Raw genomic sequence first — 53,729 nt, 5'->3', positions numbered from 1 at the left:
ATGCAGCCATCTTTGGGAGAGGGGTGATTGGGGTATGGAGGAAAACTTCATATATAAGGCCTAAATCCTAATATTTCGACTACATATAGGGATTTGATATACAGTATATATATATATATATATATATATATATATATATATATATATATATATATATATATTAGGAGTAAGTCTCCATTGACTTACTCCGCTTAATAACTCGATATCGCCATTATATTTCTTCAATCCAACCGTTGAATTCAAAGATCTCACTGAGTAGATCAACTCCACAAATTTTTATAAAAATTAAAAACCGTTTGATACATTTTCTAATAACTTTAATTGCAACGTTCCCAAAATCAAAATAAAACCTGATTTATAGCATACATCATCGGCCAGAGTTTCAAGAAATACATGTTTTTAAATTCATACATCCCAAAATAAATATATTCCTAGACTCAAATAGCTGCAGATACTCGATCGACTCAAAATATACATATACAAAATAACTTTTCATCAAAGAGACCTACCAAAAGAGTGACATTGACGGATCTTTAACTCTGCTAGAAGCTTTCTATTTAGTTGACTTTGAATTTGAAAAAAATAGAAGATGAAGGAGTAAGTCACAAGGACTTAGTGAGGGATAACAATCATTATCAACTAGATGGGAAACACACAAAGGCACGAACATTTGATTTTTAGAAAGCTTGTAACAACTATTGTAAAGTAGTAACTACGTAATATAAATAACGCTCGATCCAAATCATTATAGAGTTTGAAATTTGGAATAATAAAAGTATAGAAATCAAATCAAATAAAAAGGAATCATTAAAAAGAAAGAATTCGTTACGAGAGAATCGAGAGACGGAGCCATCTCTCGATTCTCTCGTAACGATATCAACGAGTTGTAGACTCCCTAATTAGAGATGAGGATGTATTTTCATATTCGAGTAGAAAAGGACTATCCGTTAGATGGAGCCGCCCCTAAGTGAAAGGCCAACTTTGACATGACCCAAACTCACATCGTGACTGGCGCACGAACTAACGCTAGTCCGACAAGCCTAATGATCAACTTAACAAATATACTTAGGCTCTGTTTGGTAAAAATAAACTATAAGCTAGCTGATAGATGAAAAGCTAGCTTATAGCTTATAGCTGATGACTAATAGCTTATAATTGAAAATCTAGTAGAATAAAATTAAAGTGTTTGACAAATTTAGCTGTTATAAATACAAAATGACATAAAAGTACATGGTTAGTGGGTATGGTGAGTAGGTAGTTATTATATTTTTTAAAAAATAAAGAAATAATAAATAAAAATAATAAGGGTAAAAATGAGAAAAATGTAAAAAGCTATAAGCTATATGCTCATACGCTACTTGAAATAGCATCTCAAAAAACGCTATAAGCTAGTTAGAGAAGCTCGTTACCAAACACTTCACATTTTTATCAAACAAGCTTATATGCTAGTCCAATATAGCTTATTGGACTTACCAAACAGTGCCTTAAAATAGAGTTACTAAAATTATAGTTCGATAGGGAGGATCTCTGGTTCTACGTATCCCTAAACGATTAGGGAATCAGAGTCACGTAGTTCTCTCTAACTGTTGGGTAAAAACATAGTATATATAAAAACTATCAACAAAGTGTATAAAAACTATCTCGTTTCATTATGTGCACCTAAACCACATTATCTCAAGTTAGGGGAACTAATGCTGAATATGACTAATCTGAGCAATACTACTATCTACTTGATTAATTTCATTACTCACTATGAGAAATATTCATCTTCAATTACAATCACTTAATCTTTCATTCCTATTAAGGATTCTAATTAAGGAAAGAAGTTAATTTCTCTTAGCCATTTTAATTATCTCCTCGAAGTGTCTCAAATTTCAATACCAAGGGACTAATAACACAACCTCCATCTGCATAATTGCACAAAATCTATACAGCCACTTCATGCCTAAACATCCAAAATCCTACACATAATTAACAACGTTTGATTCATGTATTCTAGCATTATCATGTTAAGACATAGTAGCACCATTTTTAAACATATAAAAAGATTCTATTTGGCTCATGAACTGCAATAGCATAGTTCAAGTTCTAATTCATTTAAATTTATAGCAGCAACTTCTCAATTGACTTTCAGAGAATGTATCCATTCTAACATATTAATTGTATAACTAGCAACCTCATATCAGCCCCAAATATTCATTCTAATTCTAATCTTTTCTAACTCAATAATTTAAAATTTCGAGTTCTAGAGTTCTAATCCTTAAATAGAGATGAATAAAATTATAGACTTTAAAATCTTATGATTAGAGTATTTATATTACTATGGTTCTAACAGAAAATGAGTATTCAAATCCCTAAATCCTTTACATGAATTTCAACAATCCCATTATTCAACATAAAGTTATTCTAGGGTTCTAACTCTACCAAAACCAAACCTGGTAAGAACTCACCTTTTATATTTAATCCAACAAAAACATCACTTCAAGCTATGAGGAACGAAAACGAGATGAAATGGCCGTAGTATTTCAGTGCAGCAGAGACAATTTCCGGCGCGGTGGTCGCCAGATGAAGATACTCAAATGATTAAATAAATTTAGGGGTTTTGTTAAGGAGGAAGAGAAGAATTTAATGGTGCTAATTTTATTGCTAAGGGATGCCAAAACTTTGCTTAGAGCTGGCCTGAAGTTGGTTTGGCGGCGATGTGCATTTCCGAAGGTAAAAGAGGTTAAAAGCTATCCCTTTTTTTAGTTTCTCGAAAGTAGTCATAACTCATAAGGTGAAAGTGGTGCGTGTTCAGGATAGACGATAGAGAAGAAGAGATAGAGATTGAATGTATATTTTTTATTTCTTTAGGGAGAATGTTAACATGTGCACCAAAAGCACATGTTAAGGAAGCAAAAATAGAAAGTCTTAAATGTTGAAACATTAAATTTTAACTTTTCAAGCATTAAATTTTTGTATCATTAAAGTTAAATTTCTATATTAAGATACCTTAACATGTGCCCTATATGCACATGTTAACAACACCCTTTCTTTAAAAATGGATCAATGTACTTTCTTTAATGTCTATTACAAAAAAAAATTCCAACACAATTACTATTTGTTCACTAGCTTAATCTATTTCTTAATAAAACAAATTAACATAACTTATTAATTAATTATTCAGGATATTACATTTTACCCCCTTATGAAAATTTCGTCCTCGAAATTTCGCACTACTCAACAAACCTTAACTGCCGCTGCATACTCTGATAAACTAATAGTCCTACTTGTTATTTTAAGTGTTAACAACTTCCTCCTAGTCTCTATATGCACCTTCACATCTTGAATAACTAATTTCAACTTTAAAAAAAAATTATAACTCAATTCACAACTTTACTTAGATATCACTCAGCCGAATAATTAAAAAAAACATCATATTGTCAATCAATTCCTCTACTCTCACACATCCTTTCTACTATGATTGCATTCTATGTTTGTCATCAACCAATGCATTAAGTACTCCTAATCAATTTGTTTTTTCTGTGTCATAAAAACTAACATTGCAACACTATTATGAAAAGCTAAAATGTCATAAAGAGGTGAAACCTGAATTTCTTCTAGCCATTCTAATTACCCCCAAAGTGTCTCTGATTACAAGACTATGGGACTAAACCTCCAAAATCCTTCACACAACTAACAACATCAGGTTCATGTGTTCTAGTATTTTCAAACTAATACATAGCTGCTTCATTTTTTAAACATATATAAGGTTCTATTTGGCACATGAATTGCAATGGTAGAGGTCAAATTCTAATTTATAGCAGCAACTTCTCAACTAGCATAATCACAGAAATTGAGAAGACTAGACTCAATTTTCTGGGAAATCAGATCATGATCCAACCTTCACTTACCTACGCTGAATAAAACAGATAAATGCATTGTTCAGATTTCAGAATGGCTGACCAAAGTTGAGGTATTCATAATAGTAGAGATCTCCAAATCAAGCCCAAAAGTAGTGGAAATATATGACACAACCTAAATAACATTTAGGTTTAGGACAAATTACCATTAAATTGCACCTCAATGAGACAAAATTTAACTGTCCTCCTAATGCCATATCGAGTTTCTTGTGCCAACTGTGAGATAGAGGATACTTATTTACACAGAATATTCATTGAAACAAAATCCTTCAACCAAGCTGCCCCCAAAACTCATCCTACAATAAGAGATTTCCACAGAATTTTGTTTAACACTAGTTATCACTGGAACGACCAATCAAAAGATAACTGAAAAAAGTACATATAAATTGAAAAATGATCAGTACGTTTGTAGTAACCTCGGCCACCACTTCACAACCCAATATAGATTCACAAGCTAGGAGTCCACCACTCTATTGTTAAATAGTGAAGTATAATCAATCTGATAAGACTCTCAACCACACCCAATACTGTGCACAAAGGGAAAAATATAGGAGTCCCCATACATGCTAGAATCTTGGTGGTTCTTGATAGAGAGAATTACAGCACAGTGTTAGATTCAGGTAAAGAAAATGACTAGTTTTGTCCAAAAGCTGAATTGACAATCCACCTACATTAGCAATAACTAAGAAAGCACAAAGGATATATAACTGAGTAGAAATCACCTTGAAGTCAGGCAGGTTCTTAAAAGAAGTATAATTATGATGGGTTCTTGTGCTGCAATAACAAAGAAATATCCACTTAGGAGAAGAGATTCACTCTTACCAAATAAAAGAAGAGTATAGAAAATCCCCCTTAACACAGATTACAACAGATACAGGAAGGTCAAACCACCAGATAATAACTACTCGAAAACAAGGCTCACGGTGCTCTAGGTCCAGACTAACAAGCAGAACTCAACAATAAAGAAACAAAGGCAAACAACATCAAACCTTCAAAAGTCATGCTCCTCACTGATTCGAGGAATTTATTGATGTGCGATTTATTCTTGAAGTACTCTAGAATCATATTCAACTCCTCTTCTTGAAAAAGACATAATAATCATAAATTATGAAGCTCTCCAAATACTTAGATTACTGATAAACAACACACAAAAATCAACATTACCACATCACACACGAGGACAACATTTTATCCCAAGGCTCAAAGCATGTCCTTGATAATATGCATCCCACATTTCATTGGCTATCTCTGCTTTAATAACCGAGCAGAACTTGATAATCTCGCAACAACAAATCACAGTCCCAATTTACCTGTGAAACCCACATGGAGCTTAAGGAATGAAGAAAACTAGATCCCCAAGAAGACAGAATCTTGAAGAATTCATATTTAGAGTAGTGGTTACCAAATGAAAGCATAACAACAATGAGAATATTCGTATGCTCCTCATACAGAAACACATAAACTCCACTAGCAGGACAACAATCAAAGGAATATCACTTATCCCAAGGCTGAATGGAAAGTATGGTACCTCTGGCTATCCACAGGCCACATATTCTATCTCGCCTGTAACACCCACACAAAATTCAAAAAGAACTGAGAAAAGTTGCCAAGTGTCAAACAACGACTAAATGTAAAGTCATTCTTAGCAGAGATACCAAATTAAAGCATACAACACAGACTGCAGAAACATCCAACTTGCAAGATCCATTACTCAATATGAATCGACAATTTAAGCTTCCACCTAATACCAGAGGACTCCTTGGGCCATTACTCAATATGGATGCTGAAACGACTATACTGAAAATGTAAAGAATTCATAATCTGAGTAGAGACCACCAAATTAAAGCCTAGAAAATATATGACACAGACAGCAAACATTATGGTCCATGTGTTCTCATTCACAAAAGATTAGTGCAAAGCAGCAAATACACTCATCTTCAATTTCTCCCCTTTAGACGGAAAATTGAAAAGGAGCACTCTGATTGAGACAGAAGGAAACAATTGTGGTACACCAAACCATGTAACACTTACCCTGCAAACACCAGATGAAAATGTACAGAAAATTACGCTGTGACATATGGGTTGTAGGAAAAAGAACTGAAAAGAAAGAAAGAATAATAGCTTAATTCTTCAAACCAAGTCGCATAACAGAGGATAAAAATTGGAAGAAAAGAAATGAAACAAACATAATCATCCACAATCCAATTAAAAAGTACCAAAATAAACTCGAGCCTTGTTACTAAACAGAATGTTATTTGTTTGAAAAACACTACACTGCAAGAAAACAGCATCATAATAAATATTTTTGTGAATGCCAATAAAAGCCATAACCAAATAAATCAGAATACTAAACATGAAGATCAAACAAGAGAAAGATAAAACCAGGAGAAATCACGTGTTTCCAACCTACAACACCTGAGGAAAATAAAAATGTTCACAATTCAATCCTTATGTCTTGCAATGAAATCCCAAAAATAAAATTAATAACAACTCATTGAAGAAATTTGAATTATCTATCTATAGCCATTATCTGTATTATATGGAATTGCAAATTGCTGCGGATATCCAGAAATAAACTTTCTGCAAAATGGATAAATACATAACTCAATATTCCTTTATTTTTACCAGCATAACTCTACCAAAACTACGCAAATAACCAAATGAGATTAACAATTAACTAAAACCCAAATAATTCATTAATAGCAGTAGGTCATTAAAATAAGAACAGCAACCTCCAAGATCAAACCAGCAAGAACCAAATCAAACCTCAACAACAAGATACAAAAGTGAGAATACAAAACTTTAAGACCAAACAAGAGGAAGACAGAACCATAAGGGATTGCATGTTAGATTACCTCTCCTGCAACACCAAAGAGGAAAATAACTACTCAAAAAAAATATGTGAACTTAGAATCAATATACTGAAAAGAAAAAGATTCGCAATTCAATTTGTATATGTTTTAATCACAAAGCCCAAAACTGAAAAGAACATCTTGTTGAAATAATTGGATTTATCTTGACCCTCCAACTGAAAAGAACAACATGTTGAAGTAATTGGATTTAACTTGACCCTCCTTTCTTATCCATTCTATAAAGCATCCCAACGTTCTAGATGTCTAAACTTCAGCTCACTGCAAAACAGACGTGTATATCTTGATTATCCAAGAAAGAGATGGACATCTACATTCAAGGAAGAAACAATACCCGTTAAATTCAAAAGGCTCAGAATCTCGTATGCTTCATACTCACATTCCTGATGCGAAAATTGCTAAACTAGCAGGGGACACTTTCATAGGACTACTATGCCAAATCCCAACGTAAAACACATGTAAGTATAAAATGACCAGTTTTATTTATTCAAGGCTGAACGGGAACGTTAAGAGGCATGACCAGTTTTATCCCAGGGATGAACGGAAAGTAAGAGGGATGACCAATTTTATTCCAATGCTGAACAAAAAGTAAGTGAACCTCTATACCTGCCACACATTTATAGGCCATCTCCCCTGTAACAGGCACACAAAAAACTTAAAAGAGCTGACAAAAGTAGATTCTGATTATTATTATTCAACAAAGACTGAATGTAACAGATTCTCAATAGAAATGACCAAATTATAGCCTTGCGATGCTAGGGAGTATAAGACAGCCTGTAGAAGATGATCATTCATCGAAACAAATTTCATCAAATTTGCAAGATCGTTGTGTACCCATATGAAGAGACAATTTCAGTTTCCTCCTAATACAGAGAAGTCCCTGGGCCACTGTAACGAAGAGTATATCTTTTAAGAAGTATCATCGTGAATGAAAAATAATCAAGAGTCAAGACAACAATACAGTAAAAGATAATTATAGTGTAAACCTCCCCGAACAAAGTAATGTCGCCCCCAACAGAAACAAATCACCAGAACAAACAGCACGTAAAACGTAATCAAATTGATCATAATCACTCATCTTGGGAAGGGCGAAGAGATAAGCGAGAGTAGTACTCAAGTTCCGCAAGGATGAATGAGAAAGTGTGCACTAAACCAAGCCCAAGCCTGTAGGAAGGACCGAGAAGCATTTAAATTGCTTGACAGAAGAGGGAAAATAAGAGGCACTCATCTCCTACTTCTCCACTTCAGACGGAAAAATCAACAAGGTGCAGTGTGATTGAGAAAGGAGACCTCTGTTGCACACCAAACCCTTGTATACCACAGACCCTGCGAATACCACAGATGATACATGTGCAGAAAAATTACGCCGCAACAAATAGTTGTACGAAAAAAAAACAAAAAACAACAAAAAGATTTCCTCAAACCAAGCTGGTTAACTCTGAAATCATAGTTACAAAGCGAACCCCACAAAGTTGTCCCAATTTTTCACACTGCAGAAAAACATGTACACAATTCAATTTATGACTTGCAATCGAATCCCAGAAATTAAAATAAATAAGAACGATTCATTGAAGGAATTTTATTTATCTATCTGGAACCGTTCTCCATTCTTGTCCGTTGTATCAAGCAAACCCCACAAAGCTGTTGCAGTTTCTCCAGAATTGAGCAAACTTCCACTGTTAGATTATATGTCAGAAACCTAAATATCACAAAACAGTAGAATGATAGGGTAGTGTTGTGCAAATAGTTGTAGAAAAAACGAAGAAAAAAGAGAAAAGATTAGCATAATTCTCCAAACCAAGCCTCTGATCAGCAGATCAGAGAGAGCCTCACAAAGTTGTCCCAACTTTTCCAGAATCGTGTAAAACCTCACTGTCAGATTACATGTCATACATAAACCTTAATGTAAGAAAACAGTAGTGGGCTGAACTATTCAGATAAAACCAGCAACCCTCGTCGCACATCAATATCTCTCACATGTAACAACCATGGAACGGAAACAAAAAAGATTGGACATTAAAACACAGAGAATAACTGAAATGAAAATGAAGTTTGCCAAAATAAACCTGTATTCAATTTATGACTTGCAATCGAATCCCAGAAATTAAAATAAATAAGAACGATTCATTGAAGGAATTTTATTTATCTATCTGGAACCGTTCTCCATTCTTGTCCGTTGTATCAAGCAAACCCCACAAAGCTGTTGCAGTTTCTCCAGAATTGAGCAAACTTCCACTGTTAGATTATATGTCAGAAACCTAAATATCACAAAACAGTAGAATGATAGGGTAGTGTTGTGCAAATAGTTGTAGAAAAAACGAAGAAAAAAGAGAAAAGATTAGCATAATTCTCCAAACCAAGCCTCTGATCAGCAGATCAGAGAGAGCCTCACAAAGTTGTCCCAACTTTTCCAGAATCGTGTAAAACCTCACTGTCAGATTACATGTCATACATAAACCTTAATGTAAGAAAACAGTAGTGGGCTGAACTATTCAGATAAAACCAGCAACCCTCGTCGCACATCAATATCTCTCACATGTAACAACCATGGAACGGAAACAAAAAAGATTGGACATTAAAACACAGAGAATAACTGAAATGAAAATGAAGTTTGCCAAAATAAACCTGTATGCTTGGATACAAAAACCCTAAGAAACTCAATAATCAGATCATTAAAATAAAAACAACTTTAAGAACAAACCCAACAATAAACAAATCAAACATTAGAATCAAGAGACTGAAGTAATAAAAAGAGGAAGATAGATATAACCAGAAAAAATCAAGAAATTGTAAGTTCACAAACAACTTGAAAGTTTGAAAATGAAAATAATTTAATAGATATCACCGAATCAAAATGCTAGGTTCCATGCTATAAAGAAGGTTATTAGTTTGAAAAACCACAATGCATGAGTCATTCGAAGTGTGACAACAGATCTGAGAAAATCATGTTACTATGTAAATCCCTTGCAATCTAGATTATAGAAGCAGCACCAAAGAGTAAATCACAAATCAAGAAATATATGCTATCAAAATCAATTAAGACTGAAACAAAAAGAATTTACTAGACAACAGCAAATCAAAACTGGAGGCTCCATGCGTTGACAGAAGTTATTATTTTGACAAACCAAGCTGCAGAAAAAGCATATTCATTGGTAAAAAAAAGCAAGCTCAAGTTCAATTTATATGTCATGTACTCAAAGGACAAAATTAAAAATAAAGAATGACTCATTGAAAAAATGTGGATTATCTGAATTCATTCTTAAATGATAACCAATCTTCTCATTCTCCTATAATAACCAATCTTCATCTCTCTGATAATAACCATACTTAAGCTCCCTGCCTGCCACAAATATCCCATGTCAAACCCACACAGCAGACTAAAAAAAATTCACAAAAGTAGATACCGATTATCAAACAACTCCTGAAATGTAAAGAGCCTCAGTAGAGATGACCAAATCATAGCCTAGCAACAGTAGAGAGTATACGACACAGACTATAGAGATGATGATTCATGAAAACAAATTTGCATCCAATTTCAAGATCGTTGTGTTTCCATATGAACAGACAATTTCAGATTCCTCCTAATAAAGAGAAGTCCTCAGGCCACTGTTATGAAGAGGATATCCTTTAAGCCTAGAAACATAACTGGTTGATACATGTAAATTGGTCGACAAAAGATTAGTAGTTCAAAGGGAGGAGGCACTTATCTCCTATTTCTCCACTTCATAGGCCAAAATTAACTAGGTGCAGTGTTGTTATTGAGAAAGGAGATTTCTTTTGCACACCAATCTCATGTAACACATACCCTGTGAACACCAGATGATACATGTGTAGAAAAATTACGTCGCGACAAATAATTGTAGAAATATCAAGAAAAACAATAAATATTTCTCCAAACCAAGCCACTGATAAAACGATCATAGTTACAAAGAGAACCCCATAATTCTGTCCCAACTTTACCAGAATTGTGTAAACTTCCACTGTCAGATTACATGTCATCAACCAAAATGAAAGAAACCAGTAGTATGATGGGGTAGTGTGACACAGTTGTAGAAAAAACCAAGAAAATGATTAGCATAATTCTCCAAACCAAGCCACTGATCAGCCGATCACAGTTACAAAGAGAGAGCCCCACAAAGATGTTCCAATTTTTCCAGAATTATTAAAAAATTTGCACTGTCAGATTACATGTCAAAAACTTCAATGTAAGAAAACAGTTGTGTGATGGGGGTAACAAAACCTAAGGATGAACTTATCAAATATAACCACCAACCCTCCACGCATATAAAAAAAACTAATCGTAATTAAATATCATAAAAAGAGTGGATTAAGAAGACTGGACAATAAAATATAGAATAAATGAGATGAAAATGATTCAGAGTCTATATGCTTTGATCAGTTCACCATGAAATGAATTGTGCCAAAATGAACCTGATTGCTTGATACTACATAGCAAGGTATAGCTTCGAACCAAACTACACGGCAGAAAACAGACAGTTTCAATTCACAATTCAACCTGGGGTGATAATCATAATTTCGCAAAACATTACCATTATCTGATACTCAATTGGAAACACATTAAAACAGAAAATTCACATGAGAACTCCAGTATTTTGCCAACAAATTAAATGCTTGGAACCAACAATAAACAAATCAAACTTTAGATTAAGAGAACAAAATAATCAACAAAAAAAAGAATAAGAACGCAACACATGAAAATCACAGAAGAGGAAGATATAGAACCTGAAGAAATCATATGTTCACTGACTACTCCTGAAACACTAAAGAGTAAATAACAAATCAACATATATATACTCTCAGAGTAGATGAAGAAATTTTAAAACAGAAAAGAATTTAATAGATATCACCAATTCAAAAATGATAGGCTCCATGCTATGTACAATTTTATTAATTTGACAAATCACACTGCATAGAAAACTTGTTCAAACTTCAATTCATATATGTCGGGCCAAGAAATAAAAATGACGAACAACTCAATGGAAAAAATGAATAAACGGAAAGAACAACACATACGAATACAAGAGTTCTCAACTCACTGCAAAATGGATAAAAAGTGCATCTCAATTATCCAATTATGAAGAATTATATACAAAATTTAGACAAATCATTCTTGATAACCGATTTAAAAGAGTCAAGAGAAGTGTGATTGGGTGAATTTCTCGATATCTACAATATGAGAAAAACATATCACTAACAATCTCCTATTCTCGATTACAGGAACCCTGAAAATAAGCAATCATGGAAAAAAACAACTGGCAAACAGATCAAGAAATCAAGAAACAAAAGAAAATTGAACACAAGAACAAGCAAATTTTAGAATCGAAAAATTAAAATCACATCTTCTCGTGCAGAACCCAAGAGTAAGTACCAAATCAAGAAATATATATGATATAAGAATTAATAATGAAAGATTGAAACAAATGTTTTTACTAAAGATCGCCAAACCAAATCTCGAGGCTCCATACTATGAAGAAAGTTATTATTTTGACAAACCAAGCTGCAGAAAACACGTTCAAAGTTCAGTTCACTTATAATGCATCAAAGCGAAGACATAAAAATTAAAAAAGAATGTTGTAGAAAAAAATCTCGAGACCTCTGTTGCACACCAAACCCATGCATTCTACAGACCCTGCGAATACCACAGATGATACATGTGCAGAAATATTACGCCGCAACAAATAGTTGTAGAAAAAGAATAAAAAACAACAAAAATATTTCTTCAAACCGTGCCGCTCATCTCTGAAATCACAGTTACAAAGTTGTCCCAAATTTTTCACACTGCAGAAAAACATTTACACAATTCAATTTATGACTTGCAATCGAATCCCAGAAATTAAAATAAATAAGAACGATTCATTGAAGGAATTTTATTTATCTATCTAGAACCGTTCTCCATTTTTGTCCATTGTATCAAGTCGTTTAGATGATGGCTACAAGAAAACCCCACAAAAGTGTTGCACTTTTCCAGAATCGAGCAAACTTTCAATGTCAGATTATATGTCAAAAACCTAAATATCAGAAAACAGTAGAATGATGGGGTAGTGTGGCAAATAGTTGTTGAAAAAACGAAGAAAAAAGAGGAAAGATTAGCATAATTCTCCAAACCTAGCCCTCTGATCAGCAGATCACAAAGAGAGCCTGACAAAGTTGTCCCAACTTTTCCAGAATCGTGTAAAACCTCACTGTCAGATTACATGTCATACATAAACATTAATGTAAGAAAACAGTAGTGAAACGAAGAAGTTAATCGCAAAAGACTAGGAATGTACACAATGAAACGAAGAATAAAATTTGTCGCAAAAGAGGAATTAGAAGAAAATCAATTTAAACCCTAACAAAATAATCAGATCATTAAAATATAAAAAGAGGAAGATAAATATAACAGGAAGAAATCAAGAATTTATATGTTCACAAACTACTTGAAATTTTGAAAATGAAAAGAATTTAATAGATATCACCAAATCACAATGCTATGCTCCATGCTATGAAGAAGGTTATTAGTTTGACAAACCACACTGCAGAAAAACAATATGTTTAAAAGTCAATTTGTATGTGTTGCAACCAAATCCCAAAAATTAAAATAAATAATACGACTCATTTAAAAAATTTGATATATCTATGTGGAGCCATTCTCCATTCTTGTTCATTGTATCAAGATCTCTCAGCTAGCTGGAAAGAGGAAAGTATATCTTGCTGCAAAAAGGATAAAGGATCTCTCTATTATCAAATGAAGAAATCAAGAAATTATATGTTCACAAACTACTTGAAATTTTGAAAATGAAAAGAATTTAATAGATATCACCAAATCACAATGCTATGCACCATGCTATGAAGAAGGTTATTAGTTTGACAAACCACACTGCAGAAAAACAATATGTTTAAAAGTCAATTTGTATGTGTTGCAACCAAATCCAAAAAATTAAAATAAATAATACGACTCATTTAAAAAATTTGATATATCTGTGGAGCCATTCTCCATTCTTGTTCATTGTATCAGGATCTCTTAGCTAGCTGGAAAGAGGAAAGTATATCTCGCTGCAAAAAGGATAAATGATCTCTCTATTATCAAATGATGAATTATAAAAATCATACAAATAATTCTTGATAACCTATTCATAAAGTAAGAGTCATTTGAAGTGTGATAACAGATCTGAGAAACTCATGTTACTATGTAAATCCCTAGCAATCTAGATTATAGAAGCAGATCAAAGAAAAGTAGAACCAAAAGAAGTTAATCCATCAAGGAGCAAACCAAAAGAAACCTTTAGGAGGATAAAATTCCAGCAGCACCAAAGAGTAAATCATAAGTCAAGAAATATATGCTCTCAAAATCAATAAGTAAAAAAAAAAATCAATAAAGATTGAAACAAAAAGAACTTACTAGGCAACAACAAATCACAAGTTGAGACTTCATGCATTGACAGAAGTTATTATTTTGACAAACCAAGCTGCAGAAAAAGCATATTCATTGGTCAAAAAAATGCAAGCTCAAGTTCAATTTATATGTCATGTACTCATAGCACAAAATTTAAAACAAAGAATGACTCATTGAAAAAATGTGGATCATCTGAACGCTTTCTCCAATAATAACCAATCTTCATTTCTCTGATAATAACCATAGTTCAGCTCTCTGCCTGCCACAAATATTCCATGTCAAACCCACACAACAAACTCAAAGAAATTGACAAAAGTAGATACTGATTATCAAACAAAGACTGAAATGTAAAGAGCCTCAGTAGAGATGACCAAAAAAGGATAAAGGATGTAAGGATAATCAAATGAAGAATTCTTGGAAACCTATCCGTAAATTAAGCGTCAATAGAAATGTGATAACAGATCTGAGAAAAGAATGTCAACATAGATCCTGAACAATATAGTCTATAGAAGCAGATCAATGAAAAAAGAAACAGCAAACCCTTAAATTAAGTCATCACGGAGGAAACCATAACAAACAAAACCTTTAGAATCATAAAATTCATACAACACCAACTAGTAAATCAAAAATAAATATTTGCTCTCAGAACAACAAAGAAAGACTAAACAGAAAAGAACAAGTCCAGAAGGGGCAAAGGCACTTATATCCAATTTCCCCACTATAGACAAAAATTAACAAGGTGCAATGTGATTGAGAAACGAGGCTTCTATTGCACACCTAACTCATTACCTGTGAACATCATATGTCCAGAATCGTGGATAATTTCTGTCCGATTTCAGTGTCAAAAACCTATATGTAAGAAAACCTAAGGTGTAAAGGAGTAAAATGATTCCCAATCAAGAAGATTATGCCAAAATGAACCTGATTTCTAGATACTACATAAGCAAGTTATAGCTTCAAAACAAACTACACGGCAGAAAACAGACAGTTTCAATTCACAATTCAACCTGGGGTGATAATCATGTAAATAACAAATCAACATATATTATACTCTCAGAGTGGATGAAGAAATTTTAAAACAGAAAAGAATTTAATAGATATCACCAAATCAAAAATAATAGGCTCCATGGTATGTAGAATTTTATTAATTTGACAAATCATGCTGCAGAGAAAACAAGTTCATACTTCAATTCATATATCTCGAGCTAAGAAATAAAAATGAAGAACCCAATGAAAAAACTGATTTATCTATCGGTGTCATCCTCCGTTCTTATGTTGCTAGAATAGAAGACTTCTCAGCTCACTGCAAAATGGATAAAAAAGTGTATCTCGATTAAACAATTATGAAGAATTATATACAAAATTTGAACAAATAATTCTTGATAACCGATTTAAAAGAAGAGTCGAGAAGTGTAATTGCGTCAAAGCCAACAAAAAATAAAAACAACTCATTGAAGAAAATTGATTCGTTAATAGCAGTAGGTCATTAAAATAAGAACAACAACCTCCAAGATCAAACCAGCAAGAATCAAATCAAACCTCAACAAAAAGATACATAACTGAGAATACAAAACTTGAAGATCAAACAAGAGGAAGACAGAACCATAAGGGATTACGTGTTCGTAGATAACCTCTCCTGCAACACCAAAGAGGAAAATAACTACTCAAAAATATATATGAACTCAGAATCGATATACTGAAGGAAAAAAGATTCGCAATTCAATTTGTATATGTCTTAATCACAAAGCCCAAAACTGAAAAGAACACCATGTTGAAGTAATTGGATTTATCTTGACCCTCCAACTGAAAAGAACATGTAGCAGTAATTTGAAAACAGCAATTCATAAGGGATTGCGTGTTCGTAGATAACCTCTCCTGCAACACCAAAGAGGAAAATAACTACTCCAAAATATATATGAACTCAGAATCGATATACTGAAGGAAAAAAGATTTGCAAATCAATTTGTATATGTTTTAATCACAAAGCCCAAAACTGAAAAGAACACCATGTTGAAGTAATTGGATTTATCTTGACCCTCCAACTGAAAAGAACATGTAGAAGTAATTAGATTATCTATTCGTAAAGTAAGAGTCATTCGAAGTGTGACAACAGATCTGGAAAAACTCATGTTACTATGTCAATCCCTAGCAATCTAGATTATTGAAGCAGATCAAAGAAAGTAGAACCGCAAACACTGACATCACGGAGCAAACCAAAAGAAACCTTTAGGAGGATAAAATTCCAACAGCACCGAAGAGTAAATCATAAATCAAGAAATATATGCTTTCAAAATCAATAAAGATTGCTTGTAAAAAAAAATCAATAAAGATTGAAACAAAACGAATTTACTGGGCAACAGCAAATCAAAACTTGAGGCTCCATGTGTTGACAGATGATATTATTTTCACAAACCAAGCTGCAGAAAAAGCACAAAATTTAAAATAAAGAATGACTCATTGAAAAAATGTGGATTATCTGAACGCATTCTCCAATAACAACCAATCTTCATCTCTCTGATAATAACCATAGTTCAGCTCTTTGCCTGCCACAAATATCCCATATCAAACCCACACAGAAAACTCAAAGAAATTGATGAAAGTAGATACTGATTATTATCAAACAAAGACTGAATTGTAAAGAGCCTCAGTAGAGATGACCAAATTATAGCCTAGCACCAGTAGATAGTATACAACACAGCCAGCAGAGGAGTCCTTGGGCCACTGTTATGAAGAGGATATCCTTTAAGCTTCGCAACATAACTGGTTGATACATGTAAATTGGTTGAGAGTAGATTAGTAGTACAAAGGGAAGAGGCACTTATCTCCTATTTCTCCACTTCATAGACCAAAATTAACCAGGTGCAGTGTTATTGAGATAGGAGATTAGTTGCACAACAAGCCCTAGTAACACATACCCTGTGAACACCAGATGATACATGTGTAGAAAAATCACGTAGCGACAAATAATTGTAGAAATATCAAGAAAAAAAAGAAATATTTCTCCAAACCAAGCCACTGATAAAAAGATCATAGTTACAGAAAAGAACCCCACAATGCTGTCCCAATTGTGTTAACTTTGGCTGTCAGATTACATGTCATAAACCAAAATGTAAGAAAACAATAGTATGATGGGGTAGTGACACATTGTAGAAAATATAACGAAAAAGATTAGCATAATTCTCCAAACCAAACCATTAATCTGCAGATCGCAGTTACAGAGAGAGAGCCCCACAAAGCTGTTCCAATTTTTTAAAAATTGTGAAAAAATTTACACTGTCAAATTTCATGTCAAAATCTTCAATGTAAGAAAACAGTCATGTGATAGGGCAATAAAACCTAAGGATAAACCTTTCAGATATAACCACCAACCCTCCTCGCATATCAAATAAACTAATCTCAATTAAAGATCATAAAAGAGTAGATCAAGAAGACTGGACACTAAAATATAGAATGAATGAAAATGATTCAGAGTCTATATGATTTGATCAGTTCACCATGAAATGAAGAGTGTGCCAAAATAAACCTGTATACTTGATACCACACAACATTACTGTTCCAAGACACACTGCAGAAAACAGATACCTGTTTGAATTCAAATTCAACCCGGGATGATAATATGTACCAATCCACAAATTATTATCATTTTATGAGAAAACATTGGAAACTTAAAAACTCACATGAGAACTCCAGTATGCTCAATATTCAGACAATTAAAATATGAACAACAACTTTATCATTGAAAACAACCATAAACATATCAAACATTAGAATCAAAAGACGAAATAAGAAACAAAAGAATAAAAAAAACTCACGAAGATCAAACAAGAGAAGATAAATAGAACCAGAAGAAACCAAGAAATCTATGTACACAAAATATATGCTCTCTGAATTGAAAGTTTGAAATCGAAATTTAATCAACATCACCAAAATAAAAAGCTGGCTCCATGCTACGAAGAATTTTATTAGTTTGACAAATCACTCTGCAGAAAAAGAAAAAAAAAGAAAGAAAAAAGGTTCAAAATTCAATTTATATTTGAAATCAAATCCCAGATATTAAAATCAATAAGAACAACGCATTGGAAGAAATTTGATTTATCTATCTGGAGCCATTCTCAGTTTTTGTCCATTGTATTAAGAAGTTCAAATATAAAGACTTTCAGCTCGCTGCAAAAAAGGATAAAGGATATCTGGATTACCAAATGAAGAATTAATGGAAAGATATCCGTAAAATAAGAGTCAAGAGAAATGTGATAACAGATCTGAGAGAAGGATGTCAACATAGATCCCGAGCAACAAACCATTAAATTATGTCATCACAGAGGAAACCAGAACAAACAAAACCTTTAGAATCATAAAATTTCTACAGCACTGAATAGCAAATAAAAAAAAAAATTTGCTCTCAGAATAAACAAAGAAAGACTGAAACGAAAAGAACAAGTCCAGAAGGAGCAAAGGCACTTTATCTCCAATTTCCCCACTTTAGACAAAATTAACAAGGTGTGATGTGATTGAGAAACGAGGCTTCTATTGCACACCAAACCCATGTAACACTTACCTGTGAACATCATATGTCCAGAATCGTGGATAATTTTTGTCAATTACATTGTCAATTAAAATCACATCTTCTCATGCAGAACCAAAGAGTAAATGCCAGATCAAGAAATATATATGATATAAGAATTAATAAAGAATTATTAAAACAAATGTTTCACTAAAGATCTCCAAACCAAATCTCGAAGCTCCATGCTATGAAGAAAGTCAAGCTGCAGAAAACACATTCAAAGTTCAATTCACTTATTATGCATCAAAGCCAAGAAATAAAAATTTAAAAAGAATGTTCATTCAAGAAATTCTGAAAAAAGTGAGAATACAAAAGTGAGAATACACAACTTTTATTTTTTTGAAAAAAGTGACAATACAAAAGTGAGAATACAAAACTTGAAGATCAAAAAGAGGAAGACAGAACCATAAGGGATTGCGTGTTTGTAGATTACCTCTCCTGCAACACCAAAGAGGAAAATAACTACTTAAATATATATGAACTCATAATTGATATACTGAAAAGAAAAATATTCGCAATTCAATTTGTGAATGTCTTGATCACAAAGCCCAAAACTGAAAAACACCATGTTGAAGTAATTGGATTTAACTTGACCCTCCTTTCTTATCCATTCTATGAAGCATCCCAACATTCTAGATGTCTAAGCCTCAGCTTACTGCAAAAGAAACGTGTATATCTTGATTATCTAAGAAAGAGATGGACATCTACATTCAAGGAAGAAACAATACCCGTTAAATTCAAAAGGCTCAGAATCTTGTATCATACCGGATACTTGCATAGTATGGGTACTCCTAAAATGGTAAAATACCGAATCTTCATAGTATGGGTACTCCTAAAATGGTGAAGTACCCGTACCGGGTACGCACCAGTACCGGATACTTGCATGGTACTCGCTGGGTACTTACAAACCAAAATCCATTGTTATTTGATTGATTCGGGGTGGTGGATACGGCAAAAATGTGCAGGTGGTTTAAAAATAGCATAAAATGTTTTAATTTTTTATTACATATTAATTATTTATCTTGCTTTTGATGAAAATAGTTGAGGTGGTGGACAAATTCACTCAAAATATAATTATTTTGATATTTTGTATTAACGTACCCGTATCTTAAATCTTTTCAAAATGCTGTATCCCGTACCAGTACCCGCACCTGTATCGGGTACCGTACCCGTACCTTGGCAACATAGCTTCATACTCACATTCCTGATGCAAAACTAGCAGGGAACACCTTTATAGGACCATTATCCCAAATCCCAACACAAAACACATGTAAGTATAAAATGACCAGTTTTATTTATTCAAGGCTGAACGGAAAAGTTAAGAGGCATGACCAGTTTTATCCCAGGGATGAACAGAAAGTAAGAGGGATGACCAGTTTTATTTCATTGCTGAACGAAAAGTGAACCTCTCTACCTGCCACACATTTATAGGCCATCTCCCCTGTAACAACCACACAAAAAACTTAAAGGAGCCGACAAAAGTAGATGTTGATTATTAATTTATTATTCTCCAACAAAGACTGAATGTAACAGATTCTCAAATAGAAATGACCAAATTATAGCCTTGGAATGCCAGTGAGTATACGACAGCTGGCAGAATATGATGATTCATTGAAACAAATTTCATCAAATTTGCAAGATCGTTGTGTACCCATATGAAGAGACAATTTCAGCTTCCTCCTAATACAGAGAAGTCCCTGGGCCACTGTAACGAAGAGTATATCTTTTGAGAAGTATCATCGGGAATGAAAAATAATCAAGAGTCAAGACAACAATACAGTGAACACAATTATAGTGTAAACCTCCCCGAACAAAGTAATGTCGCCCCCAACACAAACAAATAACCAGAACAAACAACACGTAAAACGTAATCAAATTGATCATAATCACTCATCTTGGGAAGGGCGAATAGATAAGCGAGAGTAGTACTCAAGTTCCGGATATGGAAACAAAAACACTGAAAGAAACACAAAAACATGAACAACTTGTACACAATTCAAGGACAACTATTCAGGGAATAGAAACAGATATATGTAAAAAGAACCAAATTATATCGCAAGGATGAATGAGAAAGTGTGCACTAACCAAGCCCAAGCCTGTAGGAATGGACCGAGAAGCATGTAAATTGCTTGACAGAAGATACGTAGTTACAAAGGGAACAGAAGAGGCACTCATCTCCTACTTCTCCACTTTAGACAGAAAAATTAACAAGGTGTAGTGTGATTGAGAAAGGAGGCCTCTGTTGCACACCAAACCCATGTATACCACAGACCCTGCGAACACCACAGAAGATACATGTGCAGAAATAATACGCCGCAGCAAATAGTTGTAGGAAAAAAAAAAAAAAAAAAAAAGATTTCTTCAAACCAAGCCGCTGATCTCTGAAATCATAGTTACAAAGAGAACCCCACAAAGTTGTCTCAATTTTTCACACTGCAGATAAACATGTACAAAATTCAATTTATGTCTTGCAATCGAATCCCAGAAATTAAAAGAAATAAGAACGATTCATTGAAGGAACTTTATTAATCTATCTGGAACCATTCTCTACTCTTGTCCAGTTTATCAAGACGTTTAGATCATGGCTACAAGAAAACCCCACAAAGCTGTCGCACTTTCTTCAGAATTGAGTAAACTTGTCAAATTAAATGTCAAAAACATAAATATTAGAAAACAGTAGAATGATGGGGTAGTGTGGCAAATAGTTGTAGAAAAAACGAAGAAAAATGAGAAAAGATTAGCATAATTCTCCAAACCAAGCCTCTGATCAGCATCGTGTAAATTCAGAAAGAGTACATGTCATACAGAAATAATTAATGTAAGAAAACAATATTGAGCTGAACTATTCAGCTAAAACCAGCAACCCTACTCTGACATCAATATCTATCACATGTAACAACCATGGAACGAAAAAAAAAACTGGACACTAAAACACAGAATAACTGAAATAAAAATGAAGTTCTACAAAATAAACCTGTATGCTTGATACTAACAGAACTTTGTTGTTCCAAGACACACACTGCAGAAAACGGGTACATGTTTCAATTCAGCATTAGTAAGAGGGAGATAAATATAACCATAAGAAATCAAGAAATTGTGTGTTCACAAATTACTTGAAAGTTTGAAAATGAAAAAAATTTAATAGATATCACACCAAATCAAAATGCTATGCTCCATGCTATGAAGAGAGTTATTAGTTTGACAAACCTCACTGCAGAAAAACAATATGTTCAAAATTCAATATGTATGTCTTGCAATGAAATCCGAAAAATTCAAATAAATAAAACAACTGATTTAAGAAATTTGATATATCTATGTGGAGCCATTCTCCATTTTGTCCATTGTATCAGGATCTCTCAGCTAGCTGGAAAGAGGAAAGGATCCCTCAATGCAAAAAGGATAAAGGATCTCTCGACTATCAAATGATGAATTATATTAATTATACAAATAATTCTTGATAAGCTATTCGTAAAGTAAGAGTCATTCGAAGTGTGACAACAGATCTGAGAAACTCGTGTTACTATATAAATCCCTAGCTATCTAGATTATTGAAGCAGATCAAGGAAAGTAGAACCGCAAACACTGACAGCACCGAAGAGTAGATCATAAATCAAGAAATATACGCTCTCAAAATTAATAAAGATTGCTTGTCAAAAAAAAATTAATAAACAAAAAGAATTTACTAGGCAACAACAAATCAAAACTTGAGTCTCCATGTGTTGACAGAAGATATTATTTTGACAAACCAAGCTGCAGAAAAAGCATATTCATTGGTCAAAAAAAAGCAAGCTCAAGTTCAATTTATATGTCATGTACTCGAAGCACAAAATTTAAAATAAAGAATGACTCATTGTAATAGGTCATGTAATCGAAGCACAAAATTTAAAATGAAGAATGACTCGTTGAAAAAATGTGGATAATCTGAATGCATTCTCCAATAATAACCATAGTTCAGCTCTCTGCCTGCCACAAATATCCCGTGTCAAACACTCAAACCCACACAGAAAACTCAAAGAAATTGACAAAAGTAGATACTGATTATTATCAAACAAAGACTGAAATGTAAAGAGCCTTAGTAGAGATGACCAAATTATAGCCTAGCACCAGTAGATAATATACAACACAGAATGTAGAGATGATGATTCATGAAAACAAATTTGCCGTAAAATAAGAGTCAACAGAAATGTGATAACAGTGTGAACATCATATGTCCAGAATCGTGGATAATTATTTTCAATTACATTATCAAAAAACTAAATGTAAGAAAACCGAAGGTGTAAAGGAGTAAAATGATTCACAATCAAGAAGATTGTGCCAAAATGAACCTGATTGCTTGATACTACATAGCAAGTTATAGCTTCAAAACAAACTCCACGAGAGAAAACAGTCATGTATCAAGTTTCGCAAAACATTACCATTTTCTTATACTCAATTGGAAACGCCTTATAACAGAAAATTCACATGAGAACTCCAGAATTAAGAGAACGAAATAATCAACAAGAAAAGAATATGAACGCAACACATGAAAATCACAGAAGAGAAAGATATAGAACCTGAAGAAATCATATGTTCACTGACTACTTCTCCTGAAACACCAAAGAGTAAATAACAAATCAACATATATATACTCTCAGAGTGGATGAAGAAATTTTAAAACAAAAAAAAAATTTAATAGATATCACCAAACCAAAAATGATAGGCTCCATGCTATGTAGAATTTTATTAATTTGACAAATCATGCTGCAGAGAAAACATCAAACTTCAATTCGTATATGTCGAGCCAAGAAATAAAAATGAAGAACAACTCAATGAAAAAATGGAATGAACAACTCGATAAAAATGAAGAACTCAATGAAAAAAGTTCAATTCGTATATGTCATTCTCCGTTCTTATCTGTTGCTAGAATAGAGGACTTCTCAGCTCTCTGCAAAATGGATAAAAAGAGTATTTCAATTAAAAGACAAGTCAAGAGAAGTGTAATTGGGTGAATTTCTTGATATCTACAATATGAAAAAAGCATATCACTAACAATCTCCTATTCTCGTTTATAGGAACCCTGAAATTAAGCAATCATGGAAAAAACAACCTGGCCAACAGATCAAGAAATCAAGAAACAAAAGAAATTGAACACATGAACAAGCAAACATTAGAATCGAAAAATTAAAATGACATCTTCTCATGCAGAACCAAAGACTAAATACCAAATCAAGAAATATATATGATATAAGAATTAATAAAGAAAGATTAAAACAAATGTTTTACTAAAGATCGCCAAACCAAATCTCGAGGCTCCATGCTATGAAGAAAGACAAGCTGCGAAAAACACATTCAAAGTTCAATTCACTTATTATGCATCAAAGCCAAGAAATAAAAATTATAAAAGATTGTTCATTGAAGAAATTCAATTTATCTATCTGATTGTTCTCTGTTCTTATCCATTCAATCAAGAATTGCCATTTGGACTTCAGCTCGCTGCAAAACCGTCAAGGCACGTCTGAATTATCTATTATCTAACAGAAGAATTATAACAATAAATTTATACAAATAATTCTTGATTACTGATAAGTAAAAGAAGATTGATGAGAAGTTTTATCGTGTAAAATTTTGATTCTTGATTGGCTACAATATGAGATTAAGCAACACGATTCAAGGAACAGAAACAGATATATGTAAAAAGGACCAATTATATCACAAGGATGAATGAGAAAGGAGCAAGTAGCATTTAAATTTCTTGATAGAAGACACATAATACAAGAAGAGGCACTCATCTCCTACTTCTCCACTCCAAACAGAAAAATTAACAAGGTGCGGTGTGATTCAGAAAGGAGCCCTCTGTTGCAGATCAAACCCATGTATACCACAGACCCTGCGAATACCACAGATGATACATGTGCAGAAATATTACGCCGCAACAAATAGTTGTAGAAAATAAACAAAAAACAACAAAAAGATTTCTTCAAACCAAGCCACTGATCCCTGGAATCATAGTTACGAAGTGAACCCCACAAAGTTGTTGCAATTTTTCACACTGCAGAAAAACATGTACACAATTCAATTTATGTCTAGTAATTGAATCCCAGAAATTAAAATAAATAAGAACGATTCATTGAAGGAATTTTATTTATCTATCTGGAACCATTCTCTGGAATTTTATCTATCTCTGGAATCATAGTTACAAAGTGAACCCCACAAATTTGTGGCAATTTTAATAGATAATCACCAAATCAAAATGCTATGCTCCATGCTATGAAGAAAGTTATTAGTTTGAGAAATCAAACCACACTTCAGAAAAACAATATATATTCAAAATTCAATTTCTCCATTCTTGTCCACTGTATCAGGATCTCACAGCTGGCTGGAAAGAGGAAAGGATATCTCGCTACAAAAAGGATAAAGGATCTCTCGATTATCAAATGATGAATTATAAAAATTATACAAATAATTCTTGATAACCTTTCGTAAAGTAAGAGTCATTCTAAGTGTGATAACAGATCTGAGAAACTCACGTTACTATGTAAATCGCTAGATATCTAGATTATAGAAGCAAGTCAAAGAATATAGAACTGCAAACACTAAAGTTCATCCATCAAGGAGCAAATCAAAAGAAACCTTTAGGAGGATAAAAATCAAGAAATATATGCTCTCAAAATCAATAAAGATTGAAACAAAAAGAATTTACTAGGCAACAGCAAATCAAAGTTATTATTTTGACAAACCAAACGGCAGAAAAAGCAAATTCATTGGTCAAAAAAAAGCAAGCTCAAGTTCAATTTATATGTCATGTACTCAAAGCACAAAATTTTATATGTCATGTACTCAAAAGCACAAAATTTAAAATAAAGAATGACTCATGGAAAAAATGTGGATTATCTAAACCCATTCTCCAATAATAACCAATCTTCATCTCTCTGATAATAACCATACTTCAGCTCTCTGCCTGCCACAAATATCCCGTGTCAAACCCACATAGAAAACTCAAAGAAATAGCCAAAAGTAGATACTGATTATTATCAAACAAAGCCTGAAATGTAAAGAGCCTCAGTAGAGATGACCAAACTATACCCTAGTGACAGTAGAGAGTATACGACACAGCCTGTAGAGATGATGATTCATGAAAACAAATTTGCATCAAATTTCAAGGTCGTTGTGTTTCCATATCAACAGACAATTTCAGATTCCTCCTAATAAAGAGAAGTGCTTGGGCCACTGTTATTAACAGGATATCCTTTAAGCCTAGCAACATAACTGGTTGATACATGTAAATTGGTTGACAGAAGATTAGTAGTACAAAGGGAAAAGGCACTTATCTCCTATTTCTCCCCTTCGCAGACCAAAATTAACTAGGTGCAGTGTTATTGAGAAAGGAGATGTCTTTTGCACACTAATCTCTTGTAAGACATACCCTGTGAACACCAGGAGATGTGTAGAAAAATTATGCCACGACAAATCATCGTAGAAATATCAAGAAAAACAATAAATATTTCTCCAAACCTAAGGTGTAAAGGAGTAAAATGATTCACAATTAAGAAGATTGTGCCAAAAGGAACCTGATTGCTTGATACTACATAGCATGATATAGCTTTGAAACAAACTACACAGCAGAAAACAAACAGTTTCAATTCACAATTCAACCTGGGTGATAATCATGTATCAAGTTTCACAAAACATTACCATTATCTGGTACTCAATTGGAAACACCTTAAAACAGAAAATTCACATGAGAATTCCAGCACTCTGCCAACTAATTAAACGCAGAACAACAAACTTTAAAATTGTAACCAACAATAAACAAATCAAACTTCAGAATTACGAGAACGAAATAATCACCAAGAAAAAGAATGAGAATGCAACACATGATCACAGAAGAGGAAGATATAAAACCCGAAGAAATCATATGTTCACTGACTACTTCTCCTGAAACACCAAAGAGTAAATAACTAATCAACATATATATACTCTCAAAGTGGATGAAGAAATTTTAAAAACAAAGAAGAATTTTAAAAACTTCAATTTGTATATCAGCCAAGAAATAAAAATGAAGAACAACTAATGAAAAACTGAAAAAACTAATTTATCTATTGGTGTCATTCTCTGTTCTTATCTGTTGCTAGAATAGAAGACTTCTCAGCAAAATGTATAAAAAGTGTATAAAATGTATAAAGAATTATATACAAAAATTAGACAAATAATTCTTGATAATCGAGTTAAAAGAAGAGTTGAGAAGTGTAATTGCGTGAATTTCTTGATATAGAAAGGCATATCACTAACAATCTCCTATTCTCGTATATAGCAAACCTGAAATTAAGCAATCATGGAAAAAACAACCTGGCCAACAGATCAAGAAACAAAAGAAAATTGAACACAACAGGCAAACTTCAGAATTGAAAAATTAAAATCACATCTTCTCCTGCAGAACCAAAGAGTAAACACCAAATCAAGAAATCAAGAAATATATGATATACGAATCGATAAAGAAAGATTGAAACAAATGTTTTTACTATGACCGCCAAACCAAATATCGAGGCACCATGCTATGAAGAAAGTTATTATTTTGACAAACCAAGCTGCAGAAAACGCGTTCAAACTTCAATTAATTTATTTTGCATCATCAAAGCCAAGAAATAAAAATATAAAAAGGAACGATTCATTGAAGAAATTCGAATTATCTATCTCATTGTTCTCTGTTCTTATCCATTCAATCAAGAATTGCTATTTGGACTTCAGCTCACTGCAAAACCGACAACGCACGTCTCAATTATCTATTATCTAATGAAGAATTATATCAATAAATGCAAATAATTCTTGATGACTGATAAGTAAAAAAAGATTCATGAGAAGTGTGATCGTGTAAAATTCTGATTCTTGATGGCTGCAATATGAGATTAAGCAATCACGGAGCACACAATCTGGCCAACATATCAAGAAATCAAGAAATATAAGTATACTATACGAATAAGAAAAAATAATAAGAATTAATCAAAAAAGATTGGAACGGATATTTTTTACTAGAGACACAAAACCAGAGGCTCCATAAGGAAGTTATGGAAGAACCATGCTGCAGAAAAACACGTTCACAGTCCAATTCGTTTATCTTGCATCAAAGCCAAGAAAAAATAAAAACCATAAAGAAGGACACTCATTGAAGGAAATTGATTTATCTATCTGATAAGTAAACGGAGATTTATGAGAAGCAATCATCAGATGGCTACAATATCAGATTTAAGCAATCACGGAGCACAACATATCAAAAAATATATACTATAAGAATAAGTTCAATTTTTTGAACAGGAAAAATAGTTTAATTAATGCAAAAGATTGAAAGGATATAATTTACTAGAGATCACCAAATCACAAAACCAGAGGCTCCCCAAGAAAGTTATTGAAGAATCATGCTGCAGAAAACCACATTCACGGTTCAATTCGATTATCTTGCATCAAGGGCAAAGAAAAAATAAAAACCATAAAAGAAGGACACTCATTGAAGAAAATTTGTTTTATCTATCTGATTGTTCTCCGTTCTTATGCGTCGAATCAAGTATCGCGAAACGTTTTAGATCCAATCTCGATTATCTCCGGCAGCTCGCTGCAAAATCTTGGAAACCTATCCGTAAAATAAGGGTCAACAGAAATGTGATAACAGATCTGAGAAAAGGATGTTACAACGTAGATCCCGAATAATTTTTGTCTATAAAACCAGATCCATGAAAAAAAGGAACAACAAACCCTTAAATTAAGTCATCACAGAGGAAACCAGAACAAACAAAACCTTTAGAATCATAAAATTCCTACAGCACCAAATAGTAAATCAAAAATAAATATTTGCTCTCAGAATCAACAAAGAAAGACTGAAACGAAAAGAACAAGTCCAGAAGGGGCAAAGGCACTTATCTCTACTTTCCCCACTTCAGACAAAAATTAACAAGGTGCGATGTGATTGATAAAAGAGGCTTCTATTGCACACCAAACCCATGTAACACTTACCTGTGAAGAACATCATAGGTCCAGAATCATGGATAATTTTTGTCAGATTACATTGTCAAAAAACTAAATGTAAGAAAACCTAAGGTGTAAAAAAAGCTAAATGTAAGGAAAACCTAAGGGGTAAAGGAGTAAAATGATAAACAATCAAGAAGATTTTGCCAAAATGAACCTGATTGCTTGATACTACATAGCAAGTTTCGCAATCAAGAAGAATGTAAAAAAACTACATGGTAGAAAACAGACAGTTTCAATTCACAATTCAACCTGGCGTGGTAATCATGTGTCAAGTTTCGCAAAACATTATTACCATTATCTGATGTTCAATTGGAAACACCTTAAAACAGAAAATTCACATGAGAACTCCAGCATTCTGCCAACAAATTAAACAAAACAACAAACTCCAAAATTGAAACCAACAATAAACAAATCAAACTTCAGAATTAAGAGAACCAAATAATCAACAAAAAAAGAATACGAACGCAACACATGAAAATCACAGAAGAGGAAGATACAGAACCCGACGAAATCATATGTTCATTGACTACTTCTCCTGAAACACCAAAGAGTAAATAACAAATCAACATATATATACTCTCAGAGTGGATGAAGAAATTTTAAAACAAAAAAATATTGAACAGATATCACCAAATCAAAAATGATAGGCTCCATGCTATGTACAATTTTATTAACTTGACAAATCACGGACATAGCAAACATGTTCAAATTTCAATTCATATATGTGAATCCAAGAAATAAAAATGAAGAACAACTAATGGGAAAAAAAAAAACTGATTTATCTATTGGTGTCATTCTCCATTCTTATCTGTGCTAGAATAGAAGACTTCTCAGCTCACTGCAAAATGGATAAGAAGTGTATCTCGATTATCCAATTATGAAGAATTATATACAATATTTAGACAAATAATTCTTGATAACCGATTTAAAAGAAGAGTCGAGAGAAGTGTGATTGCTGAATTTGTTGATAACGACGGTGATAAAAGCATATCACTAACAATCTCCTATTCTCGTTTATAGCAACCCCGAAATTAAGCAATCATGGAAAGAACAACCTGGCCAACAGATCAAGAAATCAAGAAACAAAAGAGAATTGAACACAACAGGCAAACTTTAGAATTGAAAAATTAAGATCACATCTTCTCCTGCAGAACCAAAGAGTTAATAGCAAATCATATGATATAAGAATCAATAAAGAAAATTGCAACAAATGTTTTTACTAAATACCGCCAAACCAAATCTCGAGGCTCCATGCGATAAAGAAAGTTATTATTTTGACAAACCAAGCTGCAGAAAACACGTTCAAAGTTCAATTAATTTATTTTGCATGAAAGCCAAGAAATAAAAATTAAAACAGAACGATTCATTGAAGAAATTCGATTTATCTATCTGATTATTCTCTGTTCTTATCCGTTCAATCAAGAATGGCTATTTGGACTTCAGCTCGCTGCAAAATCGACAACAAGCGTCTCAATTATCTATTATCTAACCAAATCTCGAGGCGCCATGCTATGAAGAAAGTTATTATTTTGACAAACCAAGCTGCAGAAAACATGTTCAAAGTTCAATTCATTTATTTTGCATCAAAGCCAAGAAATAAAAATTAAAAAAGAATGATTCATTGAAGAAATTTGATTTATCTATCTGGTTGTTCTCTGTTCTTATCTACTCAATCAAGATTTATATATCTGATTGTTCTCTCTCTGTTCTTTATCTACTCAATCAAGAATCGCTATTTGGACTTTAGCTCGCTGCAAAACCGACAACACACGTCTCAATTATCTATTATCTAATGAGGAATTATATCAATAAATTTATAGAAATAATTCTTGATGGCTACAATATGAGAATAAGCATAAATAATAAGAATTAATGAAAAAAGATTGAAATGAATATTTTTTACTAGAAATCACCATTTCACAAAAGCAGAGGATCCATAAGAAAGTTATTGAAGAACCATGCTGCAGAAAAACACGTTCACAATTCAATTCATTTATCTTGCATCAAACCCAAGAAAAAATAAAAACAACAAAGAAGGACACTCATTGAAGAAAATTGATACGTTAATAGCAGTAGGTCATTAAAATAAGAACAGCAACCTCCAAGGTCATCAGCTTACTGCAAAACAGACGTGTATATCTTGATTATCCAAGAAAGAGATGGGCATCTACATTCAAGGAAGAAACAAAACTCATTAAATTCAAAAGGCTTAGAATCTTGTATGTTACACACTCACACTCCTGATGCAAAAACTGCTAAACTAGCAGGGGACACCTTCATATCAAGACGTTTAGATCACGGCTAGAAAAAAACCCCACAAAGCTGTCCACTTTCTTCAGAATTGAGTAAACTTTCGCACTGTCAATTATATGTCAAAAACCTAAATATAAGAAAACAGTACAATGATGGGGTAGTGTGGCAAATAGTTGTAGAAAAAAAAGAAGAAAAAAGACAAAAGATTAGCATAATTCTCTAAACCAAGCCTCTGATCAGCATATCACAAATACAATATCACAAAGTTGTCCCAACTTTTCCAGAATCGTGTAATACAGAAAGATGTCATACAGAAACATTAATGTAAGGAAACAGTAGTGAGCTGAACTATTCAGATAAAACCAGCAACCCTACTCGCACATCAATATCTCTCGCACGTAACCATGGAACGAAAACAAAAAAGACTGGACACTAAAACACAGAGAATAACTGAAATGAAAATGAAGTTTGCCAACAGAGAATAACTGATACACAATTGGAAACACCTTAAAACAGAAAATTCAAATGAGAACTCCAGCATTCTGCCAACAAATTAAATGCAGAACACCAGTTTACATAGTATAATATTTGTTACTAATGAGGAGTTAGAAGAACCGTAAATGAAACTCTAACAAACACAACAACCAGATCATTAAAATTAAAATAAGAACAACAAACTCCAAAATTGAAACCAACAATAAACCAATCAAACTTCAGAATTAAGAGAACAAAATAATCAACAAGAATAAGAACGCAACACATGAAAATCACAGAAGAGGGAGATATAGAAACCGAAGAAATCCTATGTTCACTGATTACTTCTCCTGAAACACCAAAATGTAAATAAAAAATCAACATATATATATACTCTCAGATTGGATGAAGAAATTTTAAAACAGAAAATAATTTTATAGATATTACCAAATCAAAAATGATAGATTCCATGCTTTGTAGAATTTTATTAATTTGACAAATCACGCTAGAGAGAAAACAATTTCAAACTTCAATTCATATATTTTGAGCCAAAAAAAAAAATGAAGAACAACTCAATGAAAAAACTGATTTATCTATTGGTGTCATTCTCCGTTCTTATGTTGCTAGAATATAACTGCAAAATGGATAAAGTGTATCTTGATTATCCAATTATGAAGAATTATATACAAAATTTAGACAAATAATCTTGATAACCGATTTAAAAGAAGAGTCAAGAGAAGTGTTGATTGTGTCAATTTCTTGTTATCTACAATAGGGAAAAAGCATATATCACTAGCAATCTCTTGTTCTAGTTTATAGCAACCATGGAAAACACAACCTGGCCAACAAATCAACATATCAAGGAATCAAGAAACAAAAGAAAATTGAACACAAGAACAAGCAAACTTTAGAATAAAATATTTTAAATCATATCTTCTACCAAAGAACCAAATAGTAAATACCAAATCAAGAAATATGATATAAGAATCAATAAAGAAAGGTTGAAACAAATTTTTTATTAAAGATAGCCAAACCAAATCTCGAGGCACCATGCTATGAAGCAAGTTAGTATTTTGACTTCAGTTCACTGCAAAACCAACAATGCACGTCTCAATTATCTATTATCTAACAGAAGAATTATAACAATAAATTTATACAAATAATAATTCCTAATGACTGATAAGTAAAAGATTCATGAAAATGTGATCGTGTAAAATTCTGATTCTTGATGCCTACAATATGGTATTAAGCAATCACGGAGCAGAGAATCTGGCCAACATATCAAGAAATCAAGAAATATAAAGTGTGAGAATAAGAATAAGTTTAATTGATGAAAAAAGATTGAAAGAATATTTTTTTATTAGAGATCACCAAATCACAACAAACTAGAGGCTCCATAAGAAAGTTATTGAAGAATCATGCTGCAGAAAAACACATTCAAGGTTCAATTCGATTATCTTGCATCAAGGCCAAAGAAAAAATAAAAACCATAAAGAAGGACACTCATCGAAGAAAATTGATTTACCTATCTGATTGTTCTCCGTTCTCATGCATCGAATCAAGAACCCTAAAACGTTTCAGCTTGCTGCAAAATCGATAAACGCAAATCTCGATTAACCATTGAAGAATTGTGAAATTCTTGATATCTATAATCCGAAAATAGCATATGAAAACGCAATTCAACAACGATATCCATGAAATCGAAGAAATCAAGAACTGCAAACCCTAAAATCGAGTCATTTAATCGAGTTTGAGAAGCCGATCTGAAGAAGAAGAAGAAGAACAATCAAAACTGTGCAATGAAAAAATTCAAGATTATCAACAAAGTAGTAATTAAGAATTTAGGATGAAGAACAAACGAGAGAGATATAGAGCGTGCTCCTTTGACGAGGATGAGGAAGACTTGATTGATAGCAGAGGCGGTTTATATAGAAGGCGGGGTCAGCATAGATGGCTAAGATAACGCGGATGGTGAAATATTCAACGGTAATGATGCAATTTAAAAATACAAACGTTGGATAAGATATTGTTGGACTTATTTTTTTTTTTTTTTTACGAATCGTTGGACCTTACTGTCAGTTAGCTTACCAATTTTTTTTTTAATTTTTATTTTAATGAAGTTAGCTTACCAAATTTGAGTGAACGCATATCATATCGTTCTCTAAAACAATACAGTAGTATTAATTTGAGTGAACACATATCGTATCGTTCTCTAAAACAATACAGTAGTACTACTATCTTTCAACAAAAAAAAAACAATACAGTACTTTTTTCTTTTTCTAAAACAATACTTGTAAATATATATTATTATCTTTTTTAAAACAATACAGTAATTTTTTAAAATTTTATTATCTTTTTTTTTTATATAAGATTTTAAAATTTTATTATAAAAAAATTAAAATTTTAATATATGTTTCTCTTTTTTATAATAAATTTAGTTTAAAGAGAATAAATGAGTTTCGGTGTGAACTTTTCATAATACCAACAATATCCTTGATTCTTTTAGTAGCAACAAAAATATTTTATTAACAAACTCACCATAACATAAGACACATCTTTTTTTTTTAGCATAAATTTTTTTATTAACAAACTTACCATAACATAAGACATTTTTTTTGGACATAAGTTAGACACATGCAAACACGGAACACGCTTGTCTGGCCCGCTAGTAAATATATAAATTTGATTATAATTATCAATGATAAATTATTCAATTTTTTATGTATTCGTCACAAATAATGGTTCAGTGTATATCTATCTATACTTCTATACTATATATAAAGAAAATACATGAATTTTGGTGTGGACTTTTCATAATACCAACAATACCGTTGATTTTTTTTAGTAGTAACAAAAATCTTTTATTAACAAACTCATCATATTATAAGACACATCTTGTTTTTTTAGCAGCAAAAATCTCTTATTAACAAACTGACCATAGCATAAGACATATTTTTTTTGAGCATAAGTTAGACACGCTTCTACCTGACCCGCTAGTTTTTTAATAAGAAAAATTAGAAATTTGATTGGGAATATTTTTGATAATTTAGTAAATTTGATAGTAATTAACTTTTATATTGTATTATTATTATTATATTATTATTTTTAATAGTTAATAGTATATTGTTTATGTTTTTTTTATATGAAAAATATTGTTTATGTTTCAATTTTTATATTCTTATAATCTATTTTATTTTTATTTTTAAGTATATAATCTGTTTATTGTATTCATCTTTTATTTTATGTTTTTTTTTTTCAAATTTTTTTAGTGAAATTGTTGAGTTCATCGTATTCGTCTATTTTGTTGTTATTTTTATGAATATAGATTATTTTGTTTTGATCCAATCTATAATCAGTTTTGTTTCTATTTTTAAGCATATCATTTTTTTATTTATCTTATATTCTTTATATATATAAGGGGTCGGCCCGGTCCGGCCCGTTAACTTCATGGCCCGGCTCGCTTAGCCCGGCCCGATAAGTAAAAGCCTACAAGGCCCGATGGGCGGCCCACTAATTTTCATAGAATTTTTTTTTTGAAAAAAAAAAAACATATTCTACTAAATTTATGTTATATTTCTCAACTAAATCTTCAAGAAAGTAATTCGTATCCCTATATTTTCTCAAATAATCTCTCAAACAACAATATCTTTCTCTTTATCCTCATCAAACAAACAAACAAATCTCTAACAAATAATCTCATTCTAATCCAATAAGTTTTTTGTCATATTATTATTATTATTACTATTATTATTACTACAAAAAAAAAATCCAAGTTTTATATCTTACATTCATCCATTGTAATATAAGTAAAAAAAAACAAAAATATAGAAAGAATATAAAATAAATACAATAAAAAGATGATAGGCATAAAATAACCATATTCCAAGTTTTATATCATTCGTTGTAATTGCACAAAAAAAATTAAAAAAAAATATAAAAAGATGATATGCTTAAAAATAGGAATAAAACAGATTATAGATAGGAACAAAACACAAATAATAACAATAAAACAACAAAAAAAATAAAAAAAATTATATATGAATTTATGCATAAAAATAGGACCAAAATATAACAATAAAAAGATTATAAAAATTTTTAAAATAATTTTTTTAATTCTTTAAGAGGCCGGCCCAGAAGTCTATGGGCCGGCCCATGACAAAGCCTGATCCGATAAGGTCTGGCCCGATAAGGCCCGACCCTCTTTTTATGAAGCCCGACTCGTATAAAAGGATAGGGCTAATGGGTCGGCCCGATAGCCCGACTCTTTTTATCTTATATTTTTTCTTTCTATTTTTTTAAATTTTTTTGTGAGATTACAATAAAGATATAAAACTTGCAACGTGGTTAAAAGCAATAAGGATAAATAAGTAATTTTGGTGGTAATTGATTTTAATATATTAGTAAAATAGATATATGTTTCTCTTTACCCGTCTACCTACACGACAACATTTCATAAAGGTCTATGTAGGGTGGCGGCAAAGCTGGGAACCCGTCTACCTGTTCCGTTTAAGACAGTGTCAAAACTGAGGCGCGGTAGAATGGGTCAACTTAGGTGTGCGGGTTCAAAACTCCACCCTGCTTCAGTTTATTGACAGGTTGACAAGTTGACGGGTCACACCGTCAAAAATTTATTTATTTATTTTTACAATTTGATTTACTACATAATTTATAAAAAAAAAATTAATCATTACCAAAGAGACCGACAAAAGATATTTTTTAACTTCGCATAATAGAATTACAAAAGTCTTAATGTTAATGTCATATTCTTCAACATAAACAAAACCCATCCCTCGATCTGGGTTCACACATCTGATTTCTGGTTTTAATGGTGTTATTCGTTGTGTTGGATTCATTTTCTCTTTGTTTCTCTGATGCTCTAGATTTGTTGAGATCTGCAGATCTCGAGGCGTAAGTTTTCCTCCACTCCAATACCAGGTGCTTATCCGTTTCAGTCCTTGTGACTGTTCTCGGACTGTTTGGCGACTCGAAAGAGCTTTGATGCTTGCTGATTCGTTCAGGGAGTTGTTGACTTGTTTGTACGTGGTTCTAGATTCCGTGTTGGCGGTCGTTTCATTCGCCTGTTTAATCATGGATGCTCGCTGCAGATTTCCACACTTTTCTCCTTTTTTTGTAACTTGGTTTTGTGCCCGTACACGGGTTCGCTGTGTTACGCTAGAGAAGAGTGTTTATCAGTTACGTTTGATTTAGGATTGTTTTTGATTTATCATGATGTGTTTTTATACCTGGGTTAGGTCTAATGTCCCCTAATATCTCTTTGTTTTATTTAACATATTTTTCTTTTTGGCTAAAAAAAAAAACAACTTAACTAAAAATAGTAACACCAAAAGGAAGAAAACCTAGTTTTTTTGGAAGAGTATATGAAACAATACTTCCAAAAACCGAAGTGAGAAATAAAATAAATAAATAAAAAGCTCGCAGGCAAAACCTGCCCCGACATTGCCTCTTTTTTAAGCGGGTTAGGTGGGACGGGTCAACTTAAGGTATTGAGCCAAAAAACTCAGTCGGGCCAACTAAAAATGGTGGGTCAAACGGGTCGCTCCAATGGGTTTAAATCAAGTCGAGTCGAATTGTCCATAACTCAAGTTCGAATAATTTATTTAACGAGTTTAATTTTCAACTCAAGTTTGACTCATTTGGTTCATGAGCCAAGTTCAACGAATTAATTACCGAATCGAATCTCAAACTATTATTGAGTTGGTTCGATTGATTGCAAAGTAAACAAGAAGGTAAAGAGGAATAAAATAAAACATGGTTTTTCTATGGGAGCTTCTATGGTGCATTCCAGTTTTGGACTGTTTTGGTGCAGTCCATATTGACCAATAGAATACCAACTTATGCCACATCAGCGCAAGTCCATGGTGAACCCTGTGAAACTTTTATTTATTGCACATCAGTCCCTTATTAAGTTAATATTAAGTATATATTATATTGCAATTTTTTTTCTTTTAGAAGCATCATATTTTATTAGAAATCACCTTGGTACAAGATATACACAGGAAAAAACAAGCAGGTAACAAAAAATCTGCGACAATTACAAAAACTAGCACCTCAACACCAAGCCAAATCTTAAATAAATCAAACCTCAACACCCAACTTTGTTGTATACCATTCATTTCTATTCAACTTTGCTGTATAATACCAGAAAATCTTAAATTCCATAAGATTTCAAACTCAAAATTCCAATCTCAGGATTCATTGTTTCCAGAAAATTTTATCAAACTCATAAGATTTTGAAACAGAGTAATAAAATCGAGTATTATTAATGGATTTGATTCATCTAAATCGAATAGTATTAGTGGTGGAATATGCGGCGGTGGCAAGATCTCGTTTTGAAGTTTCTAAAAATTTTAAGTATAGGTATTTTGTTTTAGATCATTTAAATGAAAATTAAAATCATAAATATATTTCAAATCGTTTTTGTGATGTTTCTGGGTGATTAATCGTTATTCTCGACGTTTAAATGACCATAAATCGTCGGGTTTTACACTATGCACTACATAATTATATATTTCGGTTTATCCGGCTGTAATATTATTTTTTTGGTTGATGTAATAATTTTTATTATATGAATTAAAATTATTTGCTTACAGTATATGAATTTTATAATTTTTAAGTCATTAACTTCAACTAGAGTATAACTCATTAGGGTTAATAGTACTTCATTTGAACTTGAGTATAATCTTTTAGATAAATATTAGGGTTAACGGTGCTTCATTTGAATTGGAGTATAATCTTAAGCCTAACTACACTTTATTTTAAAATTTTCAGTTATTTTTATAATTTTTAAGTCATTAACTTCTACCGGAGTAAAACACTCAATTAAAGACTGAGTTAGTAGTGCTTTAGTTGAACCAGATTACAATCTTAAGTCAAATAATAAGGTTAATAGTGTTTCAGTTGAAACAAAGTATAATCTTGAGTCAAATTATGCTTTATTTTTAAATTTTAATTTGTTTTTATAATTTGTTTTAATTATCACAAATCACAATTAAAATTAATATCAATTTAAACATTGGGGTAATTTTAAAACTTTTAATATGTTAGGGACTTAGTTGAAATATTAATAGATGTAAGGATACATGATAAGTACCATATATATTGTTGTACCATATAATTCAAAGTTAGTCAACACTGTATCCTCATTGGTCAGATTAGGAATGTATCAAAACATTCCAACTAAGGAATGTAACGTAGAATTTTCCTTTTTCTATACTGGATTACTACATACCCAACTAGTACGCTAGTTTAGTCCACCCATGCAGAGTGATTTTGTCTCCTATACCCGAGAAGGACTTCATCAATTATAATCACCCCATTACAATCACTAGAATATAGATAGATTTCCGATTTTGTTTTCCAAAAGTCGCTATTTTTTTTTTACAACAATATCCTAGTTTGTCAAACAATTGCTTTAATGTCCTATTTTTTGGACAGAATCTGTTACGTCAGTACTACCGTAGGTGACGCCACTGCCGCTTCCACCATCCATGTGCAGATGGTGACACCGGCAGTGTCGCCATGGACACACCTGCTTTTTTCTTTTCTTTTCCCGTTTCTCTTTCTTCTTCATTCTTCTTCTCCACCCACAATCTGTTTGGTTCTCTATCTTTTTCACCTTAAAAATCTGATATTCGAGTGTTCGATTGGAGTTATTACTCTTTTGTTCTTCTTGGTTTCTCCTGGAATCCATGGAGAAGAAGAATGAAGAAGAAAGAGAAAACGAAAAAAGAAAAGAAAAAAAAAGCAGGTGTGTTGGCAATGTCGCCATCTGCACATGAATGGTGGAAGAGAATGTGTCGCCACCTGATGTAGTACTGACGTACAGATTCTGTCCAAAAAGTAGGACATTACATTACATCAATTGTTTGGCAAAATAGGACATTGTTGTAAAAAAAATATTTTTAAGGACTTTTGGCAAAAAAAAAATCTAGATTTCCTATCTCAGACTACTAGAGGATTTCCTGCCTCACACGATAAGTTGTTGCCACTAATGAATGACTTGCACAAAGTTTGAATTTGTATTACGGTGATACAAAGCATGTTATAGGATACAAACGTTTGTATCAATGATTTTATTAAAAAAAAAAAATGATTTTATTAAAAGAACATTGATATATAAAAAGGAAGGAAAACAATCGAAGCATTCACAAAACAAGGTTTGCACTTTGCATTACCTAAACAAGCAACAAACTATGAAATGTAGTACCTGTTTCGTTTCAAGTTAACATGCCTTAAACGCACGTCCAACCCTCCAAACGTGATTCCAATAAAACATAGAGATGTTTGGATCTCATTTTATAAAGTGATTCAATTAATTGGAAGTGCTTCTACTTGAAGCTCCATTTCATAGCTTCTACGTTTAGTGAATCGATTCTATATAAAATAAATTTGATTTACCAATTTGCCCCTTTCACAAGTGTTGCAGTTCCACTATTTTTGTTTTACCCTTTCTCTTGCTGTTGGTAAAAAATGTTTAGCAATTCTTTTTACTAACCACCATTTGTTATGTTCATTTAGATCCATAATAATTTATTATTATGCTAATCTAATATTTTTTTAAGGGTATGATTTTATTTAAATATTATACTCTCCGATCATTTTTATAAGGAACACTTTGATTTTTTTCTTTTTATAAAAAATACTCTTTAAATTTATTTTTTATTAAATAGAGAATTTCATTTGTATCTTTATTAAATAAAAACAAATAATTTATTTCAATTTTAATGCATTAATTAAATAGACATATTTCTCATGCTACTCCAAGGTTAGTTTTGGAATAAAACATAAAACTTTAGAATTATTAACGAGAAAAATTAGTTTCCTTAGTCTATGTGATTTTTTCAAAATGTTTCTTATAAAAATGATCGGAGAGAGTATTTACTAAGTAATTTTGTTTTATGTTTCTATAAAAAAACACATATTAAAACTCAATTTGGTAATTGTGTTTCCAAAAGCAATTTTGATTCAAATTATCCAAACAACTTAAAATGTTGAGAATCACTTTTCATGAATGCATCCAAACATAAATCAATTCTGTTAAACTCACTTTTAACCAAACTCAATTCTGTCAAACTCAATTCTGTCAAACTCAATTATTTCCGCCGCTTAACCAAACACACACGTAATATATCTACAAGTCTTGCTCTCAAAACTCATCTTGGTTCCATGAGTGACTCTGTCATAACATTCAAAGAAAAGGTTTCATCTATGACCCTAGAGAGTCTTGAATTATCAATACCTCTCACATTTTGAAATGCTGGTGACTTAGGATAAGGAAGGGATACAGTGTCGTTGCCGATCATTGATACTACATCAGACATGGTAGGCCTATCTGCTGGATTTTGTTGTACACACAGAAGTCCTATGTTTACGTATCTTGGCACTAAATGCTTGCTGTAAGTATCAGTTAAAGCTGAATCCATCAGGTTCATTCCCGAATTGCTTATCCATAGATCCCAAGCCTTCGATATTCGGTAAAACAAAAATTATTATTAAATTTACAATTTATAAGATTGTTTTCAATTTTGCAAATGAAGAGCAGTTATGTGGAAAATAGAAACATACATAACCAAGGAGATTCAAGGAGTTTGTTTGAAAGAATCTGGTATTCTTCTTGCCACTTACAATCTCCAACAAAAGGACCCCAAAGCTAAACACGTCGGATTTAATTGAGAAAAGGCCTTCCATTGCATATTCAGGGGACATGTAACCACTGAAATCCAATAACAGAAATATTATTTATTGATTGATCATACTTCATACATCCGAAAATTTGAATTTACAGGCAGAAAATACGATTTATTTGTGGGACTTACTAAGTTCCAACTATTCGATTTGTATTTGCTTGAACTTCATTTGCACTAAATATTCTCGCCATCCCAAAATCTGATATTTTAGGATTCATGTTGATGTCTAACAATATGTTGCTAGCTTTTAAATCTCGGTGAATGATGCGAAATCGAGAATATTGATGAAGGTAAAGGAGTCCTTGAGCAATTCCTTCAATTATCCGAACTCGTGTTCTCCAATCTAGGATGCTTCTTTTTGTGGCATCTGTTTGCATCAAAATGATTTCCAAATCAAATAGAAGAATGCAGCATATTTAGGAGAAAAATTAGACTAAAAATTAAAGTACATACCAAATAGAAAACAATCCAAGCTTTTATTAGGCATAAATTCATAAATAAGCATCTTTTCATCTCGCTCGATGCAGCAGCCCAAAAGTCTAACAAGATTATTGTGTTGGAGTTTTGCAATCAACGTTGCTTCATTTCTCAACTCCTCCCATCCTTGACCTGATCTTCGAGATAGTCTTTTTACAGCAACCTCATCTCCATTCAATAATTTACCCTGGATTATATTTTTAGTGTATAAAAGTAAAATAGCAGCACAAATGTAAAAATTGGATTCAACAAAACTACATCGATAACATTCTAATAGAGTGTAACTATTTATTATAATTGATGAAATATTGCTGCCGATCATGCCTTGTAAACAGGTCCAAAGCCACCCTCCCCAAGCTTATTTGCATCTGAAAAGTTATTAGTAGCTGCTGAAACACTCACAAAACTGAATAATGGCAATTTGACTTCCTTCTTCTTAAGTTTCGCACCCTTGTCTTCTTTAAAAAACACCGAGTTTTTAACGCTCATGCCTACTTCAAAATGCAGCAAGTCATCCCCTACAAATGAAAGTGAGCTGGTGGATGATATACTGATAAGTTATCTAACTTTAACTTGTTTCTGATAAATACACTAACGAGTTAGTTACAATGCAAACTAGATTATTTATTACCTTCCTTTCTTAGAGTTTTAGTCCGGAAAAAGAATAGGCACAGTAGTAAAAGCATTATAAGAATTGAGATCGGTATAACAATTAGAAGTAGATTTCTCTTCCTGCTTCTATGTTTGTCAACCGCTTTCGTTGTATTAGAATCTGCAAAACAAAATTGTCAATTAACCCGTCCAATGATTGCATTTACTTTGGGTCTCCGTGTGTATGATATATTTTCGTCAGAATAAACTATCAATTTAGTCCATATACTATCACTCTCTCTGACCAATTTAGTCCCTATAAATATACACACATAACATATCATATGTAAGTGATGGGTAGAGGGTGAGGGCTCTATCAAGTCCCTTACCGGTGTACTGCTTAAATCCACCGTTAGATTTAATAAACGCATATGATCTCATAATTCATGATCACACTAGATTCAAACTAAAGTATAAAATATATCCTGAATTTATTCTTTGCTTTTAAAACTTTAGAAACTAAATTGACTGGTTCTATGTAGTTTAGGTACTATACTATTTATTAAAGAGTGCTAGTTTACAAGGGTCTAAATTTGAAGATGTATTTGTTTTGGGAAATTCTATGGTACACCCATCAAATTTCAATGTACCGGTACAATAGATAACTCTATATATCCTAACAACTTAAGCTTTTGGGATAATCGGTTATTTGACATGATATCAGAGCCTCTATGACTAAGTGGTCTAGAGTTCGATCCCCGCTTCCCTCACTTTCTAATTAAAAAGTGGAATTTAAGCATATGTAAGGTGGACTTATGCATTATTCACGCTTTCAAGCCCAAGTGGGCTCTTGCGTGAGGGGGCGTGTTAGCAATAATATAAAACCATTGATGCGGTTATTTGACAGTTTTCATTAAGATAGCTCAAAAAAGGGAACTGGGGAAAAAGAAAGGAGGTTCTTTCAACTTACATGCTGTAACAAATTCCGAAGCAGCAAGTCTGAGATAAAAAGCTGGATGATTATTATTACCATTTTCAATATCACTCGAGATGTTCTTCAGACTCAATATACTATCATACCACAACATGCAGTAACTATTAAAATAATAAGAGTAAGCAATACAAGAGCAATTTTTTACACAAGTGCTTTCACATCTTTCTGTCGAATCCATCTTCAGCCTCATTTCATCTGGAGGTAATTCCATTTTATCAAAGCGTAGGAATTGATCGTTACTATTACTGCTTATGTTGTGGCACAACAACTCTGTCTTCCTCACACAGCCAGCATACCTTCTTCCCTTCCCCTTGCTCTGTTGAAACTCATTGTAGCGTAAGGATCCATCCACGGGTTCAAAACCTTTCAAACAGTGACAAGGATCAAGAGCTTGCGGATCACAAAGGGAAAAAAGTCCACACGTAATATTGTTTCCACACGTAGAATATGACTGTACAGAAACCCAACGCATATTTTCCTCTGACCAATACTGGTAATTAAGATCCCCAGACACTTCCAATACCAACCGGGAATTTCTATCATCTAGTAGAGTATAATAGTCCTTAATTTTGTTCAATTCCAAACCTGCTCGATGAATGGGACGATTGTTGATAGTTAGTCTCTTAAGAACAGCACCATACTTGAGAGTAAATTGTCCGGGGGAAGGGTCGTCTGCACTTGTCCATGAATTGATTGACCAGCTGTTTCCTAAAGCCAGTCCATTTCCAGCAAGAATGGTATCTGTGGGATTATCAAAACTGTCCCAGAGAATCGCTTGGTTCGAATTGTTCTGCAGTCGCAGGCTTCCAGAATCAAAGAGCGCCATGTAGGTAATATTATTGTTGTTGTCTGTAACACTTGTTACATGATATGTGATCTGTCCGTCTATAATGACAATGTTACCATCAGCAGGGTTAATAGTAAGTGCCGCTGAGGTAGTTTGAAATGCATAATCTCTGTTTGCAACCCACACAATCTTGACATTTGGAACTTTTTTAAACCATATACCAACGTAGTACTTGGTGGAGTTGTCTTTGATTCTGGTAAAAAATCCCAGTTCGTAGCTTCCACCCTTGGAAACAATTGTGTCTGAGATTCCGATCGATTGACCGATTTGTAGGAGTTCTCTGTATGTAGTTGCATTCACACAAAACAAACTCAACCAATAAAATATGAACATTAGCAAGTAATCAAGGACAGAACTTTGTGCCATGTTAATTAGTCCACAATCCTATTTTCAAAATCTTACACATAATATGTTCACATGATTTATTTGTTTGAGAAGACTTTGAAAACCAATAACGTGATCCAAGCAAATTCATTATACCATACGTACGAAGAAAATTCAACAGAAGAAAATTCGGTCCCATGGACTTATTCATTCATTCATGAGATCAATCCATCAATCATGGATTAATTAATTCATTTAAGAAGCGTTTACTTTTTTTTTTTTTTCGGTTGATAAAATATACTTCATCCGTCCCAAATTATAAGAGAAAAAAAACTTAATTTCTTTGTCCCAAATTATAAGAAAAAAACCAAAATTTCTCTTTCTAAGAATTATTTCTACTCATTCTCATAAAATTGAATGTAGATTGAATTTAATTTTCTCTATCTCTACTTTTATCAATAAGAAATAACCAATGAAAATTATTTGTATATATTCCCATGAAACTTATTTCAAGAAAAATACAAAAATAAATACACTCCAAATTATTATGTTTTGGTTTTTCTTAATAAATGTGATTTTTGTTTTTTCCCATATAATTTGAGACGGAGGGATTAAATCGCCTTTACTTCTATGTCGTCTGTGTCCACTTTTTCTATTATGCTAACATGTGTAAAATATTAAAAAGAAAAAGAAAAAAGTGTAAAATATTATTCTAAGTTTTTCATCCATCCGTTTAATTTCTTATTAATAGAATAGTTATATTTTGAAAAATAACAAATTAACTCACGTAAAGACTTCGAATCCAACGCGATCCAACGCGAAACTCCTTAAATGACAAAATGAGGACAGAATATCTATGATTGTATTCCTTATGTCCCAAAATATAAGTAAAAGTTGGCCAACAAAAGTAAATGTATTTGGTGCAAATCTTTAACCAAATACGTCAAGTTTCTTTGACTCGTTTTTCCTTATATTTTGGGATGGAGTGAGTAGTTGGCACCGACCATATCCTGATATCCATATTAGATGTTTTGAAAAAGAAAAAAAAAACACATGTCAATTTGAAATATTCTTCTCACAACCACCCATAATATAATACAAATATTTGTTCATGCCACTAATTTCTTCACCATCTTCATTGCAAGTACTTTTGGATTGCAATTGTGGTTCATGCCACTATTTTCTTCACCATCTTCATTGCAAGTGCTTTTGGATTGCAATTTTGTACTGATCGTGTATTTTTTTTGTTTTTTTTACCACCAATTTAAATCTGGTTCGAGGGTCAATTCTGGCATTAAGTGATTCTGGCCCCTCTCGATCGCAGTTGCGGAGGATCGAACCATGGTCTTCCCTACCAAGTTTAACGTCAATCACCACTGAACCAACTAACGATTGACTTATTGATAGTGTATTTTAAACAAACAACCTATGGGACCAATCGTTAGTCGGTTAAATGGTAATTGACGTTGAACTTAGTAGAAAGGACCACGGTTCGATCCCCGCAACTGTGATTAGAAGGGGACTGAAACCACTTGATACCAAAACCGACTCTCAAACCCGATTAAACTGGTGGTGAAAGTCGAAAAATAAAAACACTCCATATAGCAGATGGAGGCGAAGCCTACTTTTTCCTCATGTCTAGATGCTCTTCGCCTTATAAAAAAATTTGAAAACTAATTTCAAGAAAATATATATATGTAATTGTTTTATAAAGGTTATCCTGGTTAAAAATAAAAAACATTATTTATAATGGTAAATAATGCTATAATGTTTCTGACATCATGTCTACACTAAACGCATAAAGATAAATGTTTATTCTATCACCATCCTACGTATTTAGCTTCTTATTCATGTCCATGTCATATCTTTAGCCCGTCATTATTCTATCATAATTAAAATAATTTTTTTTTGAAGCATAAAAATAAAATAGTTGAAAGTTAAAAAGAAATAAAAATCTTAAATACTTAAAAAAAAATACTTGTACTTGTACGTAGGAGAACGAAGCAAAACAAATAAGGAAATATTTGGAGGATGACATTATATTTGATCGACATCATCATCCAATCCTAAAAATTAATGATTATATTTTTTCCTTTCCTTATTTATAAAGATTTGATTTTGTTAATTTTTTTTTGTTAAAGAGATTTGGTTTTATTAATTACTACACTATTAATTATTTGTAATTTTTTTAATATTTTAATTATTTCTAATTATATGATTGATTGTGCCTAATCATTAATGCTTAGGTGAAGACTCATCTAAGAATTTCTCTCGATCGACATCATCATCCAATCTTAAAAATTAATGATTATATTTTTTGTCCGAATCATTCAATCCTATTTGAGATTTTGGCTGTCTATTTGGAGATTTATGCACAAAATATGTAAGGAGGGATTTTGCACAATTGCGTATTATTTATTTCTCACTTTGTTTTTATTTTTATGGAAAAAACTTGCAGCCGCACACACAATTGCTTGTTCTGACTCTCAAGTATCAAGACAATGAAAATACGAAGAAGAAATAACAATGCAGATGAAAAGAAAGACAGACTTAGTGATTTATCCGATTGTGTTTTGCTTCACATATTGTCCATTTTGAACATCAAGGAAGCCGTTCAAACTTGCATTCTCTCCACGAGATGGAAGAATCTCTGGAAGCAACTTTCCATTCTTTCATTGAATTCTAGCCAATTCAAAACTCTTGGATGTTTCAACAAATTTGTGTCTCGGCTTTTGTCTCTACGGGACAAGAGAACCGCGGTGCAAGCTCTCAATTTTAACAGTCAAGGTATCATGCAGTCTAGTTTACTCAATAGAATTTTCAAATACGCTGTTTCACATCATATCCAACAATTAAATATATCTTCCGCTTGTTATATTGAACACTTTTCACTTTGTTACCTTTCGTCGCTCTCATGTCACACTTTAATGTCTCTTAACCTTTCTGCAAACAATGTTATTGATCGTCAACGACCAATATTTCCCAATTCTCTGTATTTGCCGGCGCTAACCAGCTTGTGTCTAAAGGGCTTTGCCTTTTGTGGGTGTGGCAGTGGTAATGATGGCCGTGCAGAGCCCTTTTCGACATTTAACAACTTGAATACTTTGACCATTTACTCATTCGAAATTCTTGATGAACAACTCTTCGTATCAAATGCCACACTTGTTAATTTAACAATAAAATCATTTGATGATGACTATTGCAAACTCGAGTTATATACTCCAAGTCTTTGTAACTTTGATTTTAAGGGCAAACCTGTTCAAAAACTCGGTGGGAGCAATAGAAATCTCTCTTCTATCAAACATGTAAGTATTGATATACCAATGTGGTCAATTGATGAAAATTATCCTGCGGTTCTACTCAATTGGCTGACTGAGCTCGTTAATATGGAGTCATTGACGGTCTCTTTGTATATTCTTCAGGTACTTTGCTCAGTTTGCTGCATGTTTGGTTTAAGAAATTTTTTCCATTTTTATTTTAATTTTCACTTTTTACTACAACTTTTTCCTTAATAGACTTGTTTTTTTTTTAAAAAAAAAATATGACTTGCGTTAATTAAATTGAAAATAATTCACCATCATTGCTTAGATTCTCGACTCAGTTATAGGGAAGGTCGATTTCCCTTACTTATGTAACTTGAAGTCACTGAAAGTAAAAACATTGAACCCTACATGGATACCTGGTGGAGTTGTAAACTCTTTGCTTCAGAACACACCATCAGCAGAGTATAAAATCATAGATTTGTCAAGGTAAATGTGCATTCAGCTTTTAAACACAATTTTTTCTAATTTGGTTTTTGCCTCACTAATTGCTTTGCTTCCTTTTTATTATTGGTATCTGATTTACAACATATATATTGCCTCTAAATTTGGGTTTTGCAGATTCAGCTTGTTGGAGACTTGGAGCTTATTATATAATGAATTTTGAAGTGCATTAGTTTGCCAAGAGAAATCTTTCCCTAGCTAGATAGAATGTTTAAGATTTATTTATCCTCTCGCAACTTACTAAGTTATCATTTGTATTTTGTTTCATTAGGGATTTCTATTTTTCAACATTTTTAGGTATGTGTTTGATTCATTTACCTATCTAGTTATTTAGTTGTCTTAATTCTTATGTTTCATGATATCATTGTCAATAAAATGAGAAGAAAATTATTTGTTATTCATGCAATGCACAAGACTGTGATTACTAATTGATTTGAATTCAGTTAAGAGTCCTACACCTGATGTGAGGTGTGATGAACACGAGTTTATAAGCAGAGACAATTTTCACTTTACAAGTCGGTTTTGTAGGGTTGAGTTAGACTTAACTCTCAATTCTAAGAAATTCAATATGTTGTTTTCTCTTGCCTATAATTGTACAATACTACTAGCCATTTCAGTTGCGATTGAACGTGACTTAACTTTAGATATAAAACATGTTTATGAAAGATCACATGCATTCACCAAATTATATAAAGTCTGGTCTTATTTTCAGGGTTTTAAGAAAGATGTTTATGTTACAATTATATCAAAGAATATTTATATTCAATACAGATATAGATATTGTTTTAGAAGCCCGTTGAGGCTAATATAGTTTGGTTCAATAGGCGATGTTTGTCAATAGTTATATTACATTGCAGTGAATAGTTAGTTAATTTCACCGCCATTAGAACTATTCTTATAATTTGAAAAGGAAAAGTGAATGATATGTTTGTATACCAAGCACTAAAGGTTTTAAATTGCTGTCTGTATACAAAATTGTGGGTGTAGTAGCCTCCGCAACCGCATCATATACAATTGTGGTATAATTTTTATTCACGTGTACGGTCGCATTGTAACTACAACAGAAGCCGCATCACATAATTTCCGCCATGTTTGCTCAATGTTTTTCATGAAAAAAATAAAAAATTATGAACCACAAATCCAAATTTAACTTGCGTCAAATCTAATAAAAAAATCTTACTTTTAATAATATCTCAACCGTGTACTTTAAACACATTTGAATCGGTACTTATGGAATAAATAAAGACTCTGCAATGATGAGTAAATACTAATAGTGTTGTGGCATAGTGGTGTTTTTTTATATAGTTTGTGAAATTTAAAACTGATTTTACGCTGCAATAGTCGTATTACGTGTTGGAGTAACCATAATGACCGCAATCGCAATAACTACAAGTGTTACCGCATCCGCAACCACAATTTAACATCATATCTTCACCGGACGTGTTAAAAAATTTACAAACCACAAAATAATAGTTAGACTTATTTAGCAATATTTAGCACTGGAATTGGGTACTAGTTAGTTAGGATAATTGACTATGGCATTATCATAGTCGGATTAAAACCCAATACATTTAAAGCTCAAGGCATAAAACGCCAATTCATATTGACAAGCATGATATATAATTACTTAAGGATGCGTTTAATCCACTAAAAAATATGGCACTGGACATTACAGCTATGTTATACTGTATTTAATTGTAAAACTGTTTTAGGAACTGGACAAATCGGGAGGCAATGGACAAGACTTAATTGTAAAAATGTTTTAGGAACTGGACAAATCGGGAGGCAATGGACAAGACAAAAAAGATTTTGTCCTCCACTAAATCACAGCAAAACTTTTTGTCCCAAGTACAAATTGTCTAAGGGGGGTGTATTGGATTAGGATTTTGAAAGACAATTTTTGCATAAAAAAGTCTTGTGGATTTTAAAAGATTGTGCATGATTTTAATAACTTTTAGGATTTTAAAAGACTATTAAGATTTTTAATTTGAATTTCAATGGATTTATATGGTAAGATTTTATAGGATTTGGAAGACTTTATGGATTTATTGGATTTTAAAAGACATTGAATTTTAAATTAAATGCAGCAATTTTGTTTAAAAAAATCCCAATTTTTTCTCTTTTTTGTTAAAAAAATTGCAAATCATATTTACGCATGCATGATTTATATTTTATATTTGGTAGTGTAAAATATGAAAGAGCATATATATATATATTCATTGTTCTTTTGTAATTTGATCTTATTTAACTCCTCTTCAATGTATTATTAGTCAAAAAAGAATAAGAAAATATGAGACATAAGAGCAATTTAAACTTCTAAACTTTTGCATAGGTCATATAGGGAGAAGTTATTATACATAAGTGTAATCCTTATGCATGGTACATAAGTCAATAACATCCATTAGATTGAGCATCCACATGTAATAATCCTAGCCAATCTCAACTCACACACTCACACCTAATCTCACACCCCCCAAATTTCTCACGTACCCCCCAAATTACTCGCGCACCCCCAAATTTCTCGTGCACCCCCCAAATTTCTCATGCACCCCCATTTCTCGCGCACCCCCAAATTTCTAGCGCACCCCCCAAAATTTTTCACGCACCCCCAGATGACTTGTGCGCCCAATTTTTTTTTAACCCCCCATATTTCAAGCCTAAACCATTTTGCTGTGGGAATGGTTTCAAAAATATACACTCCAAAACCATTAAGTGCATAAGATGGTTTTGAAGTACAACCTATAATTAGAATCATAATTGTTTTTTTTTGTACAATTATAATCATTATTTAAAACCAGTTAAATGGTTTCAGATAGTTATACACTAAAACCATTTGTATTGTAAAATGGTTTTATGTGTGTTTTTATGGTTTCAAAAATTCTGGAAACCATTATGCTGGTTAAATGGTTTCAGATAGTTATACACTGAAACCATTTGTATTGTAAAATGGTTTTATGTGTGTTTTTATGGTTTTAAAAATTCTGGAAACCATTATGTTGGTTAAATGGTTTCAGATAGTTATACACTGAAACCATTTGTATTGTAAAATGGTTTTATGTGTGTTTATATGGTTTTAAAAATTCTGGAAACCATTATGTTGGTTAAATGGTTTCAAATCACAATTATTGTTTGTATTCTAATTATAGGGTTGTACTCTAAAACCATCTTATACACTTAATGGTTTTGGAGTGCATATCTCTGAAACCATTCCCACAACAAAATGGTTTAGGCTAGAAATGTGGAGGGGACCAAAAAAATAAAATTGGGGGGCAAAAGTCATATTGGGGGTGTGCGAGAAATTTTGGGGGTGCACAAGTAATTTGGGGGGTGCATGAGAAATTTGGGGTGTGCTAGTAATTTGGGGGGTGCACAAGTAATTTGGGGGGTGCACTAAGTAACTTATGCATGGTGCATAAGGATAGCTTATGTATAATAACCAATCCCGGTCATATACATTCAAATTATTTCTAATTTAGTTGAGACACATTTTTTTTTACAAAACATACCAAATCCATGGTTCAAAATGAAGGAAAACTTCCTATTAAATTGACGTGCTCCACAATCATCACACTGCAATGACCACATTTATTTCATAAAGCAATCTTTAAACTTCAGTCCTTAAAAAGGTGAAAAATGAATATTGAAAATAGAATAACATTCATATATATATATAAAAGATAAATATATATAGTGGTTGACTTACTTGTTGAGAATATATATAGACATAATTTGCTAAAATATTTATACATAGAAAACATACAAAATAATTTAAAGGGTAAATGATCATTTACCCCCCTGCAAAATAAGCAAATTTTCGTTTACCCCCCTATGCAGATTTTTTTTCTGTTTACCCCCCTGCAAAAAATAGATTCCCTCATTTTGCCCCCTAGGTGTACAGCAGGACATGTGACTGTGCAAATCTGCTGACGTGGCTTGTACACGTGGAAAAAATCATTTATATTTATTTTTTAAATTCCATGTCACATAATTTTTTTAAAAAAAAAATCCTACAAAAAAAAAACGAATTTTTTTTCCCAAAATTTAAAATAAAATTTCCTACAAATAATTTTTTTCCTACAAAATAAAAAAAAAATAAAAGATTTCGTACAAAAATAACTTTTTTTGCATAAATAAAAAATTAAATTTTCTTATTTTGTCCCCAAAATAAAGAATTTAACGATTTATTTTCAAATATCTTTTAATTAAAAAAAATAGAATCTTTATTTTTGTCTGCGTAATTTAGTGCTGCAGATATAGTACAAGCTAAGGTTGCTGCACAATTTAATATCACATAAGAATTGAAGCATAATTTTGCTTAATTTTTTTTGCTGCATAATTTAATATCACATATAATTTTGGTAGAAGAGGAAAACACAAATAAAACTTCTTCTTCTATTTTTTTTTAATTCAAAGAGATTAACAAAAAAACAATAAAGTTTTGTTTTTAAAAATTAAAGATTATGTTTTTTTTTTAATTTAAAGAGATTTGAAAATAAATCTTTAAAATATTTAATTTGGAAATAAACTTTATTTCGGAGTAAATCTTTATTTTGGGAGTAAAATAAGAAAATTCGTTTTTTTATTTTGGGAGGAATTTCTTTTTTAAATTCGTTTGTAGGATAACAAATATAATTTTTAAAATTTTGTAGGAAAAAAAATAATTTGTAGGATTTTTTTTTTATTTTGGGAAAAGAAAATAAGAAAATTGGTTTTTTTATTTTGTAGGAAAAAGAATTTATTTTTTATAAAAAAAAAAATCTGACGTGGAATTTTTTAAAAAAATATAAATGATTTTTTCCATGTGTACAAGCCACGTCAGCAGATTTGCACAGTCACATGTCCTGCTGTACAGCCAGGGGGCAAAATGAGAGAATTTATTTTTTGCAGGGGGGTAAACAGAAAAAAAAATATGCACAGGGGGGTAAACGAAAATTTGCTTATTTTGCAGGGGGGTAAATGATCATTTACCCTAATTTAAATACAAAAAATGAGAGAGCATGACTAAACAAAAAGTATGTGATACAGATGAATAAATATTAGTTATATAAGGACCATGGTTACATTGAGAAGCATTACAACAGTCTTAAGATTTAATTGTAATGAGTGTTTAGTTATCATTGCAATATATTTTTACAAATTAACTATGCAAAAGTTAATTTATAGCATAAGAAATTAGAACTCTTTATGCAAAAACCACAATAACACATGAAGTTTTATTCTTTTCATTTTAGTGTACCATTTCTTTTGCAGATAATCAAAAGTCAAACTATTAATTGGTGTTTCCAATTATTTGCAATTAAGCATAAAATAAATCTCATAACCGATTTCAATTATTTTTTCTTCCATGGACTAATAATAGACATGAATATAAAAGTATATTCATAGTTATACAATAACTTTAGTAAAATTACATATTAATAATTTTTTTTACTAAGGAAGATTTTTTTTTTGTTTATCAGAGAATTTTTTAGTAAAGTTGGACGCAAAAATGTCAATATGACGCAATTCAGTTTTTTCTCAATTACATTATATACTATCATTTATCATTATAAGTCCAAATTTAGTAGAAAGCT

At 32.1% G+C, this 53,729-nt stretch overlaps 1 protein-coding gene, 2 long non-coding RNA genes and 1 pseudogene across 10 annotated transcripts; 1 reads left to right on the top strand and 3 right to left on the bottom strand.

Moving 5' to 3' along the window:
• Positions 1–3,453: 3,453 nt before the first annotated feature.
• On the bottom strand, positions 3,454–21,854 carry LOC123896765. Its single transcript, XR_006804572.1, has 8 exons — positions 19,831–21,854; positions 14,175–19,384; positions 12,387–13,828; positions 7,107–12,290; positions 5,305–7,033; positions 5,067–5,212; positions 4,625–4,978; positions 3,454–4,485 (listed from the first exon to the last, which is right to left on the bottom strand). It is a non-coding gene; the product is annotated as an uncharacterized LOC123896765 (long non-coding RNA).
• Positions 21,855–22,420: 566 nt separating this feature from the next.
• On the bottom strand, positions 22,421–33,346 carry LOC123896764. Of its 8 annotated transcripts, none has more exons than XR_006804569.1 (6): positions 33,312–33,346; positions 32,978–33,215; positions 31,000–32,873; positions 30,825–30,892; positions 30,629–30,686; positions 22,421–30,476 (listed from the first exon to the last, which is right to left on the bottom strand). It is a non-coding gene; the product is annotated as an uncharacterized LOC123896764 (long non-coding RNA). The 8 variants fall into 8 exon arrangements; XR_006804567.1 differs by having other exon boundaries at positions 30,639–30,686; XR_006804571.1 differs by having other exon boundaries at positions 30,639–30,686; positions 30,788–30,892; positions 32,978–33,346.
• Positions 33,347–40,535: 7,189 nt separating this feature from the next.
• LOC123896763 lies at positions 40,536–44,508 on the bottom strand (annotated as a pseudogene).
• A 2,385-nt stretch (positions 44,509–46,893) lies between these two features.
• Positions 46,894–48,145, top strand: LOC123895939 (F-box protein At4g22280-like). Its single transcript, XM_045946404.1, has 2 exons — positions 46,894–47,833; positions 48,000–48,145. The coding sequence occupies exons 1-2, from the start codon at positions 46,894–46,896 to the stop codon at positions 48,143–48,145; spliced, it is 1,086 nt and encodes a 361-aa protein (XP_045802360.1).
• Positions 48,146–53,729: the final 5,584 nt, after the last annotated feature.

Source organism: Trifolium pratense, linkage group LG7 (assembly GCF_020283565.1).
Source record: "Trifolium pratense cultivar HEN17-A07 linkage group LG7, ARS_RC_1.1, whole genome shotgun sequence".
NCBI classification, from domain to species: Eukaryota; Viridiplantae; Streptophyta; class Magnoliopsida; order Fabales; family Fabaceae; genus Trifolium; species Trifolium pratense.
The sequence above is the reverse complement of the archived record's forward strand: the minus strand, read 5'-3'. Positions and strand labels throughout refer to the sequence as shown.

Bases quoted from the DNA above. Each gene is read 5' to 3' on its own strand.
- LOC123895939 (XM_045946404.1), top strand. From the start codon at position 46,894: ATGAAAATACGAAGAAGAAATAACAATGCAGATGAAAAGAAAGACAGA. The intron at 47,834-47,999 runs GCATGTTTGGTT...ACTCAGTTATAG, and splicing joins GGTACTTTGCTCAGTTTGCT to GGAAGGTCGATTTCCCTTAC.